Genomic DNA, 72,089 nt, shown 5'->3' on the forward strand with positions numbered 1-72,089 from the left:
ATAATTCAACTACAATAAAATTAGTTCACGAATACACTTCAATAAAAGAATTTTAAACACCCACTCTCCGGCAGCGATGCCATTTTTTATAACACTCAACTGCACTTAATCCAATTTTGAGTGTAGGCAGTCTCTAACAAGTATAAACTCAACTAAGAGTTAGGGTCGATCCCACAGGGAGTGATACGGTAAAAATTCAATTAATAAGTAAAAACATGTCCTAGTCATTTGTAGAAGTAAATGTTTCCCAACATTAAAATAAATCACAAAAATTTTGACGATTAATATCCAATGGGGGGCCTTGGGTAACCAATTTTGGACAAACAAAATGGGAAGTAAACCAATAGCTATTAGACCTTAGTAGTGTGATCAGTTGAATGCTAATTGCACGTAATGGGTGATTACTAGTTGCTCAAAGTTGTTGAATGTCAATGGGTATGCTAGGTTTTGAGTATTGATGTGAGGCCAAGATACATATTTATTGTGCTTAATAATATATTTTATTTGTAGGATTAAATTGATGTGAAGATGAAAGAATTTGGAGCTAAAACGAATTAAAGATGGAAGGTTCAAGAAGGAAATCAAGCAGACAACTTAATGAATTAAATTGAATATTATATTATATTTATCTATATGTGAATCAAACGTTGCAAAAGAGAAAGAAAACATACAAGCTGCCACGTGGCAACAATATGAAGGATCCAATTATGTGAGGCGGCGGACGAAGTATTGTTCACATGGAATTCAACTCCTTTTAGGTTTTGAGTTGCTAATTTATTTTGGACTCAATTATTTTATTCAGGGTTTTCTACATCTAAAAATAGTCCATAAGAATAATTATTAGAGGGAGGAGGATACAATGTAGAAATTAACTTATAATTTAGGGCTTTATCTTTTTTTCTCTTTTATTTATTTTACATCTTTTATTTGAATGATTCGTTGTAATTACTCCATGTCTATGTGGAGTTAAACTTCTCGTTCTTGGATTATATTTTCTTACAAAATAATTGTTTAGTAATTTTAATTCTGCATAATTGTTTATCATATTGGTTGTTCTTATATTCTTGTGATTACTATTTCCATGCTTGATCACCATAGAGATAAATATATTGTCTACTCTTGAACTCGGGAGAGGAATAGAGGGATAGAATGTGGAGTATAAGGAGCATGATCTTTTCTTGCATATCACTTGAATTGATTTATGTCTGGGATAAAGATATAACTAGGTACCTTGCTTGGCTCAAATACGGGAAGACGTAATGCTCCATAGTTGGTCCAGTCTATACCCGCTCAACGATGTAGTTAGGCTGTCAATTGTAGTAGACAGTTAGAGGTCGGGAGACCATGACTATGTTATCAATCCCGTGAATCAATAACTTGATAATCAAATAAGTTGATGAAATTGATGATAAACATGATTGTTAGTTAAATCATAATCCTAGATTGATTCATTCATTTATTGTGTAAACATCTATATTTTCTTAGTTAATTGATTTTTAGTTATTTTATCTTTATTTTTAGTTTAGCTAATATATATTCATCTTTGAAATCCTTCCCCTTAAATAAATAATTAGTATTAGTAAATTGTTAATCGACAAGTCCTCTAGGTTCGATAATTCGAGTCTTTTAGAGTCACTATATTACTTGCATGACCACGTACACTTGCGTGTGCAATTGGAAGCAACGAGTTTTTGATGCCGCTGCCAGGGACTTAGAAATTTAATTTTTTTCTAGGTTATACTTTATCTCTTTATTTATTTAAGTGTTTTATAACATAAAAAAAATTAAAAAAATTAAAAAATGAAAAAATAACTCCTGATTTTATTAGTGTCGCTTCTTTTTGTTTTGATCTTGTTTTTGCATATTAGGGGAAGTCTGAGTACCCAAGAATTTGAAGCAAAGGAGCATGTTTGAGCTTATGTGTGGGGTGCGTACGACCCTTGAAAAAAAATATTGAGAGAACATGCTACTAGCTAGGCCTTTAGGCCTAGGGACCCTTGTTTTAAATTTTATTTGATGCTTTGGGGACATACCATCTTTTTAAGTGTGGGGTGGAGGAATGATTCCTAGTTTTTACTGTTGTATTGAGTCTTTTTTTATTCTAGGATGAGTTCCTCGGCTTTTGTTTTTGGTTCTTTTCCTGAGGATAGTCCCTTTGAGAACTGAGTGTCTTTTATTTTTTTTGTAGGAGTAAATTTTATTTTCATTTTTATTTTTTTGGAGAGAAATGAAAAGACCTTTTTTGAGTTATGTGATACTTGCTATTTGGGCCTAATTTTGAGTAGTACTTTCTTGTGAATGATTGATAAAAAAATGTAGAATTTTTGACACCTAAGCTCATGGCGTTGTGACTTTGTATATAGCTTATTCTATTTTGTAGTTTGTTATGATCCTGTCTCTCTAAGAAGTGGAAATGATCCATCTTGATTGATACTTGTGCCATGTGTGGTGATATTTTGTTTATTCTATATTTTGCATCCTAGTCTAGAACTTGCCCTGCATGTTATTGAAGCGAAATAAAAAGTGTTGTTTTGTTTAGGAGATGATAATAGTCTTTCTTTGATTTGTCTAGTAAATTTTAGCCTTTTCATATATTTTATCACTAGTTAGCCCTTTTGAGCATGTAGCTTTTTGTTGGTAGCCATATTATGCCCTTGACTATTTTGTTGAATCACTAGTTTTTGCACCTTGCTTTCTTGAGCTTAATAGCATAGACTTGTTCTAATTGTTAATTCTGAAGAAAAATGGATGGTTGAGTGAAAAGGTAATTAATGATAGTTACAAAATGCTTAAAAATCCCTCTTTGAAAGAATGTGATGAAAAAAAGAAAAAAAAATTGGCCCTGCTATGTTGTGTGAAAAAGCAAAGTATGCTCAAACATTGGTCCTGGTCCTACCAAGGATATTGTGCACCTCAATTTAGGGTGGCTAGTGAAAAAACATATATATATAATGATTGAAATATTCTTGAGATGATGAGAATTACTTGTGAAATAATTGTTGAAGAGAGGGCTGAACATAAAGAGAAGAAAATAACGGGTGATGAAGTCTAAAATTGCAAAGAGCTTAAGGAAGTGTAAGTCACTATTATATAGTTTTCCTACCCGTCCCCTAGCCTACTTTACAACCCGTTGGAGTCCTATTTTATTCTATTCAAGCATGCTTAATTAGTGGAGATGTACATAATGGGCAAGCATATTTGTTCTTTGTGCATACATGTGAATTTTATTTTTGAGTGTGAGTTGTTCTTTGATGCTAAGTCCTTAATTTATCTTGATTTGAGTGTGTGGACTATTTCTTCTTGTGAGGGCACTTGTTTCATGATAGATAGATGATTTTATTAGCTTTCGTTGATGAGAGTAGGTGAGCAAACTTAAATTTGATGAGATCAGAGTCTTTTCTTGAGGTTAGGAGGGTAGAGGTTTGTTGTTTATTTGTATATCTTGCATAATGATTGAGAAGTGTACTTGATGTTTTGAAATTTGTATATGGCCTAAGTGTTTGTAGCAATGATTTTTTGAGATGAGCTTTAATGTTTGCTCAAGGACGAACAAAAGTTTAAGTGTGGGGAGTTGATGTGAAGCCAAAATACATATTTTTAATCATTATTTGCCTCACATTTATTATTTATATTTGTCCTTTTATAGCATGAATTTTATGGATTGTGCTTAATAGTATATTTTATTTTTAGGATTAAATTGGTGTGAAGATGAAGGAATTTGGAGCTAAAACGAATTAAAGATGAAAGGTTCAAGAAGAAAATCAAGCAGACAGCTGCAAAAGAGAAAGAAAACATACAAGCTGCCACGTGGCAACAATATGAAGGATCCAATCATGTGAGGCGGCGGGCGAAGTACTGTTCACGTGGAATTCAACTCCTTTTAGGTTTTGAGTTCCTAATTAGGTTTGGACTCAACTATTTTATTCAGAGTTTTCTATATTTATAAATAGTCCATAAGAATAGTTATTAGAGGAAGGAGGATACAATGTAGAAATTAACTTTTAATTTAGAGTTTCATTTTTTTTTCTTTTTTATATTTATTTTACATCTTTTATTTGAATTATTTGTTGTAATTGCTCTATGTGTATGTGGAGTTAAACTTCTCATTCTTGGATTATATTTTCTTACAAAATGATTGTTTAGTAATTTTAATTCTGCATAATTGTTTATCATATTGGTTGTTCTTATATTCTTGTGATTACTATTTCCATGCTTGATCACCATAGAGATAAATATATTGTCTACTCTTAAACTCGGTAGAGGAATAGAGGGATATAATGTGGAATATAAGGAGCATGATCTTTTCTTGCATATCACTTGAATTGATTTGTGTCTAGGATAGAGATATAACTAGGTACCTTGCTTGGCTCAAATACGGGAAGACAACGTAATGCTCCATAGTTGGTCCAGTCTATCCCCGCTCAAGGATGTAGTTCGGCTGTGAATTGTGGTAGATGGTTAGAGGTCGGGAGACCTTGACTATATTATCAACCCCGTGAATCAATAACTAGATAATTAAATAAGTTATGAAATTGATGCTAGATATGATTGTTAGTTAAATCATAATCCTAGATCGATTCATTCAGTGATTGTGTAAACATCTATCTTTTCCTAGTTAATTGATTTTTAGTTATTTTATTTTTATTTTTAGTTTAGCTAATATATATTCATCTTTGAAATCCCCCCCCTTAAATAAATAATTAGAATTAGTATAATTTAGTAAATAGTTAATCCACAAGTCATTTGGGTTCGACAATTCAACTCTTTTAGAGCCACTATATTACTTGCACGACCACGTACACTTGTGTGTGCAATTGGAAGGAACAAGTACAATTGTCATTTCTCAATCAACTATTGCGCTTCAAGTGAGTTTTTTGAACCTCAACAAGCATAACACAACCAAGCAACCCATTTCCTTAATTTACCCACTCTTTCAAGCTGGGTTTGCAAAGACGCAATCAAACCCACTTTCTCAATCTATATTTTAAATACGCAATCAATGCAACTATGAATCAATCTTTCTACTCAATTACCTCTTTCTCAAGCAAGCATGGAGAATTAATCTAGAATTGCATTTGCAACTACAATTCCTCAATTAAAACATGAACAATTAATCAAAGCCACTTCAAAAAAACAATAAAATCAGCAACCAACAACACCCATTGTCGCACCCTTTATCGAACCGGCCGATAGAGTTCACAACATAATATGGCTGACACTCTGGTTTATGGGAAAAAATGTTTTGTTTTGTTTGTTTTAGAGTCGCCACCTAAATTTTAAGGAAAATATTAGGAAAACCATTTTTACGTATGGAAATGTAAACTCTGTTTTGATTTGCGAAACCAGTGAGATTCTGAGTAAGGGTTTTGGTTACTTAAGGGGAAGGTGTTAAGCATCCCTCAGAGCCTATCCGAAGATAGTCCTTAAATTCAATTTAGGAAAATATGACTTGGAAAACTTGTTTATTTATTTTCTTTAAAAATCAATGATAAGTTAATTAGTTAGTTTAAAAGGAATGTAATACAAGGTACATATATATACCTTATAAAATAGATTTAATGGTAGTATTGTAAAATAAATAAATAAATGTACTTAGATATACGATAAATAAATAAATATATATATATATATATAGTGGTATCATAATAAAATTATCCTAAAAATATATAGATATTGAATTTGCGAGAATCTGTCGTCTTATTAAGACGTGAAATAAAAATAAGATAGTAGTTGGGTGTGAGTACGTAGTAATATGTGATGTGTAATTTGAATGAAAATATATAGAATGGAGTTTTCTTAAAAAAATAAAATAAATGATGCTAGATGTTAAAATATTATATAAAGGTTTGTGATCTTAAATATGTTTATTATAAAGTGTTGTATATACATGTAAGTTGTGTAAAACATGTGAATACTTATTAGTTATTTACATGTATAGACAAATTGGCGATAGATTATATGTAATAAAGTAATATGCATATTTAAGTGTATGCATTTATAAATTATAAAATAACATTAGTAAAAGAGATAGTAGATAATAATAGGTTATGTAGAGAAAATATAGAACATATACCTTTATATGTATGACATATATATGTATGTACCTTGTATTTGAACCTGTTGGCATATCTAATATTTGAAATAGCATGTTAAAAGATTAAAATAGTTTTTTTAGCAATGTTTGATTCAAAATAAATAAATAAATAAATAAACAAATAAAGTAAGAATAGTCAATATATTTTTATAAAGGGGGTGGTGTAAAGAGTATAAATTATGCCTAACCGTTGAGCCCTTATTCTATAGTTATATTTTTTGTTAAATATATAAGCCTACTTCCCTATTTATTTTCTTTTAAAAAAATGTATATCTAAAGATAAATATCTTAGCTTTAAGTAAGTTTTTAAATGTAAATATTCTAGCTTTTAAACTAGTTTCAAAATATTTGGAGGTCCTAGGCGATGACCAGCCCTAAATGAATATTAGTTTAGCTTTTATATATCTCTAAATTCATTTGGAAGCCCCAATTTGTGAGTTTTATTTTTTTCTATTAAAACACCTAAATGAATATGATTTCACCCTTTTGAAACTTCATTTGGACATCTTTTAAAACTATAAGCCCTTCCTTTCAACTAAAGAAGTCTAAAAGAATGTTATAAGTAAAAATGCTAACCCATTTTTTAAGAAAATATCTTTGTATCATTTGTTCTAAGGGTGTCTCAACTAAATTAATAAACAAATAATATTAGTTCACGTAAAACAAGCTTCAAAATAAAGACAAACAATATATCAAAACTTGTAAGCAAAGGTTAGCCAATATATCCAAACAATATAATTAAGACTCGAAAAGAGGAAGGCTAAGAAATATTGAACTCCTAATTTGCGAGGAACCAAGCGTTGCGATGATCCTAATTTGCTATTGGCCTAATATTTTAGGCCAATAACGAGTTTCAAAGTAGAAACTCCAGCCCTCCGGTTGTACATGAAACATAAGAAAACAAATAAGAGATAAAGATTAGTAACTAATTTAAACGGTGCAGTAATGTGAGTATGCAAACAAATATAAATCCCCATTAAACAAGATATCAGAAACTTGTTAAAGTGGCATCTTGACATGTAAAAAAAAATTATTTTTTTCTCTCATTATCTAGGCAACCATGAGTTTGTGTAAACCTTTCAAATACTATTAGAATTGCTTACTTTATATATTTTGCACAATTTTGAGATACACTAAATTAATCTAGTAAACTAACTGTCCTCTACTAACTTAAAACATACGTATTCCCTTGAAATCAAATAAGCAAGCATACTTAGGGAGGAAACATGAGAATGTCATCATCATTTTTAGGAATTTAGAACATAGATAAGTTGATAAGTTCTCAATATGAAACAAAAATACAAGTTGTCAATGTTAGACAAGATGCTCAACAACTCATGACTAGAGAAGATTCAGGTGTCTTATTATATGGGTACTTGCTTACACAACTAACTATGTTTCAATAGTAACTTCTCAATATACTGCTCGTATTTTTGAATACTCAAATTAATTCTTAAGCATAAATAGAACACACAAACTTAGCTAAGGCAGCAACCATTTTACCAAGAGAAAATCTCTTATAACTTATGTATATTTTTTTTATTTCTTTTAAGCTGAAGAAAGGCAACAGTTATTCATAGAGAACATATTAAAAATTTCTTGGCTCTGCCGTGAAATTGGAGGCATACTTCAAGTTTAATGCGACACAATCGAAAAATCAGATAGAGAGTCGCTACATCTAAACATAGTATGACAAGATATGAATCAAGAAATGAACGACTCCAACTACTACACGTCTACATGAGTAGATCAATAATTCATTCTAAATGAAAATGCTTCGTACTAATTCTTTCCTTCCTTTTGTATGAATAAATCTCCACACAAAAAAAATAACAGAACATAAATATTCCAGATAAATGGCCAGCAACTATTTAATAACAATAAAATTCATTTATGAAAATTAGAAACAAAATGTGAAAAGGAGGGTGATTACAAACCTTGTGTAGAGCAGCAAACTAAGTGCTTTGACGTCAAGATATCCTACTTCGAACTCGAATTAAAACAAATTGAAAACAGAGGACAGAAAGGTGATTTTATGATCTAATGCGCTAATGTCCCTTGTTGCGTTTTCTTTATGTTGTTTTGATCGATTTCTTTTTGGATTTTTCTGGCCGATTTCTTGATGGTTTTTAGGTTGTTTTGGGTGTTTTTTTTTGAGATTATGATGTTGTTCTTGGCTGATTTTCCAGATCATTTTTGGATTATTTTTTTTGTTCTTTTTGCTGATTCCCCGATGATCTCGAATGAGGACCAAACTCCTCCTTTTATAATTGGGGGAGGAGTTGATGATTCTAATTTTTATCTTTGAAATATCAAATCTTAGAAGAAAATAATGATGGAGGAGAAGAAAATATTATTAACCCCTTTTCAGATTGATTCGAAAGAATGAGTGATGGCTTGGGGGTTCCAATCTCACAACCATCGGATTAAGGGGACAATGATCCCAAATCCGATGGTCCTTCACCTTCTCCACCTTTTCAGTTGTAGCAGCGGCGGTGGTGGGGATTTTGAGGTTTTTTTCGATTTAAAAAAAAGATGATGGACGAGATGTAAAGTTGAAAAAAAAGGGAAGCTATGATTGATGGAGTGTTGGGAGATATGTTGAAGACCAACAGAAATTGCCATTTTCCGGTGGTCCGTAGATAGAAACGTTGGCAGAGGAGGAGAAAGCTTGATGGGAGATGAAGCGTGAAGAGTTTCTGGGAAAGGAACGAGATGGCAGGCGGCTGATGGGTTGTCTATTTTGGAAAAGATGAAAAGGTCTTATCTAAGTTAGGTCGTTCAATCATTTGATCAGACGGTTAAGATAAATCAAAGATTAATAGGAATATCTATATATATATATATTTAAAAAATGGTAAATGCTAAATTAACTAGGACCGTTAGATCGATTTAATTGTAGGATCAAGATTTAAGATAAAGAAGCACGATCCATGTGCTCGCCTATGTGGCATACACGGATTGGCCGATTTAGGAAGACTTGGATTGCCAAATTTGCTCAAATTAAATTCATTTAAATTATATCATCTTCTTTATTAAATAGTCATAATTTATTAAAGGTAAAAAATAATTATTTTGCAAAATTAACTTATTTGATAAAATTAATTACTCTTAAAATTAAATTAATATAAATTAGTAACTCATTAATTAATTAAGCTTTCTAATTTTAAACAATGTACGAAAACTAACCATTGTGACAAAATAAATTATATTTGAACAAAAATAGATTTAATTCTTAAGAACGACACACTTGTTTTTTTTTTTCAAAAAATGAAAAAGTAAGTAGTAATATAATATATTTAATTTTTATAAAAGATTCAAATAAATTTATGAGGTAAAATAAATAATTAAAAGAAATCTTTTCGTATTCCTTAAAAAAAAATTCATAACATATATATATATATATATATATATATATATATTATTATTATTATTATTTTTATTATTATTAAATGTGGAGAGCCAAAATTGGGTGTCAACACCCATTAGCTAATAAAAGCATTCAACTACATAATCACACCCCTAAGGTAAGGGTTTTAGCTAAGCATAATTAAAAGCAGGAAATCGTTACCAACGAAGTTTCTGTAATTCTCAAATGATGAAATAGAAGCTAAAATCTTACAATCTCCCAGTCTCTACAAAAATTGTAAAGACAATGTTCTAGAATGTAAAAACTCTCAAAAACCCAGAAGTAGACAGTGTGGGAACTCCTCTCCTCTTTCAAAATATTGTATTTATTCTTTTCCAAATTTTCAGTACCGAGTCAACTCGGCAAAGTAAGTTGGGCTCTCCAATCAGTTCGGCGACTCGCCGAGTTGCTCCTCTTCTCACCCTTTTGGCTTGGATCCTTTATCAAATTATTCTGGAACTTTAGGCAAGCTTAGTCGATATGAGTTATTTTGCTGGAATTTTAGGTGACCTGAAAGACCACTCGTTGAGTCGCCGAGTGACTTTGGAAAGCTCCAGCTTTGCTTTCCTTCAACTCTTTAAACTTTTTTGCTCCTTCTTGCATCATAATGTCCTTGCCTCACTCTTATACCTTCATTGTTGCACATCAACACATTAACATCAGTTATGAACAAAAATAAGGCATTGAGGATACTAAATTCTTGAATAATAAGCCCTAAATGAGTCAAAATCCCTGACTCATCAATAATTTTTTTTTTCAACCCCTTTTTATTCATTTAGATGTAACAAGTGGATAATTAACCCTTCTGTAACACCTTAGTCTTACAAAGAGCTAAATTTAGAAAGAATAAATTACAAAGAGATAAATTGAGATTGGAACAAGTTACCCTTAAATTGTGAGTTTTGGGTCAACCTCAGACGATCATAACTTTCAGCACATGATGAGTTCGATGGCCCATGAGATATCAAATCGAAGGTCGTTGAGTCCACTTTCCAACTTGCTAAATTCTAAGTTTGGATGAAGAAGATATGCCCATTCGAGTGCAGCCGGTCTAATTAAGGCAATTCATTCATTTTAAAGAGGGATATTTTAGTCTTTTCCTTGCGCCACTAGGCCTACACGTCTTCTTCACCCTTTTAGGGGTCTAAAAGGATTGAAATCAGTTTTAGTCATTCCAAAAGAGCTTAGGGTTTTTTTGAGAGAAGTTCAAGAGGAGAACAAGAAGAACGTTCAAGATTCTTGCAAGCTTTGAGGATTTACGCCAAGAACTTAGTTCTTTCGAGGTATCTAAGCTTTCAAAATGATGGGTTTGTTCACCCTCACACCAATTATGAGTTTCCTTTTTGAATTCGTTCATAAGATTGTATACATTGAGATTCTTGATAAAGTTGATGAGGTTTTGGGCTTCATTCTTTAACAATAGAGTCGATTGAGTTCTTGAGGTGAGGGTCTTGCGAATGAGTGTTGTTCTTGGTGTGATTTGTGTAGATTTTGTTGTAATTGTGTTGGGTTAACGTTAGCAAAGGAGTTTGAAGGAATTCATTGGATTATAGATGAGTTAGGCCTTGGAATTAAGAAGAAAAAATTATCAAAAATCTGGGCATGGGGGTGGGGCGGTGCCTCACCACTGCGGCAATACTACTGCCCAGTAGTTTGGGGCCTGGCATGGTGCACCACTCAGTGCACCCCAACTACTATTAAGTAGTTTTGGATCTGGCGCCCCAACTACTATTCAGGTCCTTTACCCTTTTTGCCTTCCTTCCGTGTGTGTTCCCTCGAATTGTACCTATGTTCTCTACTTGATATCCACACTAAAATCTTCATTAATCCTTGATAGATCATGCATACCTTAATCATAACTCTGAAATCCTCATTTCAAATTAAAGTAAATATTAAGAGTAGAGTTCAGGAAAGTCTTTTGAGTAATTCTGAGAAGTCTTTTCTAATTATTTATAACTTGTTTTAAGACTTGAATAAATAAGTATGAGAATGAGGATAGTTGAATTTCTTTTTTCAAAATGAATATAAGGAAACTAAGTATTCCAAAGAGTAAACATTTTTACATTTAAAACGAGAGGAAACCTTGATTTTCAAATGAGTTCATGATGAGTTTTTGAGTATTATCTCTTTTAAGAGAATCTTTTGAGCAATTATCTCCAAATGAGAAGAAGTTATGTTTAAAAACATTGAGCATGAGTTATATATTATTGGGATTAGTATTGAGCACCGATATGGGAATGAGTCCAGACAACTCAAAATCCTCATAAACCATGTATGCCAACATGGGTAAATGAACATTTTTTTAGATGATTCCTTATTACCTTTAAGCATAACTTAGTTGATCTACATATTTGAGGATGTCCTATACTTCGACAAGGTATAGGAAAATTCTGACAGCGTGTGTGAGACACTAAATAATCACGTTGCTCATAGTAATGGTTGTCAGTTTGAGAATGTCCCAAATAAGAGTAAAGTGTTTATTTATGTATTTTCATATACATTGAGTTATTATCTACTATTTTAAAAGCTTTATATGTATTGCATCTTATAATCATTGCTTTCATACTGAGTTGAGTTAAGTATTCTTAAGTTGAGTTGAGTATTCCTAAATGGGTTGAGTTGAGTTAAGATGAGGTGAGTACGTCTTCCTTTATGTTAGTTCCTGCTTTATGTTATGTTGCAGAGTTCTTATTACATGCTCGTACATTCATTGTACTGAGGCCATTCTGTCTGTATCATTTTGTGATGCAGATTCAGGTATTTAGGGTAATCAATCGGTGCTCCGTTGATCCAGTCGCATTTGAGGCTTTGGCGAGCCTCCTTACTTTCCGAAGGGCTTCACATTTATATTTCAGTTTTGCTAGGATGTCATGGGTCTTTTCCCGACTTCCATCATAGTATGTTTGAGGCTTCATAGATAGTAGTAGTTGAAGAGTATTTTTTCATTTCTCTTGTTGATGTTTTAAAGACTGTGAGTTGAACAGTTATGCTTATTTAAGTATTTTTTGAGTTTAACTACTTTACTTATGGGTTGAGTTTGTAATTTAGATTTTTATTTCACTTGAGTAAGTCTTTCGCTGAGTAGTTGAGCCAGTCTAACGGTTCGCTTGGGGACCATCAATGGTTCTTGAGTGTCGTCCATGTCCAGGGTATAGGCTCGGGGAGTGAAAAACTTGGTATCCGAGCACAGAGTTCAAGCGTCCTAGGATGTCTATGAAGTCGTGTGTTTAGGGTTTTGGTTATCGGTGTGAAGCACACCACATCTATAATTATGAGGCTACGACATTTAGGAAACATCCACTTCCTTCTTACTCTTTTCGTGCAATAGAGTTCAACTCTACACAAGTTTTTTTCTAGTTCGTACTTGCACATATCTTTTAGATGATGCCTCCACAAAGAAATGTTCGAGGTCGTCCTGCAATGAGAGATGTTGATCGTTAAGATCAAGGGGTACCCAATTCACCTGAAGTGCAACCCTAAAGAGAGATCACTAATGCTGAGTTTCAGAATACTATCCGGATTTCGGATGAAGTTGTGACCAACCAAGCTGGACAACAAAGAGTAGTTCCACATGATGTGGCTAATACATCCAGGATCCGTGAGTTCTTGAGGTGAATTCCCCAGAATTCACTAGGTCAAATGTCACTGAGGATCCAGAGAACTTTGTGGAGGAGCTACAGAAGGTGTTTGAGGTTATGCATGTTGGTGATGCTGAGCGAGCGGAGTTAGTTGCATACCAACTCAAGGGTGTTGCTAGGATTTCGTACGACCAATGGAAGAAGAGCAGGGCTGAAGGGGCACCAATTGTGAGTTGGGTTGTGCTTGAAAGTGCCTTCATGGGGCGTTTCTTTCCCCGTGCTGAGAGAGGCAAAGGTAAGAAAATTTCACACTCTTAAGTAGGTGTACATGAGTGTGCATGAGTACAACCTCAAGTTCACTCAACTGTCCCATTATGCTTCGGAGATGGTTGCTGACATGAGGAGCAAGATGAGTGTATTTGTGTCTAGATTGTCTCGGTTGTCAAGCAAAGAGGGTAAGACTGCTATGTTGATAGGGGACATGGACATAGCAATGCTTCTGATCCATGTGCAACGGGTTGAGGAAGACACGTTGAGAGATAGGGAAGATTTTGCAGCAAGAAGGCTAAGACGACATGTAATGAGTCCGGACAACAGAAGACTGGAAATGTGAACATGTCATCTTTTCAACAAAGGTCAACCAGACATGTCCATAATCTTCTAGTGCACCTGCACCAAAGAACAAACGTGAGTTAAGGAATCAGAATTTGCAGAACTTAAGAGTACGTTCAACCTGCCCAATCTCAAGATAGTGTGGCACAAGGGGCAAATTGGACTCCTAAATGTGCTAAGTGTGGTAAAAACCACCCAGGGGTGTGTTATGATGGCTCCACTTGTTACTTCAAGTCTGGTCAGACATGTCACTTCATGATAGAGTGCCTTATGAATAGGCAAGGAAATGGTAATGGGAGCAATAGAGCCCAATTTTCTTCAGCGGCTCCGGTAGATAGAGCTGCACCTAGAGTAGCTACTTCAGGAACAAGCGGAGGAGAAAACCGTCTGTATGCTATCACCAGTTGCCAAGAGTAGGAGAATTCACCAAATGTTGTCACTGGTATGATCAAATTATTTACTTTTGATGTATATGCGTTACTTGATCCAGGTGCAAGTTTATCTTTTGTGACTCCATATATTGCTATGAGATTTGATATCCTTCCCGAGCAACTTCTTGAGCCCTTCACTGTTTCCACACATGTTGGTGAGTCTATTCTAGCCGAGAAGGTTTATCGTGATTATGCCAACTCTATCAATCACAAGGACACCATGGTTGACTTAGTCGAGTTAGACATGGTGGACTTTGATGTTCTTATAGGTATGGACTGGCTTAATGCTTGTTATACCTCAATTGATTGTAGAACTCGAGTAGTGAAGTTGCATTTTCCTAATGAGCCAATTACAGAGTGGAGAAGTAGTTCAACAATGCCTAAGGGTCATTTTGTTTCGTACCTTAAGGCCAGAAAGCTAGTTTCCAAGAGGTGCATCTATCACTTAGTCCGAGTTAATGACTCTAGTGTTGAGACACCACCTATTTAAAAAGTTCCAGTTGTGAGTGAGTTTTCAGAGGTCTTTCCAGATGATCTTCCAGAAGTCCCTCTTGAGATAGAAATAGACTTCGGTATAGATATTCTTCCTGATACTCAACCTGTCTCTATTCTGCCATATGGAATGGCTCTAGCTGAGTGTAAATAGTTGATAAGGGTTTCATTTGACCAAGTATCTCACCTTGGGGAGCTCCGGTCTTATTGTGAGGAAGAAATATGGTTCTCTTAGGATGTGTGTTGACTAATGCCAATTGAACAAGGTCACTATAAAGAATAATTATCCCCTTTCGAGAATTGATAATCTCTTTGATCAACTTTAGGGTGCCACTTGTTTTTCAAAGATAGACTTCAGATCTGGCTATCATCAGTTGAGAGTAAGAGAAATTGACATCTCGAAAACACCATTCAGGACCCATTATTATCACTATTAGTTTTTTTATCATGTCTTTTGGTTTGAATAATGGTCCTGCAATGTTCATGGATCTTATGAACCGAGTGTTCAAACCGTATCTTGACATGTTTGTTATTGTCTTCATTGATGACATTTTGATTTATTCGAGGAACAAGGAGGATCATGCTAGTCATTAGAGTTGTTCTACAAACTCTCAGATATAGAGAGTTGTATGCTAAATTTTCCAAGTGTGAGTTTTGGCTTGAGTCTGTGGCATTCTTAGGCCATATTGTATCTGGAGAAGGGCTTTGAGTTGACACTCAGAAGATTGAAGCAGTGCAGAACTGGCCCAGACCCACATCTCCAATTGATATTAGGAGTTTCTTGGGATTGGATGGTTATTATAGGAGGTGTGTCGAGGGGTTTTCATCTATTCCATCCCCTTTGACAAAGTTGACTCAAAAGACAACAAAGCTTTAATGGTCTGAAGCTTGTGAGAAAAGCTTTCAGGAATTGAAAACTCAGTTAACTACTGCCCTAGTGTTGACTCTACCGGAGGGTACACTAGGCTTTGTTGTGATTGTGATGTGTCCAGAGTTGGACTTGGTTGTGTGTTGATGGAGAATGGTAAGGTTATAGCCTATACCTCCCAACAACTTAAGATTCACGAGAAGAGTTACCTAACTCATGATCTAGAGTTGTCTGCTGTAGTATTCGCTTTGAAAATATGGTGTCACTATCTCTATGGTGTTCATGTGGATGTGTTCACTGATCACAAGAGTCTTCAGTATGTTTTCAGTCAGAAAGAGCTTAATCTCAGACAAATGAGGTGGTTAGAGTTACTCAAGGACTACGACATGAGTATCCTCTATCACCCAGGTAAGGCTAATGTTAATGTTGATGCCTTGAGCAGGTTTTCTATCGGTAGTACTACCCATGTTGAGGAGGGAAAGAAATAATTGGCCAAAGATATGCACAAACTTGCACGATTGGGAGTCCAGTTGTTGGATTCCAATGAAGGTGGAGTGGTTGTGATGAATGGGGTTGAATCATCACTAGTGTCTGAAGTGAAAAAGAAACAAGACCAAGATCCTGGTTTGCTTGAATTGAAGGCAAATGTTCATAAACAGAAAGTGATGTCTTTTGAACAAGGGGGTGATGGTGTATTGAGGTATCAAGGTCGATTGTGTGTGCCAAAGGTGGATGAGCTTCAAGAGAGGATCATGGTAGAGGACCATAGTTCTAGACACTCTATCCATCTCGGTTCCACAAAAATGTACTGTGACTTGAGAGAAGTCTATTGTTGGAGTAGTATGAAGAGGTGTATTGCAGAGTTCGTTGTTGAGTACCCAAATTGCCAAAAAGTCAAGGTAGAACACCAAAAGACCAGGTGGTATGGATCATAACATAGGTCTTCCGGAATAGAAGTGGGAGATGATTAGTATGAATTTTACTACTGGTTTACCGCGATCTCACATGCAACATGATTCAATTTGGGCGATTGTAGATCGGATGACTAAATAACCCCACTTCTTTCCAGTAAAGACTACCTTTTTAGTAGAAGATTATGCCAGGATATATATTCAAGAGATCGTCAAATTTTATGGAGCTCCTGTGTCTATCATTTCAGATAGAGGTGCAAAATTCACCGTATAATTTTGGAAGTCTTTCCAGCAAGGTTTGGGCTCGAAGGTAAACTTGAATACTGTTTTCCATCCTCAGACTGATGGTCAAGCAGAGCGTAAGATTCAAACTATAGGAGATATGTTGAGGGCTTGTGTGATCTATTTCAAAGGTAATTGGGATGATCAACTTACCTCTCATAGAGTTTGCTTTCAACAATAACTAACACTCTAGTATCAAGATGACTCCCTATAAGGCTCTTTATGGGCGAAGATGTAGATCTCCTATTGGATAGTTTGAGCTTGGTGAAGCTGAGTTGATAGGGCCGGACTTAGTCCATCAAGATAGAGAAAGTGAAGATCATTCAAGAAAGGATGAAAATAGCGCAAAGTCATCAGAAATCCTATACATATGTTAGTAGAAGAGACTTGGAGTTTGAGGTGGATGATTGGGTTTACTTGAAAGTTTCACCCATGAAGGATGTTATGAGATTTGTCAAGAAGGGGAAACTCAGTCCTCAGTATATTGGTCCTTACAGGATATTAAAAAGAACTTACAATGTAGCTTATGAGTTAAAATTATCGTCAGAGTTAGCAGCAGTCCAGCTAGTATTCCACATTTCTATGCTGAAGAAATGTATGGGCAATCCTTCACTTATTATACCTACTGAGAATATTGGTATCAAGAACAACCTATCTTATGAGGATATACCCATTCAGATTCTAGATTGTGAAGTTTGCAAGTTCAGACCAAGGAGGTTGCATCAATCAAGGTCCTATAGAGGAATCAGTTTGTTGAGGAAGCTACTTGGGAGGCTGAGGAGGATATAAAGAAGAGATACCCATATATCTTTGATTTCGGAGAAATTCCAAGATAAGGTACTAACTCTTTTCTCGGTACTCTTTAAGTTGATATGCTACGTTGTGTCAAATTGCATGTTGGGTGTTTGAGAGGGTGTTACATGTTTCCACCCTCAGTTCTATTTAAAGTGATCTCATTCGAGGATGAATGTTTCTAATGGGGAGATATTTTAACACCTCGGTCTTAGAAAGAGCTAAATTTAGAAAGAATTACATTAGAAAGAGCTAAATTGAGATTGGTACAAGTTACTTTTCGATTGTGAGTTATTGGTCAACTTCAAACGACCATAACTTTCAGCACATGATGAGTTAAGTGGCCCATGAGGTATCAAATCAAAATATGTTGAGTCCTCTTTCCAATGCCGCCGAGTTTGCTAAATTTTGAGTTCGGATAAAGGAGATATGCCTGTTTGAGTGCATCTTGTCTAGTTAAGGCAATTCATCCATTTTAAGGAGGGGTATTTTGGTATTTTCCTTACCCCACTAGGCCTACATGTTTTTTTTCACCCTCTTAGGGGTCTAAACTGATTGGAATAAGTTTTAGTCATTCCAAAAGAGCTTATGGTTTTCTTGAGAGAAGTTCAAGAGGAGAAAAAGATGAACGTTCAAGATTCTGTCAAGCTTTGAGGATTTACGCCAAGAACTTAGTTCTTTCGAGGTATGTAAGCTTTCATAGTGATGGGTTTGTTCATCCTCACTCCAATCATTAGTTTCCATTATGAATTCATCCATTAGATTGTATATATTGAGATTCTTGATGAAGTTCTTGAGGTTTTGGGCTTCATTCTTTAACAATGGAGTCATGTTGAGTTCTTGAGGTGAGGGTCTTACAAATGAGTGTCGTTCTTGGTATGATTTGTGTGGATTTCATTGTAATTGTGTTGGGTTTATGTTTCCAAAGGAGTTTGAAGGAATTCATTTGATTCTAGATGAGTTAGGCATTGGAACTGAGATGAAAAATTTGTCAAAAATCTGGGCATTGGGGTGGGGCGGTGTGCCACCACTGCTCCTAAACTATTGCCCACTAGTTCAGGGTCAGGCGCGATGCGCCACTCAATGCTCTCTATCTACTGTTCAGTAGTTTTGGGGTTGGCACCCCACGCAAGGGTCGCCAGGTCACCGAGCCGCTTATCCTTTCTACCTTCCTTCTGTGTATGTTACTTAGAATCATACTGATGGTTGAGTATTCAACGAGACAACTTCCAATGTAAGTGAAGACGATCGTACAATAGTATAGTAACCCAACCAAGGGTTGGGGTCGTGTCCCAAATGAGTGGTTTTGAGAATTAATAGAAAAATAAAATTAAGTTCTAATTAGTCATTGCTAAAGACATTTACGAATAAAAACATTAGAAATCTAAAAAAGTGACACAAATGTGTCAAATATCAAATGGGGTTTTTGTCACAAGTAAACGATAACAACAAAAATGCAAAGAGATCTAGACAATGAGATGGAGATTATTGGGATGTGACCGAAATACGAATTAAACAAGATTATTGGGTACATGCTTTTATTAGAGAACTTATAGAGTAATTATGACTAGGCTAAGCTTTAAGGGGAATAAGCTCTCTCTCGAGCAACTTACCCCATTTCAAATGTGTTCCTCTCGGACACCCATTTGCCGCATGAAGTCCAACCTACGCCTTAACCCACTCACTCTCTCGAGCTGAGTGTGTGGACATAGGACTAGGATTCACCCTCTCGGTATGAATCTCATGTCGACCCACTCCAACTGGCCATCGATCTAGTAGTCTTAGTTTGACGACCTCTCTCTCTCTCGCAAGCCGAAAACACATGAGTGAACTTGTATCTGCAACTACAAATCCATTAGATTCATACACAACTACTAGACGAATTTATAATTAAACTACATTTAAACTATCAGCAAGCAAGACCCAACAACTAATCTAACCCATATTCACAAAATCACACCCTAAGAATTGGGGTTTTAGCTATACATGAACAAGAGATAGAAATTTATACCAAAATGAGTTTGCATTCAAATGGGTATGAAGATTTAAGTCTTGATACAAGCTAAGAATGACGAGTTCCAAAAGACCCAAACCCAAATTCTTGGAGATGAACCCTTTGAATCTTTATGTTCTTCAAAAACCCTCTCAAACTTGGAACTCAAGATAAATAAGAGCGAAAATATTAAAAATATGTTCTAAAGTGAAAATCTGATATGTAATTACAACTCTCAATGAGTATTTATAGTTTCCAAAAAGTGTACTGCAGATGACCCATTCGGCGCAGTTAGTCGAGATCGCCGCCTTTTGGTCAGCTCACCTCTTTCAGCTTCTTGCCTTCAACATCTTTGCATCCTGGATCTTTGGGTGATACTGTACTGCTTCGCGGAACTAATCGGCGATATGCCGACTGCTTCTTTTCACCGCTGATTAGGTCCTTTCCTTCAGGGCTTAACACACTGGAACAAAAGGTGAAGTAAGACCCTTCGGTGACTCGCCAAGTGGACTCGGCGATCCTCAGGCCTTCATTTCTTCGTTCTTTTCAGCCTTTTCGTTCCTTTTTACAACGTAGTGTCCATACTTTCCTTCAAACTTTTAATACCTGAAACTTAAGGGTTTTCATTAGATATTAAGTTAAAAATAAGCATTTGAGGACACAATTTGTATTAAAATATAGCCCTAGCTGAGTCCAATTTGTGGACTCATCAACACCCCCAAGTTAAACTTTTGCTTGTCCTCAAGCAAACTTAAGTTCAGCCGTTCAAAAAGGGTGTCTCAAACAGTGCTACACAAGACTCAATCATGAATGCACACAACAAGACTAAATTTACTTATGCAAAGATCAAATGTGCACTCAAAGATTCAAGTTGTGACTCACCAATATCAACGAATCTCATGCTCACAATACTTGCTTCAAATGCAAGTTCAAGCTCAACTATAGTGTTCAAATGCCTTCACACAAAGTATGATTCCATATTCACACAATAGTTTCACAGTTTAAAGTTTCATAATCAGATGCAACGCTCACGCTCACAAAGAAGAACACAATGCATGCTTTCACCCATAGGTTTGCCCATATTTTCTGATCAACATTTGTTTCGTCTTACTCAAGATCAAAAAGGTCTTTTTCAAGGCTTGTAATGGGGCAGAGTGCATAGGTATGGTCATTTAGGCTCAGTGACTACGATCCTCATGAGGTGTGGTGCTCACAACACTTCCTTTCCTTTCCTCTATCAAGTCTTTTAATGCTCACAAGTCATCCCATTATTTACTTTTCCATGGTATGTTAGAAATCCCATTTTCCTTTTTCATTTCCAACTTTATTTCAACAACTTTTCTTTTTCATTCTTTTTCTTTTTCTCTTTATTTTTTCTTTTATATGGAGGGGTTCCATTTTTCTCAACACATGGATGGAAGGGATTTTCTTGTACTCCTTGATTTCCCTTTTCTTTTCACCACACCCCCAACTTAGGCTTTTGGCCTAAGTTGGCTATTCAACCATAGCAATACTCATGATGATTATGGGTAATGGATTGTGAAAGGTTTAGATTTCATTAATCTCTTCCAAAGAAAGGTAAGGTTCAAGGGGTGATCAAAAGAGGTTCACACGCTCACAAGGTAGATAAAAAAAAGTGGTATGTGTCAAATTGGCTCACACTCTTCAAAATTGCCTAAAATCATATCAAGAGGTAGCATCACTTAGTTAACCGGATCAACGGGGCAAATTCTAGGATGTATCATACATGGTTCAAAGTAAGCTCATCACAATAGGCATTTACACTAAAGTCAAACAAGACTCTACACTTTAGCTAGTGTGCAACGATCATCACAAGAGAATCAATTTGATACAAGGCTAGTCATAACGAGATGCAAAGAGTTCACATATTGTCTATGCAACTTCATTTGGCCTCATCGTAGCCGTGCATTCATGTTCGTTCGATTGAGAGCACTATTCAAGTCATCAATATTGATTGGGACAGAGACTCAAATTTTGCAAAAGAACAACCACATTCAAGTGCATACAAAGGGTGGTGTTAAATTTTTAGGAAGGGTCAAAATCATTTTTCAATTATAAAAAAAAGGAGCCATTAGCTCAAACATCCACAAAAACAGTTTAAAACATAATTTTAAGCAAAACAACCCAATTATGTACGTAAAACAACGAAGTATCAATATTCACACAGAAGGTGAGCCTCACCCCACCATAATTAAAAGGCGTTTGTCCTCAAATGCAAATGCAAGTATCCAAAAGTTGAAACAAATAAAGACAGAGAGGGAGTTAGAGAGGGGGTCCTGTCTAAGCGGCCGCTTTATCTATCTGGGCATCGATGCCAGATGCATCAGCCTGGAAAATAGTTCCCGGAGTTTCTCCAGAAGATTCAACGGTAACTAACTTGCCATAATTGTCTAAGTCATGGGCCGCCAAAAAGGAATGTATAGCGGTGAAGAATCCACGTCACCACGAAGGAGTAATGGGGTCAATGGGAATCCTCCTACTAGAACCGACTTTCTTGATCTCCCTCTTTTCTTTGGCTTGCTCTACTTTCTTTGCATCTCTTTCAAAATTTTGTGCTCTTATATGTCGGGGTGGCATGTTTCTCCCTACAACTTTTGGTCTAGCCATTTTTGCAAAAGCTTCAAGAAAAAGTTAGAAATTATTTGAACAGGAGTAGGAAAATTTTAAGTGTAGAATCACTTCGCCAAACGAGTCGATGAAGTGCTCATCCACTTAGGCAATTCACCGAAAACAGTGCACAGGGCGCAGACAAAGGGTGAACAATAAGTCTTTCGGCGATTCGCCGAGTGCGTTCGGCGACATCAAGTTTCTCACCAAAAGTTATATAATTAATAACACATTTAGCATCAAGCTAAAGGCGAGATGGGGATGTTAGGAGATCCGCCGATTAGATTAGCGAGATTGACCCAACTCGCCAAATGGCTCAACGTGCCTATTTTCAACCCATCTTCTCAAATTCAACCCCGCAACCCCTGAAAACGCAATTTAAGCTCCTACAACACAAATTAAACTAAGACCCATAACAAATACACACTCCCATAGCAAATTGATTCAACTTAAAGCACTAGCAAGTGGGATTCTACCATACAGCCAAGGGTTATCGAATAGGAATCGATAATGTATGTAATCCAATCAACTCAAAGAGATCCCACAAAGATTCAACAATATCAACATATTGCAAATGAGAACAATTTCGATAAAATAAACACTGGGTATTAGGAACTAACCTTTAATGCTGATTATAATATGATTGGATTGCTAGGCGGCAAAGAAATCCAAGTTCCGAGCACCAATCAACCACTATAATATTAATCGAAAACAATAATATTGAATGTACTACCTTGGCGTGAATTTGTGAAGTTTAAGAGCGAGGGAAAGTGATGAAGTTCAAATTATGAGACCTTTGGCCATATATAACCATTCAGTTTGTGTCCATTCGGCGACGTTAGTCGCACTCGGCGACTCACTGAGTGGTCACTTATCCCGCCTTTTTTTGATAAAATCTTCAATTTCTTGGGGATCAAGTCGGTGGTCTGAGTTGAAATCGCTTAACTGGTCGGTGACATGCCAACTCGTTTCTCTAGCTCACCGAGTTTTACAGGCTCTAAATTAAACTTGTGTTGAACCCAACGACAAATCCAACCAATCACACCAACCTATTTGGCGATTCGCGGAATGGAACTTCTGCTCACCAACCTCCATTTTTCAACACTTTCTTCACTCTAACCTACAACATCAACACACCATTATTCTGGCATAATACTTAAAAATGATAAAACCTTGGGTTGCCTCCCAAGAAGAGCCTTATTTAACGTCACGACACGATGCAAGTCAACACCTAGTCCTCATTTTTGGAGTCGGCCATGGTGTAATTAGGTGAATCCTTGGAAAACGATGGACAACGACCTGATATCAAATGACCTATCTGGGCATCTTTCAACTGAATTATCATGGAGTTAGAGGTTGACGTTTCATTTAGCATTTCGATTTTCTCTTTCATCTCATTCAACACCATGTCTTGTGCTTCAATTATTTGTTGAATGAGTGAGAGAACTTTATCGTTTTGCACACCCCCATGCTTCTTCCCATGTTTACACTCTCGTAGGGAGAAGTGCTTGTCTTTTTCAGTGGCTTGTACTTCCAACTCCATGACTCGTTTGGACAGAGTGTCTACTTGAGCTACTAGTGTGTCCCACTCGTGTTTCTTTTGGGCTTCCTAATTGGTTTCAGCCATGCCATCAAGGAGATTTGCTACTACTTCATAGGGCTGGTGTAGCATACCACCCGCGAAAAGTTGGTCGGTGATACTTCTATTTGTAGGTCTAAGACCCTTATAGAAGCATTCCATTAGCGCTCTATCGGTCATCCCATGAGATGGGCATGGTTCTAGCACTGTTTGAAACATCAGCCACATATCCTAAATAGTTTCATCCCCTACCTATTTGAATGTTAGGAGGTTGTCCCTAAGGTTCAACAGTTTCAGGAGGGGGTGATCTTTTTGATACCTATAATGATCCTTCATATCCATGTTTCTGCTTTAATACACAAACAAGCAAAACAAAGTTAAAAGTTAAGTAAGTAAACTACCACTAATAATAACAAAAAATTTATTAAACTAAGAATTCTCAAATAACACAACTCCTCGGCAGCGGCGCCTTGATGTTTGCATAATCAATCACACAACTTCCTATGCAAGTGTCTACGATCGTACAATAGTATAGTAACCCAACCAAGGTTTGGGGTCGTATCCAAGGGAGTGGTTTTGAGGATTAATAGAAAAATAAATTTAAGTTCTAATTAGTCATAGCTAAAGACATTTATGAATAAAAACATTAGATATCTAAAAAGTGACACAAATGTGTCAAATATCAAATGGGGATTTTGTCACAAGTAAACAATAACAACAAAAATGCAAAGAGATCTAGACAATGAGAGGGAGATTCTTGGGATGTGACCGGAATACGAATTAAACAAGATTATTGGGTACATGCTTTTGATAGAAAACTTATAGAGTAATTATGACTAGGCTAAGCTTTAAGGGGAATAAGCTCTCTCTCGAGCAACTTACCCCGTTTCAAATGTGTTCCTCTCGGACACCCATTTGCCGCATAAAGTCCATCCTACGCCTTAACCCACTCACTCTCTCGAGCTTAGTGTGTGGACATGGGACTAGGATTCACCCTCTCGGTATGAATCTCATGATGACCCACTCCAATTGGCCATCAATCTAGTAGTCTAAGTTTTATGACCTCTCTCTGTCTCAAGCAATCCAAAAACACATGAGTGAACTTATATTTGAAACTAAAAATCTATTAGATTAATACACAATTACTAGACGAAATCATAATTAAACTACATTTAAACTATCAGCAAGCATGACCCAACAGCTAATCTAACCCATATTCACAAAATCACACCCCAAGAATTGGGGTTTTAGCTAGACACGAACAAGAGATATAAATTTATACCAAAATGAGTTTGCATTCAAATGGGTATGATGATTTAAGTCTTGATACAAGCTAAGAATGAATAATCCAAAAGACCCAAACCCAAATTCTTGGAGATGAAACCCTTTGAATCTGTAAGTTCTTCAAAAACCCTCTCAAACTTGGAACTCAAGATAAATAAGAGCTAAAATTTTAAAAATATGTTCTAAAGTGAAAATCTGATATGTAATTACAACTGTCAACGATTATTTGTAGTTTCCAAAAAGTGTGCTGCGGATGACCCATTCGGCGGAGTTAGTCAATATCACCGATGCACTCGGCGATCCACCTTTTGGTCAGTTCACCGCCTTTAGCTTCTTGCCTTCATCATCTTTGCATCTTGGATCTTTGGGCGATACGCCAATTGCTCCTTTTCACCACCGATTAGGTCCTTTCCTTCAAGGCTCAGCACACTGGAATAAAAGGCAAAGTAAGATCCTTCGGCGACTCGCCAAGTGGACTCAGCGATCCTCAGGCCTTCATTACTTCGTTCTTTTCAGCCTTTTCGTTCCCTTTTGCGACATAGTGTCCATACTTTCCTTCAAACTTGAAATACCTGAAACTTAAGGGTTTTCATCAGATATTAAGCTAAAAATAAGCATTTGAGGACACAATTTCTATTAAAATATAACCATAGATGAGTCTAACTTGTGGACTCATCACATACCTATGCTCTCTACTTCATATCCACACTTAAAATCTTTATTAATACTTGAAAGATCATGCATATATGAAACATAACTCTTAAATCTTCATTTCAAATTAAAGTAAAGATTAAAAGTAGAGTTTGAGAAAGTTTTTTGAGTTTTTTGAGTTTTTTGAAATTATTTGTAACTTGTTTTAAGAATTCAGTAAATGAGTATGAGAATGAGGAGAGTTGAGTTACATTTTTCAAAATGAATATCAAGTATTCCTAAGTGTAAACATTTTTACATTTAAAACGAGAGGAAACCTTGATTTTCAAATGAGTTCATGAGGAGTTTTTGAGTATTATCTCTTTTAAGAGAATCTTTTGAGCAATTATCTCAAAATGAGGAGTAGTTATGTTTTAAACATTGAGAATGAGTTATATATATATTATTGGGAGTAGTATTGAGCACCGATATGAGGATGAGTTCAGACAACTCAAAATTCTCATAAACCATGTATGCTAACATGGGTAAAATATCTTACTTTTTAGATGATTCTTTATTGCTTTTGAGCATAGCATATTGGATCCACTTAGTTGAGGATGTCCTATACTCCAACTGTATAGTACAATTCTGACAGCGTGGGCAAGACGCTATATCATCATGCTGCTCATTGTGATGGTTTTCGGTTATGGAATCTCCCAAATAAGAGTAAAGAGTTTATTTATGTATTTTCATATACATTGAGTTATTATCTATTGTTTTAAAAGCTTTATATGTATTGCATCTTATCATCATTGTTTTCATACTGACTTGAGTTAAGTATTCCTTTGTTGAGTTGAGTATTCTTGAGTGACTTCAGTTAAGTTGAGATGAGGTGACTATGTCTTCCTTTTTGTTAGTTCCAGCTTTATGTTATGTTGTAGAGTTCCCCTTACATGATCGTACATTCAATGTACTGACGCCATTTGGACTGCATCATTTGATGATGCAGATTTAGGTATTCAAGATCATCAACCAATGCCTCGTTGATCAAGTCGCATTCGAGCTAGCTTTGGTGATCCTCTTTGCTTTCCAGAGGGATTCACATTTATATTTTAGTTTTGTTAGGATGTCGTAGGTCTTGTCCTGACTTCCATCATAGTATGTTAGAGGATTCATAGACAATTGTTATTGAAGAGTCATTTTCTCATTTCTCTTGTTGATGTTTTAAAGACTGTGAGTTGAACACTTATGTTTATTTGAGTATTTTTTTGAGTTAAACTACTTTACTTATGAGTTGAGTTTGTAATTGATATTTCTATTTCACTTGAGTAAGTCTTCCGCTGAGTAGTTGAGCCAGACCAAGGGTTCGCTCGGGGACCAACAATGGTTCTCAAGTGCCAGCCATGTTCAGGGTATAGGCTCGGGGCGTGACACATTCACCTCATCCCCATTACTCCTAATATACAAGCAACGAAGGAAGTATACAAATTCAACTAGCATACAAGGTTTAGGAAGCTACTAGCCTTAAGTTAAAGAACAATCACTCCAAAAGTTGAGTCTTCCCCTTTCGACTCACTGCCAAAGGCAAACAATCTAAAAATAATCAAGTATTCACAATCACCCATCGGAAACAACAATTCTCACATCAATTATATAGAGAATTGGGTCAAACAACTCAAAACCCAATATTAATATGGGGGTTTTAATCCAGAACACAATACTTGAAAATATTATTCAAGGCTTTAGAAACTCATAATGAAATATCATTTTGAGAATAGGCTTAAAATAAGTTCATAAACTCATATTTACTTCAAAAGTTAAGTTCATGAAGAACCCCCAATTTATTAGCCCAAAATCTTTATCTTAACTCATAAATTCAATAATAATAGTAATAATAATAATAATAATAATAATGTGTAATCATAGATTTAGAGTTAACAAATGCTACCTAAAAATTCTATCTTGAAATCACCTCTACCGAGTCCTCAAAGCTCCAAAAATGAAAATGAGGAAAAACCCCCCAAAATTTAGGTTTACCACTACGAGGGGTCCTCCGCGAATGTGAACCTATGCCCGCGAACACGAGTTTTACTAACCTGGACCTCCACGAACGCAGAGGTCAACATATTGACTTGCTGCAAACACGGTCGAGATTCCACAAATGCTGGGTTCTCACTCCCTCCCCTCCATGAACATGCCACAAGCTCTGCGAACGTGGAGGGTTGCACCAGAACATAACAAAACCAACCAACTCAAAAATCATCGAAAGGACACTCAGAATTCATTCAGAACCCCGTAAACACAAACCACATATGCAAATCAATTATACTCAATGTTCCGGACTCAATGAAACTGTCAAAACACGAATCCGAGGTCTCCTTTACTCAACATTAGTGAAAAACACAAGAAACTAACTTATCCCCTATAAAGGCTAAAATAAGCCGGGACCTCTCAAAAATCAACCAAGACCTCACCTAGGCCTAAGATCATCCCCCAAATGCAAAGGAACTCTTGGAATTATGATCTGAGTATCCAAACCCGGAATTTTGACCAAAGCCAACCAAAAGGCTAAATTTCCATAATTTCATATCTTAGGACCACAAATCCTAAAGCAGTCTCGAAATCTAAAACCGACAACTCTCATGGATCATATTTAACATTTCGAGACAGATGGAATCGATGAAATTCCATTTCAATACTTGAAACTCAAAAAGACCCCAAAAACCACTTTCTTAACAACTTAGCATTTAAAACTCACAAACTTACCAAAATCTCATCTTTTAACCCAAAGTTCAAAATAAACTTTCCAAACTCAATCATAAAAGACTCGGGGTCGATATTAAGAGGGGCAAAAAGGTAAATTCATGAAATTTTCTAAAAATGACCGATTGGGGCATCACAACCATTGTGTGTACATAAAAAATTCAATGATAAGTTTGTGATCTTATCATTGTATGTAGAGGACATACTAATAGCTACAAGTGACATTGAATTTGTAAAAGACATAAACGAGTGGTTATCATCAACTTTTGAGGTGAAAGATATGGGTGAAGCAACATACATTCTTGAGTTAAAATTTGAAGAGATAGTTCGAAGAGATTGTTATCTCTTTCACAAGAACCTTACATTAAGAATGTTTTTGAATACTTTAATATGTTAGGTTGCAAACTCATGAACACTATAGTTTCTAAAAGTGAAGCTTTGAATAGAATGATGTGCCCTCAGATTTCATATGAGAATGAACAAATGAGAAAATTTTATTATGCCAATATTGTCGATAGTCTTATGTATGTTATGATGTGTACTGGATTGGATATTTATTATGTCATTGGGTTATTTAGCAGATATCAATATGACCCAAAACTGCAACATTAGACAGCAGTTAAAAGGATATTGAGGTATCTCAAAAGCACAACAGACTATTCCTTATGTTATCAAAGAAATGATCTGCAACTCAAAGGCTACACAAATGCTGATTGGGGTGCAGATTTAAATAAGAGAAAATACACCTATGTATATGAATTCTTGCTTAATGATGGAGTTATATCATGGAGTAGCAAGAAACAACATGTATAGTCTTATCTACAATGAAAATTGAATTTGTAGCATTTTCATTTGCTGTGAAAGAATCTGTTTGGCTTAAGTCTCTTCTTGTTCACTTGGGTGTGTAAAAAAATATTATTGAGTTTGTCACAATCAATTGTGATAGTCATACTTCAATAACCTATACAAAAGATGATGAAACATATTGACATAAAGTAAAATTTTATAAGAGACATGGTAGTACGATAAGAAGTAAACATGAAATACATATTACATATCAAATGATAGCGATTCCCTTAACAAAATCTATATGATGCTTATGAGAGAGATGTGAAGTCATCGGGTTTACATAGATGCTGAAGTATTTATATTTTTTTCCCAAGAATGTCTAGATAAATTCACATTAATGAAGTTAATGTTGGTTTATGCCTGATTTTCCATTCCTTTTGAATCACATACATATATCATTTTTATGTAGTTGACACAAATTTTTGAGGATACAAAGCATGTCAAACAAACAAAAAGATTGACCTATTCTCACAGGCTATCACCTATGTTGTCTAAGTGATAAGTAGAGATGAGACAATTATAAAATAACTGTTGTTAGAAGTGGTGATAATAGAGAGTTGAAAGTTTATAATTAAAATGTTGTTTGTTAATGTGTGTTTAATTATATGTGATTAAAATGAGTTAGTTTGTTTCGAATGTCAGGTATGTCTTCTAAGAATAAAATGATGAATAGATTTGTGAACTTGAAGTTAGACATGAGTTGTCTGAACTATCATCTGCATAGAACTTAATTAGTAAAAGACACGTGCTTCATGGGAAAGGAGTCAGTACTGTGATATGATTGAATAATGCTATCAAAGACACTTAACCCAGTTCTAAGAGTCAACGATCATTAGTCAGTATATAACCCAACTAAATGAGATGGGGTCGAATCCCACAGGGAGTGGTACGTGTTTAAGATTCAATAGGAAAATATGAATATGTTCAAGTCAATCATAGGAATAGACATTATAAAATAACAACATAATTCAAATTAAGGGGGTGACACGAGTGTCAAATAACATGGGTTTTGGTTTCAAATTATCAACTACAACAGCAACAAATAACAAGAAATAACAATAATGAGACGGGTTCTTGGGATATGATTCGATTATAGGCTAATATAGGCAATTGGATAAATGCAACTGTTAGTAAATAACTGTAAATCAGTGAATAAGCTAAATTTTAGTGGGGATAAACTTTCTCTCGAAAAATTTACCCCGAATCAAGTTGGTTTCTGTCGAACACCAAAAAGAAAGCAAATAAGAACAACCTACGCTTTACTCCATTCACTCTCATGAGCTGAATGTGTGGAAAAGGGTTTAGGATTCACTATCTCGAGCTGAACCCATAACAACTCAATACCCACAAACCATCAATTCAGTAATCTTGGATTTTAAAACCTCTCTGGCGAGCAATCCAAAAACACGAAGGTAGAACTGCATTTGCAACTATAATCCTTTAAATTTAACCACAATTACTGATTGAAATCACTTCTAAACAACATTTAAACTATCAATTAGCAATACCTATAAGCTAAATCAGCCCATAATCACATAATCACACTCCAAGAATTGGAGTTTTAGGTAGACATCATAAAAAGATAGAAATCATTACCAAATTTTATTTCCATCAATTGGGTAAGATTAATTTCGTCTTTACAAAGGTCCAAATTGAAGAATCTCAAAGACCCACTTCTAATTTCTCAAAAATGGAAAACTTCAATTCTTCAAAACTAAGGAAAAGTTTTGTCTCAATACTCAGAGTTCAAACTCAAAAATTACTCTAATGAATTTTCAGAATAAAATTTGATACTAAACATAATGTTTGAAAATGTATTTATAATCGCCAAAAATATGTTGCGAAGGACCATTCGGCGCAGTAAGTCAGGATCACCGATAAACTAGGCGATCCGCTCTTTGGTCAGTTCCATCGCCTTTTTGCCTTTTCCTTCAGCATCCTCAAGTTCTGTAACTTTGAGCGATCCAACACTGCATCGCGGAACCACTCGGCGACACGCCGACTGCTCCCTTCTCAAGCCAAATTGATTTTCTCCTTCAAGGCTTGGCACACTGGAACTTTAGGCAGTCAAGAGGCCATTAGGCGACTCACCAAGAGGGCTCGGTGATCACTTGGCCTTTATTTCTTCGTTCTTTCAGCTCGCTTCGTTCTTTTTTTGCAAATTAGTGTCCATGCTTTGTTCCTCAATCCAAATACCTGCAAATCAAAGGTTTTACATCAGTTATTGGCAAAAAACAAGAATTTGAGGACACAAAATCTATCCAAATAAACCTTAAATAAGTCCAAATTGTGGACTCATCAACACCCCCAACTTAAACTTTTGCTTGTCCTCAAGTAAAACTTATGTTCAGCAGTTCAAAATGGATGTCTCAAACAGTGCTACAGAAGACTCAATCATGAATGCACACAACAAGACTCAATTTACTCATGCAAGGATCAGTTGTGCACTTAGACATTCAAGATGTGACTCACCTTTATAAAAAATTCTCAAGTTCACATTACGTGCTTCAAATGCAAATTCAAGCTCAACAAAGGTACTCAAATGCCCTCACACAAAGAATGATTCCATATTCACACACAATGGTTCAACAATTTAAAGCTTCAGAATCACACACAACACTCACACTCACAAAGATGAACACAATGTATGATTTCACCCATAGGTTTGCCCTTATTTTCCAATCTACACTTGTTTTAGCTCACTCAAGATCCAAAAGGTCTTTTCAAGGCTTGTAACATAGCTGAGTGTAAAGGTATGGTCATTTAGGCTCAGTGGCTGTTATCCTCATGAAATGTGGTATAATCAACACTTTCTTTCCTTCTCCTCATCATTCTCATTTATGCTCATAAGTCACCCCATTATTCACTTTCCATGGGCTACCGGACACCCCATTTCTTTTTGCAATTTCACAACTTTATTTCAAAAAAATTTATATTCTTTTTCTTTTTCATTCTTCTTTTCTTTTTCTCCCTGCTTCTGTTTTTTTTATATGAAGGGGTTCCATCTTTCTCAAAACCATGGGTAGATGGGACTTCTTTGCACATTTTGATTCACATTCTCTTTGGCCTAAGTTGGCTATTCGAACAAACCGCAAATCATGAGGATTATGGGTACTGGATAAAGAAAGGTCACAATTTGCATCAAGTTTATTCCAAGAATAAGGGTAAGGCTCAAAGGGTGTTCAAGCAAAGATCACACACTCACAAGGTTGGCCACAAAAAAGGTATAATGTCAAATTATTTCACCCTTCAAAGTCGCCTAAGATCATTTCAAGAGATTGCATCAATTAGTAAACCGGACCAACAGGGCAAATTCCAAGTGTCATCACACATGGTTCACCGTAAGCTCATCACACAAGGCATTGGCACCAATATCAAACAAAACTCCACACTTTTGCTAGTGTAAAATGTTCATCACAAGAGACTCATTCGATAATCGGCTAGTCACAACGAAATGCAAAAAGTTCACATATTGTCTATGCAACTTCATTTGGCCTCATCGTAGCCGCACATTCATTTTTGTTCGATTATAAGAACTATTCAAATCATCGGTATTGATCAAAACCGATACTCAAATTTGCAAGAGAAAAACCACATTCAAACACAATCAAGAGGTGGCACAAATTTTTCTTCGAAAGGGTCCAAAAATCATTTACAATTAAAACAAGGAGCCACAAGCTCAAATATCCACAAAAGTAGTATCAAAACACAATATATAGCTTAAAAACCCAATATATACAGAAAATATCATCAAAACAAGAGGTAGGTATGTAAGTACCTCACCCCACCACAAACAAAAGAAATTTGTCCTCAAATGCAAGAAAATATCCAAAAGTAAATAAAAGAAGATAGAGAGGGAGGTAAAGAGGAATCATGTCTAAACAGTCGCTCCATCTGCCGAGGCATTAGTGATCGGTGTAACACTCTAATCTTGGGCCTTAGTGCCCGAGATCACATCAATAGTAGTAGGTTTACTAAGGGCAGCCAAAGGTGTGTCTGCCAAAGATGTCTGCACAACTTCATCTACCATGGCCTCCTCAGTCTCCGTAAGGCCCTCGTAAGAAGCCTCTTTAGCAATCTCAAGCATCTCTTCCTCCGTCTCAGCCTGAAAGTCAGGATCAACTACCTCATTAACTCTAACATCATCTCCGGTGGTAGCCGGAGGCATATCTGGCTCAACTTGCACATTTGGGATCTCCACCGTCCCAAAAATAATAGACATGTTAGTGGACTTCAGCTGGTCTATATCTCTCCTCAGGGCAACAATAACGGCCTTTAGAGCTGTCACCTCATCAGTGGCCCCTTGGCTACGCTCGTTCACCGCTATCCTAGTCACAAGGGCATCAATGGTAGCACTCAAAGGTGTCACAACATCAACGAGGGCTGCCTGAATCATGCCTGAAATGGAGGCCTCAAGTCTGGCGGCACAATGATCAGCAAAATGGGCTAGCTACCCTATCCTTAGTAATGCAACCTGAGTGAGTTGGGGTCGGGAGGCGGCAGCAACAGTACCAGATCTAGGAGGCACAAGAGTAGTAGAGGAACTGGGAGCAACAGAAGGAACAACACTAGATATACTTGAAGGCCTAGGGGCCGGAGTAGGCAAAGATGCCTCTACAGGTAGTGCCTCTGTATCAATAACCGGGGAAGTGTCCATCGGGGCTGCCTTCTTCTTTTCCGCCTCATCTTTCAAATACTCTGCCTCAATCATTCGAATGTCGGTATAAGATGTGGGAATCACTTCCATGCCCTCTTCTTATCCCTAGGCACCCGAGCTCGTCTGCACAACTCGGTGATCAACACCGAAAATGAAAGTGACGTCTCCCTCTACTTTTCCCTCATAAGCATCTCCTGTGCAATGATCATCCCCAGGTTCAGCTGTGTCCCATTAATGATGCAACCAAGACAGACTGCTATGGCGTGGCGTATAATCGACTCGTTCTGGGATGGCATGATGGTACTGTTGATGAAGCCAAACCAATACCTCGCCGCTATATTGAGGTCCTTTTTTTCAATGACCGCCCCAACCTGTACTGTCTGATATCAGCAAGGCCAACCATTTTTTCATGTTCTCCAGCATTTTTGTCCTGATCATGTGCTGACAGTCATCGTCAATATCATTGGAGCACTCCAGGATGGCATCACTATCACACTTTACCTTTCTCTCCCTGACAACCACATAGTCAACCAGCTTGAATTTGGCTGTCGGCTTCTTCCTGTGCGCTATCAAGGCACTGTAAGCACTATAGAATTCTCTGACCCAACTCGGAATGTACAGGCCACGTGGCTTGGTGAAGAGCTAGAATTTATGTGACCTCAAGCATCTCATGATTTTCGGGTACCTACCAATGACACCATCAGTCGACAGACGCTTCTCCTCTATGATGGTCCTCAATCCTTTAATCTTTAGTCTATTCATAGACCGGGGAGGAGGACCCGTGGTTCTAGGACCACAACATGTTCTGGAGCAGGAGGAAAAATAGTGGTGGCCTGAGGAGTCCTGATCCTAGACGGATCATTCATCATTTTGGATAGCAACTCTGCCCTCTCTGCTGCTACTAGCTCATCATCCTCTCAGAAGTTGTAGCCTAATGCTACTGGTGCTCACCCTCACTCTCAGAAGTGGTAAGGTGAGTGGTGTAGATTTCGTCATTGTTGGAGCTAGCCTCCGGTGACGCAGGTGCAAATGCCTTGCCCTTTCCCTTTCCACCTGTTTTGAGAAGTTTAGTAGCCTTCGACGTGGATGCAACTGCATCCTCATTGATTTTTATTCCCTTGACCCGCTTGTGGGCAGCATGTCTCTACCTGCTACTTTAGGTCTAGCCTTATCTGCAAAACATCGAGGACAGTTAGAAACAGTTCAATTAAAATTTTAGAAAAATAGCTACAGACAGACTAGTCGAATTGGTTGGCGAGTCACCGAATGTCTTTAGCGAGCTAGATCGGGCTCGCCGAAAGAATTGGCTCAAAATTTCCCAGAAAATTTGGCATGTTGGCGAGAGGAAGGACCTTTCGGTGAATCACCAATAGCATTCGGCGAGCCAGGACTAGCCCGCCAAAAGTTACAGTGTAATTTTAGGGGTTAGGGGTGCAGAAAGGGAGATCTAGAAGGACTTTCAGCGAGTCACCGAGTGCACTCGGCGAACTCAGGATTCTCACCGAAAGTTATAGAACTAAACTCAGGATTAAGCGAGAAACTAAAGAAGCTCTAGGGAAATTTGAAGAACCGCCGAGTGGTTCGGCGAGCTCGGCCCAACTCGCCAAACGGCCCAACTTGCCTACTTTCAACCCTATTTTCCAAATTCAACCCCGCAGCCCTGAAAACAAAATCAAAACATGCACTCCTATAATTAAACTCAGACCCATTACACTCATGCCCCTGGGATACTCAGACTTCTCTCGGTTTGGCCAAATTTGGCCATTTAACGACTTTTGCCCTTAAGAATGACGTTAACTGCTCCATCATTGGGCAAAATACGTCATTTGGCACAAATGCGGGTTACTTAGACTTCACCTGACTAGACCCAACAACAACAAAGCAATACCCAATAATTTTGATTAATTTTAAGGCATGCAAAATTTGGGAAATCAACGATAAAGTAATTTAGGCATGATATTCGAATGAAAACAGGCACACACATATACAGTTACGATCAGAGAGGCCCAGTACACATCACTAAGATAAGAAATCATTGCATAAGAGTAAAATAGCACTATAAGGATTCGGGGTTCGGAAAAAAAACCTTTGAAGCTGAATAGATACTTTGAAACGCTAGGCGACAAAGAAATACAACTCTAAACACAAACTTGATGTCTAAAATATGGTAAAAACACAACAATATAGAATACTATAGAGCGGGTGTGATATTGGTAAGTTGAAAAGTGAGGGAATGTGAAAGATTTTGAACTATTGGCCTTTAGAAACCATCTAGTTCTTGCCCATTTGGCGACATAAGTTTTGCTCGCCGACCCACTCGGCGACACGCCGAGTGGGCACTTACCTCGCTGAGTTTTACAAGACTTCCAGTTAATGTAGGGGTCCAAACGGTGGACAAAATCGTGAATCACCGACCTAGTCGGTGATTCGCCGATCTACTCCTGGGCTCGCCGAGTTTTACAGACTCTTATTTCAAAATGTCTTGAGTCCAACGGTGATCCAAGTCGGGATCGCCAACCTCTTTGGTGAGTCGCCGACTGGACTTTTGCTCGCCAATCTGCTCTTTTCAAACATATTCTACACTTCAACCTGCAAAATCAACACACACTTATTTCTAAAACAAAAATAAAGTGATACACACTTAGGTTGCCTCCCAAGAAGCGCCTTAGGTAATGTCGTGGCACGACTTCCCTACTCAATCTTGACTTGTGGGTAGAGATGAGACAACACATGACCCATTTGGGTTTCCAGCAGCTGAATGAACATGAAATGATAGGTTGTCATCTGATTCAGCATTAAGACATTCTCTTTTATCTCCTTCAACACTATATCGTGCTCTTCGGCTTTGTATAAAATGAGTGAGAGGACCTCTTCAATTTGCCCACTATCTTGCTTCTTCGTCCTACGATGCTCGTGATGGGGGATATACATGTCCTTCATTTTGGACATTACCTCCAATCCCATGAGTTTCTTGGCCAAGACTTCCAACTGAATCAACAATGTGGCCAGTTCTTGGTCTTTTTCTATCTCCTTGTTGGTCTTACTCATGCCATCAAGGAGTAGAGCTACTGTCTCATAGGGTTGTCGAATCAAACAACCCGAGGAGAGTTGGTCAGCCACTATTCTATTTTCCGGACCAAAATCCATGTAGAAGCATTCCAGAAGCATCGTATTTGGAATTCCATGAGTTGGGCATCGCTGCGACAGTGCCTTAAATCTTGGCCACAACTCATGGATGGTCTCACCCTCCAATTGCTTGAAAGTTAGGATGTCATTTGTAAGAATCATTAATCTTAAAAGAGGGTGGTCCATTTGTTCACTGTTGTTATAAGATATCTTCAAATTATCTACTTAAAACAGCAACACAGAAGCCAAAACTAAAAATAAGTAGATTCAACTATGACTAGCAAGAACAAAACTCAACTTAACTAAAGAATCTTAACCAACGCCACTCCCAGGCTGCGGCGACATTTTGATTGAATAACACAATCAAATACACTTAATCCAGTTCTAAGAGTCAACGGTCGTTATATGTCACGACCCAAGAGCACCCCCTAGTCTTGACACGGCGTACTCGAACCTGAAGGGGTCTTATACAAGTCTCATAGCATTCATTCTTCGCATAGGTAATAGAAATAGTACGAAATTTAAACTTTTTATTAAAAAACAATACAATCTAAAGACATTCATTTGTAAAGCAGCGGAATACTAAAGTCTCACATGACCATCTTAGACAAAACTTTAAACAAGATAGGGTCACGGCCCTTTACAATCGAAGTCTTAAAACATGAAAGAACTAGAAAAATTAAAAGTCCTTGTCCTCGATATATGAGGACATACAACTCGATTCTTGGAAGAACAACAATCCAAGCACTTCAATCTAGGTAGAAGCAATCACTTGTAGTAAAAATAGGAGAAATATGGGTTAGCACACAAAAATATACTAAGTATGGTGACCATGCAAAAACATGCTTTAAAAGGGGCATTTTGGTTTGAAACCATGCATTTTGCCACTTTTTAGAAATATCATGAACAATAGCATATGAGTCATCAAATACAAATATAATCATCATACACGTCATAACATCACATTTAAACAATATAAACATGTAACCCTTTACCTTCACATTTAACCTTCACCTCAAGTGACCCTCATGCTATACCTTGTGCAATGTATGCATAGCGTCCCATACCACCATCCACACCAAGGCACCTCATTAAGGTCACCAATGGTGAACTTACCATTCAACCTTTCCATCCTTACACAATAAAGCATATAAAAGACATAAACATTACATAATTTACATCATCACATTAAGACCAACATCCAAGACAACTCTAAGTCATACTTGTGCAATGTGCAAGTAGCATCCCATACTACTACTCACACTAAGTACTCCTTTGAAGTCACCATAGACAAGGCACATTCATATACAATAGACATGACAAGGAAGTAACTTATAATACAATCCAAGTATAGCATGTATCTTTACATTTAAGCATATAAGCATTAAAGAGTCAACATTCTTCATTAGCTTCATTACATTAAGAGCACCTTCATTCATCAGACATTAGATTAACATTCTTCATTAACACATTACCACAAGAGCACATTCATTACACTTAACATTATAAAGGAACACACCACAACCTCTCTCAAAGCCTACTTGTGCAATGCATAGATGGCGTCACATACCACCACCCACACTAAGTAGTGCATTCTTAAGAAGCCATAGTTCATTAACATTCTTTGTGGGAGTAAGACTGAACCGACATAGACCATGTGAGAAATTCATGGAATTCCGGTGTCACCCTCACCAGATAAGGTTTTCCTACTTGCCTAAGGTAGGATCATCATTTTTATAGCTTAAGTGGATTCACTAGCTAGACCTAGGTGGGAACACAGTTATGGGACAGGAAGATTGCTACTAGATGCCCCGCCTCAACTCACGTGAGGGCATCCATCTCAAGAGATTGTTACTAGAAACCCCGCCTCAACTAACGTGAGGGCTTCCATCTCATTTCAAATCCACTCGGTGCTTGGCAATATTCCCCACAGAGTAATTGACATTCATTACATTCGTTCATTATGGGATAATAGATAGTTACTAGATACCCCGCCTCAATTCACGTGAGGGCATCCATCTCAAACCCAATATTCATTCATTGGAAAGCTCATAGATTCGAAGATGAGAATAGCCTTTCACCTAAGAACCCCCTTATTGTGAGAAAGTCCTTTCACAACAAGTCATTAACATTCATTAGAGTACAATATGAGAATAGCCTTTCAAATAGTACTTCATCATCATTAACATTATCATTGAACTTTATCATTCTTCATTCAAATGTGTGTGTATGTGAGAATAGCCTTTCACATAATCACCATCATTCACAAGTGTTAATAGAGATATAACATTCAATCCTAACATAATTTGCTTCTAAACATGATCATCATTCATTCACTTAGATCACACACATGCTTCACATCATATTTATATATACAACATCATGATAATACTTCAATTCCTTACACTATGCCTTCAAGGCCATGATCACAACATACAAAGTAATTAAAAACCTCTACCTTTCAAGTGGATCAACATCTCTAATACAATTCTACTACAAAAAGTAATTAGGTCAATCTTGCCCTTTCAAGGCTATGATCACAAATCCTCAATTCACCACAATTAGGCATAGATGTTGATACAATTCATTAACCCAAAGCAATTTAGGCATATCCATCAATTCATAATTATCAAACCCACTTCATAAGTCACAATATTGAGAGAAATCATGGGTTTATAGAGTATTTTCATGTTAAATCATCAATTAAACATTAATAAAATCATAATTTATCATTTGAAAACCTTTGATGAAGGAACCCATGAGATTGAGTAAAATCTAGGGTTTTTGAGAAATTTGAAAACTTTGAAATCTATTTTGAATGGACTCTAGGGTGAAAGTTAACCCTAGATGAAGGATCACCATACCTTGCTATTGATTCCCCAAGAAAATTGAAGAAGAAACACCTTGAAATCCCCAACCCTAGCTTGATCTAGATCTTTATCTCCAATGGAGTTTCTAGAGAGGTCTTTTTGGGAGGGAAGGGTTTTGATTTGGGGTTTTAAAATAATAGAATGTAAAATAGAGTTTAGCACTTTTAATACTCTTAAAATATGTAAATAAACCCAAAATAACCGTCCAAACACTTAACTAGCCATGGGAGGAATTTACCAAACCACCATTGGCTTTGTTGTTTCTTTGACATCACACATGTGCAATTTACGAGAGCTATACTCACGGACCATGAGTCCATTCACGGACCGTATTGTTGGTCCATGGTCTGGGTAAGAGAGGTGCATTTAGGGGCTATGACCTACGGAGGCCATCCACGGGGAGTGGATGGACCTATGGGGCGTGACCCCTTTCGTAGGTCACCCCATTTTGGGCAGCCTTATGGTTTCCTTGGGGTCTTGGGGTTTAGACTTAGGGTCCTCCTCAAGGACCCTTAGGGTGGTCCTTGGGGAGTCGTACCTTGACGTTTAACCCCTAAACACCTCAACCATGGCTTGGGACAACAAAAAGCTCCATTAAACCTCACACCAAACTCTAACACACACACGTTAGGCTCTAGTTTAACTTATTCGTTTTTAGGGTCATTACATTATCCCCCACTTAGGAACATTCGTCCTTGAATGACAATTTAAACATATTAAGGGGTAATGAATCAAGACTAGCATCCCACAATCAAGCATGCAACATCAATATAGATGCATAAACATAGGAGAAAACATCCACTCCACATTAATAAGCTCAAAATACAACAAGAAGGTAGGAACTACATCTACAAACTCATTATGCATCAAAACATCAACATTTCTCATTTCATTGGAGGCATTACCTTCTCCAAATCACATCATGCTCATCATAACATCATTAAGAACATTTAAGCAATTTTCTCATAAAAACACATTATACAAGTTCTTCATAAAAAAACATCTAGGCATGTTCAGCATTTAACCACATGAAACATATAGACAACTCAAAATAAATGCACATTAACATGAGGAACATATATCATGAAAACTCATTTTCCCAACTAACAAGAATCCAACTAGAACATGCATAACATAAGGAAACCATGGAAACTCAAATTCACACATGACTCCAAAACATGAAACAAGCTATAAGGAACTCTTGGTCTCAAGCTTGAGTAGGAATAGAAGGAAAGAGATAAGGATATCAAAACTCTCAGAACCATACTATTCAACATACTATTCCCCACTTAGGAGAAACCCAACTAAGGCTAACATGAAAATATATAAGGATCTCAACAAGACATTCACACTATAAGGAGCCATCAACATACCAGAGCTTTTAAACTAGGAAGGTCCTCATTAAGCAACTCTTGCTCACAACAACATTTACCAACACCACTCAAGGTCTCATATGAGTCTACCACACCGGGTCTAAACTCCTCACCTTCACTACACCTCTTAAGGTGAGAATATCAAGCATTCCTAACTCATGAACATCAAGGACACTCAATGACCTTACCATCTAAGCACATTATCTCCCCCATAGGGGTAAGCCTATACAAACTCTTTACCCCATCGCTTCCTTCAATTCTAAGGTCGGAGTAAAACATCACTAAACCTTCACACTCATCACCTAAGGTGAATCACACTCCTATTCCTCTTAAATAAATCTACTCACTCCACATCTCTAGGCATCACTTAAACACCAATATTCATCAAACCTTTCAACAAACCTCAAAACTACAACATCACACATAACCATAAGCAACTCATTCATACTAAATACAACAGTTCTATCAATTACCTCAAATCTTACAAGTCACATAGCCATAATATACATCAATACTCACCTTTTTCTCCCTCAATCCTTGTAGCATTAACCCTTCGAGTAGTCACATTTTCAAGACCACCGGATAAGGAATAAAAGAGAGATCTTATGGAGTTAAGTTCTATGGCACGACTTGAAGAATGAAGAAAGAAGTGTAACTCATAATGTCCTATAGCCTCTCGCTCATATATGTGTCACGACTCACACCGATGAATAAGACTCTACTAGACGTGGCTTGTGAGACATCAATCCTAAAAAAAACAATGTTTGTCACAACCCAAGAGCACCCCTAGTCGTGACATGGCGTACTCGACCCCAAATGGGTCTTATACAAGCCTCATAACATTCATTCATTCATCGCATAGGTAATAGAAATAGTATGGAATTTAAACGTTTTATTCAAAAACCATACAATCTATAGACATTCATTTGTAAAGCGGCGGAATACTAAAGTCTCACATTGCCATCTTAGACAAAACTTTAAACAACATAGGGTCACGACCCTTTACAATCGAAGTCTTAACAAAAGTCTTAAGACATGAAAGAACTAGAAACATTAAAAGTCCTTGTCCTTGATCTATGAGGACATACCACTTGATTCTTGGAAGAATAGCAATCCAAGCACTTCAATCTAGGTAGAAGCAATCACTTGCCGGAACCTACACTTGTAGTAAAACTAAGAGAAATATGGGTTAACACACAAAAATGTACTAAGTATGATGACCATGCAAAAACATGCTTTAAAAGGGACGTTTTGGTTTGAAACCATGCATTATGCCACTTTTTAGAAATATCATGAACAATAGCATATGAGTCATCAAATACAAATATAATCATCATACAAGTCATAACATCACATTTGAGCAATATCAACATGTAATCATTTACCCTCACATTTAGCCTTCACCTCAAGTAATCCTCATGTTATACCTTGTGCAATGTATGCATAGTGTCCCATACCACCATCCACACCAAGGCAGCACATTAAGGTCACCAAATGTGAACTTACCATTCAACATTTCCATCTTTACACAAGAAGCATATAAAAGACATAAACATTACATAAGTCACATCATGACATTAAGACCAACATCTAAGATAACTTTAAGTCATACTTGTGCAATGTGCAAGTAGCATCCCATACTACTACTCACACTAAGTACTCCTTTGAAGTTACCATAGACAAGGCACATTCATATACAATAGTCATGACAAGGAAATAACTCATAATACAATCCAAGTATAACATGAATCTTTACATTAAGCATATAAGTATTTAAGAGTCAACATTCTTCGTTAGCTTCATTACATTAAGAGCACCTTCATTCATTAGACATTAGAGCAACATTCTTCATTAACACATTATCCCAAGGGCACATTCATTACACTTAACATTATATAGGAACACACCACAACCTCTCTCAAAGCCTACTTGTGCAATGCATAGATGGCGTCTCATACCACCACCCACACTAAGTAGTGCATTCTTAAGAAGACATAGTTCATTAACGTTCTTTGTGGAGGTAAGCCTTAACCGACATAGACCATGTGAGCAATTCATGGAATCACGGTGTCACCCTCACCGGATAAGGGATTCCTACTTGCCTAAGGTAGGACCATCGTTTTTATAGCTTAAGTTGATCCACTAGCTAGACCTATGTGGGCACATAGTTATGGGATAGGGAGATTGCTACTGGATATCCTTTCTCAACTCACGTGAGGGCATCCATCTCAAGGGATTGTTACTAGAAACCCCGCCTCAACTCACGTGAGGGCTTCCATCTCATTTCAAATCTACTCGGTGCTTGATATTATTCCCCACAGAGTACTTGACATTCATTACATTCGTTCATTATGGGATAAGAGATTGTTACTAGATACCCCACCTCAACTCACGTGATGGCATCTATCTCAAACCCAACATTCATTCATTGGAAAGCTCATAGATTCGAAGATGAGAATAACCTTTCACCTAAGAACCCCTTTATTGTGAGAAAGTCCTTTCACAACAAGTCATTAATATTCATTAGAGTACAATATGAGAATAGCCTTTCAAATAGTACTTCGTCATCATTAACATTATCATTGAACTTCATCCATTCTTCATTCAAATGTGTGTGTATATGTGAGGATAGCCTTTCTCATAATCACCATCATTCACAAGTGTTAATAGAGAGATAACATTCAATCGTAACACAATTTGCTTGTAAACAAGATCATCATTCATTCACTTAGATCACACACATGCTTCACATCACATTAATATATACAACATCATGATAATACTTCAATTCCTCACACTATGCCTTCAAGGTCATGATCAAAACATACAAAGTAATTAAACACCTCCACCTTTCAAGTGGATCAAAATCTCTAATATAATTCTACTACAATAAGTAATTAGATCAATCTTGCCCTTTCAAGGCTATGATCATAAATCCTCAATTCACCAACAATTCACCACAATTAGGCATAGATGATGATACAATTCAATAACCCAAAGTAATTTAGGCATAATCCATCAACATTTATTCATAATCATCAAACCCACTTCATAAATCACAATTTAGGAATTGAGAGCAATCATGGGTTCATAGAGTATTTTCATCTTAAATCATCTATTAAACATCAATATAATCATAATTTATCATTTGAAAACGTTTGATGAAGGAACCCATGAGATTGAGTAAAATCTAGGGTTTTTGAGAAACTTGAAAACTTTGAAATCTATTTTCAATGGACTCTAGGGTCAAATTTAACCCTAGATGAAGGATCACCATACCTTGCTATTGATTCCCCATTAAAATTGAAGAAGAAACAATTTATGTGGCATTTTTCATTTTTTGAGAGTCTAACAACTTAAGTTTGACCGGGAATTTGGGCATGGAATCTTCAAATATTTCGAAATGAAATTTATACATTTATAAACTACGTAAAAAGTAATATAAGTCACAATAATTGATAATTCAAAAGGTTTAAAAGATCTATGAATAATCGACGGTCAAAAATAGACTTGTTTGAATCTCGAAATCTGAAAAATGTTATATAAAATGAGACGGATGGAGTATAAAATTCTTTTAAGTAACAAGAATAATTTATATGATATGGATGGCAATGCGGTCTAAAATCAAGACCACTTGTCTCTCTCTTTGTTGATAGAAATCAAGCTCTCTTTGCAAATCATAGCTGCCCATGAGATAGGAACACAAGACATATGAAGATCCTTCATTTCACGGAATAGGAGATTACAAGAAACAAGTTTTCCATCCTTGCTTTCTATCATTAGTTCTGTTTCATTCTTCCAAACTGGCAATGGTGTCCTTATGAGAATCGGTCCAACTATTAATTCCTCATGACTGGGATCTAGTATTCTAACGACCTTATAATCATTAGTGTTAGTGTCAACCCCGATTCCTACAGTATGTCAACCAAGTACGGAAGCTCTTTAGTGGGAGAATGCTAGGAGGGAGTTCCCAAAACTCTCTCAATGTTGGGTTATACAAAACAATGCCCCTATAACTAGCAATGCATACACACTTGCAATGTTAACACCTAAATAATTATCCAAGTATTCTACATTTGATGTTATAGATTTGAATGCTTCATCATTTGAATGTAAGGATAGAATATTTTTACCATTATAATAAATGGAATTGGTACTTTCCTCAATTTCGACGTAACGCTTAAGAAGTATGAAGTGATTTGAGAGAGAATTGTAATTATAATGGATAAAGATGAAATCAGGATTATTTATCAAAGAGTACAAACTTTTGGATATACACTGTTGCTCCCAGTATACATGCAAGTGTACGTGGTCGCGCAAGTAATATAGATTCTTTAAGAAACGAGTTATCGTTCCCAAGGGACTTATGATCAATTTATACTTAACACTTAATTCTACAAATAAAACTAAAAGTAACCTTTTCAAGAGTTGATGATTGGTTGTTAATTACTACTAATTATGAACTAAATGAAAATAACTAATTGTGAACGGCTTTAATATGATGTATCAATCAAGTTAAAAGAAATTCCATGGCTATAACATATATTGAATATCATGTATCATATTATTGGCTTAGAATTTATTTCAGTTGTCAAGTTACTCGTTTGTAGGGTTAATTGTATGAGTCGGGCTACACACCTTTAGTCACCTACTCCAGTTAGCTATCTAACTACATCGTTGAGCGAGGATAAATAGTCTAACTGGCGAGCATTTATATTTCATCCTATTTTGTAACCAAGCAAGTTGTTTGTCCGAGCGTCACTCCTGAACAAAAATGACCTCAATCTAATGGGTCGATCGAGCTCTCTATAATCTCTGGTCTATCTAACCCCTCCTCTCTCGATTTTAAGATTAGACAATAGATTTATCTCTAGGTGGCCAATCAATAAATACTAAAACAAGAATATAAAAGTAACTTATAATGACAACCAATAATTAATTCATAAAGCCTTCAATAATCAACAATCCATTCGTAGCTACAGCCCCAGAACTAGGGCGGTTAGCCACTCATGCTATTAGAAAACCACAAAATACAATTGTTCATACGATTCCCAAAAAATAGAAGAGTTAGAAGATCAAAATCTATTACAAATGTAGATACTTGCTCTTGCATGCCAATGAAAAGTCCAACCCCCACAATGGATCCCTAAGGGTCTATTTATAATAGTTAGGAACAATAGAGTTGAATTCTATTTTAACTAGGACTCCTTTTTAAATCAACTTTCGCCAAAACTCTGCACAAGTATGGAGCACCGCGCCCAATTCGCACCTGGTAGGCTGGCGCGCCGCGCTGCCAATGCGCCCAAAAGGGGTCGCAGGTAACTAGAGCTTGGCGCGTCGCGCCCTTGCTGCGCCAGTGGTGCTGGGTCTCCGTGCCTGGCTACTGCTCCTGGCAGGCTTCTCATCTTTAACTCCTTTTTCTTCCTCGACTCAATCACTTCCATTCGAAACCCTGCAAAATTTCTAATCATGTATGTTAGTATGCAATCATCACAATCTTAAACCAAAATATGCTAGTTAGATTAGTGAATGTTCTAAAACTTACGTTAAAGATGGGTAATTTGTAGTAATTGGGCATATAAATATGCCCAAGATCACCACCCCACACTTAAACATTTGTTAGTCCTCGAACAACCTCTATCTTATCAAATCATACTCTTAAACCTTGGACTCTTCACCTCACTTTACAATCAACCAAACATATTTAACCATGATCTTGTGGCACACACTACATGCAATAATTTCAACTCTTGCTTATAGTCTACCAATCAACAATTTACAACCTCGATGAATGACTCTTCTCAAATAATTCTTGGCTAATGCAATATCACAGAGACAAGACAAACAAGATTAAGCACTAAACAAGTTTCGTGAATGTCCTCACCACTTTGAGTATAACCTTTCTTTCGCACTAACAACAATGCATTGCAATCAGAAGGCCATTTTTTTTTTATAAAATTCACTCTCACACTCACACTCACAAATGAAGTTTTCACATATCCTAACATGCCATAAGCTTGACCTTGGTGTACTTTAATTTTCACAAAATGTTACTCATAGAATCAAGAGGACTTTCATTCGGTTGTAATGTTGGCTTTAGGTAAGGGAGGATACATTTGGGTAAAATTCGTGACTCATACTCCCTAATGCACATGTTTTGTTGTCCTTGCTAACATTCACAACTCTTTCTTCCCATTTGATTTCCCCATTATATGTTTTCCAATTAAATTTAACACCTTGCCTTCACTTTCACTTGAGCCTTTTTTTTTTTTTCGATTAGCCACCTTTGACTTAGGCTTTTCAGCCTTGGTCGAAGTACACAATGTCCCAAGGGACCAGGGCCAATCACAACCTTTTAGGACTTATGGGGTATCATTTGTCTACCTTTCTAGATCTTTTCCACAAAACCAAGCATTTCAACCCTATCCATTTAAACCAAAGTTTTCATTTTCTTCAATTCAAAATAGTGCATTAAAGATTACTTTGGGATCAAACTAATGGTATCAACAAAAAGGGATTCAGCTCAATTCAGTGGGTTAGAACAAAATCAAGGCTACAAGGCTCAATGGGGCTAAGCTAGGGATATTTTATTTGGAGGCACATAAGGAAATTCAAACTTGGCTAATCAAAGAAACGCCTCAATCATATTCTATAATTTACACAAGTTACTCCTTAGGCACACTTGGGGCAAGTTCTAGATGTTATTCAATACAAAAACTAAGCAAATACTCTTCACACATGGCATCACAACACACATAAGGACTCAATACTTGTAGCATGCTCACATAATTTGCATTACGGTGTTTCCACACAATTATGCCCATATTCATTATTTTCCATATAGAGTCAAGACAAAAAGATTATGTTTGTTTTCAAGGTCACCATTTAAATGTTTCAAACAAAGTGTTACCACCCATGACGTCTAGCCAATTATCAAGACAAGATTTCAAAGTGCCAAAGAGGTAGGTTTCATACTTCTACTCCTAATGACTAATTTTCCCTTAAGACGGTCGTCATCCATCCATCATCGGGAAACGTCACTCCTAGACAACTCTAAGACTCAAGAAAGCAATAAAACTAGTCCTAATCGGTTCAATGGGACTATCCTCAGGAAAAGAACCAAAAACAAAATGTGAGGACCCCTCCTAAAAATAAAAAAGACTCGATAAAGCTGTAAACTATGTACAATGAAGTTCAACTTCCACCCCACAGTTAAACAAAACACTTTCCTCAGTGTGTAAAATAAAACAAAGTGCAAAGGTAAAAAAGAACTCCCTTTATGCCTCTAGGCCATGTGCTTCAAATCAACGGGTTGCCACATTAGTGGAAAAGTCCATAGTCATCAAGGCTGCATTACCATCTCCATCACCCGCATCAGTATCATCATCTCCGAGGCTAGTATCATCTGACTCATATTCCTCCGAGCCATCCTCCTCATCATCAGGGCATCATCATCATCAATGGGTTCTTGGAAAGTCGGGCCCATCCGACACATGTGCATCGCGCTATGTGTCAAAGGGTAACTCTCCGCTAGTGTCTCCAATTCATCCTTAGTTACCGGACGACCACCTATCCGCAGTTGTAACTCAGCCATTCCAAACATACGACCCATCCAACTATCATCACGAGCTTGCCTATCAATAGCAGTCAATACGGGCCCGTTGGATGGATCGTGCGCTTTAGTGCGCGTGACATCAACCAAATGGCACACTAGATGAGGGGCACGGGGGGGGGGGGGGGGAGGCACACATCACGAACCTCCTCATCAATCAGTAACGCCCATAAGTACCTAGTAATGATGCTCCCATACAGAAACGTCATCTCTTATTGGTCCTAAACTTAAGCATGTTTTGTTTCAAAATCGCCCCAACATTCACCGGCAAGCCTTTCATCAACTGGTATATTATCACCACTCTCTCCCTTGTAACATCAGTCGTATGCTTACAAGGTAGTAGGGTACTACACACAATTTTCAATCACATGCAAGCCTCCAAATTAAAGTGCCCATAGTGAAGAGTCAAGTGACGTCCCGTGTCTCGCACCCTATCCCACCGCGCAACAGAATTCATCCCACACAAAGTATGCCTAATATCACGATATGGTGGTCTTTCAATCATAGCCAAAAAATCAGCATTATCACAATTCGGAGTACCCAAAAATTCATTCAGTGATTCAACATAAAATCTCACCCAACTGTCCCTAATGAACCCTTTATTTATCTCAACATGATGTGTATTCCAATTCGCATAAAATTCACGAACTAAGCTTAAATTGCACTCACTTTGATCCATGAAGACATACTGGAGTCCCAAAGCATTGATTTTGGCAAGAATGTTGGGAAATTCCTATTGCTATCGCCCCTCATTGACATACTCATCACCTAAGTACTTGGATTCTTATTGACATTCGTACCAATTCTTTCCATAATGCATTACAGCTTGCCCGCCAAATTTTTGGGGCGGTAAATTATCGGGTTCCCGACTAGAAGTTTCGGCAGCCGCTCCTTTCCTACTCCTCTTAGTACCCGAACCACTAGCAATATTCTTACCCTTAGGAGCCATCTTAACACCTAACAATGGAAGAATATATAAAGAGAAAAACAAAAAATTTTGGGGAAAAAGGAGGTGGGGGGAGGGTAGGCAGTGGGGTGGGTGGGTTTGGAGGGTTTTGAAAATTTGTAGGTTAGAATGGGTTTGAGGGTGGTAGAGTTAAGGAAAAGGGAAGGGAAGAAGGTTTTGGTTGGGATTAATGGAGGAATTTGGGATTTTGGGGAAGAAAAGAGTTGGAGAAGATGAAGAAGTTGTGGGTTTAGAGAGAGAAGATTTAGAAAAAAGGGTTTATTTGGGTAGGTGGAGGAGTTAAAAGGGTGGAGTTTTAGTGGGCCCCACGAATTTCCCAAGAATTATGAAACTTCTGTTAATCGAGACGGGGACGATGTGCCCACTTCGCGCCTGAACGCTGGGGCGACGCGCTGCCAGTGCGTTAAAACGCGGTCGCTTGCCCTTGGCGCGGCGCGCCTGTTCTGCGCTAACCCTAGTGGCGTGATGCACCCGCTACCGGCGTTCTATGGGGGGCCTGGCGCGATGGGGGCGCGTTGCGCTGCCAGTAAGCTAGAAAAAGGCCCCAGTAAATGAGCCTGGCGTGGCGCGCCCTAATTTCACCCAAACTGCATTTTTCAACATATTTCGTCTATTTTCGGGTGCTTCCTCCTCTTATGACCTGCACATGAACCAAACAATGTGACATTATAATGGTGGGTTGCCTCCCACCCAGCGCCTTAGTTTTGGTCGTGGCACGACTCATTTTTTTGTTTTTTTTTTTTTATAATTTCTAAAGTCCTATCTAAATAACAAACTAAGAAAATAAAAACTCTATACCTAAAAAAATTGAAACTAAGCTAAAATTTCAAAATTAAGCAGAACTACTACCTATTACATATTATTCACGGGTTGCCTCCAGTGTAGCGCTTGATTTCGTGGCACGACGCAGCTTTGATCATTCATTATTTAGCTCAAGAGCCTCCCGATCACGATCCGAGTCCCCACCAAAGTAGTATTTCACTCTTTGCCCATTTACCAATAACGTTGGCCTATCTCGCCTTTAAGTTCAACAACTCCATGTTGTGTCATTCTTACCACTTCGAAAGGACCACTCCATTTAGACCTTAGTTTTTTGGGGAATAACCTCAATCTAGAGTTAAAGAGTAGTACCTTCTCTCCCGGGGTGAAAGTTCTAGCAACTATGTGCTTGTCATGCCATCTTTTCGTCTTTTATTTGTAAAGCTTGGCGTTCTCATATGCATGGAGCCTAAACTCCCCAAGTTCATGCAACTGATTCACTCTCTTTCTACCGGCCAGCTCGGGGTCCAAGTTCAACTTCTTAATCGCTTAGTAGGCTTGATGCTCTAATTCCGCCGGAAGGTGACATGTTTTTCCAAATACTAGGTGATAGGGAGAAGTCCCTATGGGTGTCTTGTATGCAGTCTGATATGCCCACAACGCATCATCCAACTTCTCAGCCTAATCTTTCCTCTGTGCATTCACCATTTTCTGCAAAATTTGCTTTACCTCTCTATTTGACACCTCTACTTGGCCACTTGTTTGAGGATGATAAGTTGTCGCAACCTTATGATGAATACCATACTTAGCAAGAAGGTTCTTAACAAGATGGTTAATGAAATGCTTACCTCCATCACTTATGATTGCCCTTGGAGTGCCAAAGCGAGTAAAGATGTGCTTCTTGATGAACTTTATCACCACCCTTGAGTCATTGGAAGGAATAGCGACTGGCTCAACCCATTTGCTAACATAATCCACATCCACAAGAATGTATTGATTTCCACTTGATGGTGGAAAGGGACCCATAAAGTCAATACCCCACACATAAAAAATTTCCACCTCCAGAATGTTACTTAGTGGCATCTCATGTCGTCTTGAAATAGTACACAACCTTTGGCATCTATCACAACCCTTCACAAAAGCAACATAATCTTTAAATAGCGAGGGCCAAAAGAAACCAGATTGTAGTACCTTATGAGCAGTGCGCTCTCCTCCATGATGACCTCCATATGGGCTAGCATGACAACTTTCCAGCACTTTGTGAACCTCAGATTCCGGGATGCACCTTCTCACTACCCGGTCTACCCCTTGCTTGAACAAAAATGGTTCATCCCAACATGGTTAAGCTTTTTTCTTTTGTTGGGTGGTAGCACCCGGAGGATAATCACCACTTACTATCAAATTCACTATGTCTGCATACCAGGGCACTTGAGAGATATCCAATGCCATTAATTGTTTATCCGGAAACTCTTCCCGGATTTGCTATTTGATCTTCCATACCATTCCTATCCTTGATTTTGAGGTTGAATTCTTGGAGAAGCAAAATCCACCGAATCAGCCTTGGTTTAGCATCCTTCTTGTTGAATAGGTACCTAATAATTGCATGGTCAGTAAAAACAATCACTTTAGTACCTACCAGATATGATCTGAACTTGTCGAAGGTGAACAATAGAGCCAGCATCTCCTTCTCAGTCACTGTGTAATTAGCTTTTGTAGATTCAAGGGTCTTGCTTGTATAATAGATTGAGTGGAACACTTTATTCTTCCTTTGTCCTAACACTGCACCCACTACTATGTCGCTTGCATCACACATGAGTTCAAATGGTAATTCCCAATTAGGAGCAATTAAGATGGGAGCTTCAATTAAGTTCCTTTTCAACATCTCAAAAGCTTTTAAGCACATCTCATCAAAGTCAAACTTCACCTCCTTCTCTAAGAGAATGCACGTAGGTCTTGCAATCTTGGAAAAATCTTTGATTAATCGCCTATAAAATCCTGCATGACCAAGAAAACTACGCACCCCTTTTACAAAAAGGGGGGGGGAGGGAATTTTTCAATAACTTCTACATTGGCCTTACCAACCTCTAAACTAGACTTAGACACCTTGTGTCCTAGCACTATCCCCTCTCTTACCAAAAAATGACATTTTTCCCAGTTTAGAACTAAGTTAGTGTCTTCACATCTAGCAAGTACTTTATCAAGATTTAGGAGACATACCTCAAAAGACTTCCCAAAGACGGAGAAATCATCCATGAACACCTCTACAAAGTCTTCCACCATATCATGGAAAATGGCCATCATACACCTTTGAAAAGTTGTCGGTGCATTGCAAAGTCCGAATGGCATGCGATTGAAAGCATAGGTACCATAAGGACAAGTGAACGTGGTATTTTCCTGATCCTCTTGGGCAATTAAGATCTGGTTGTAACCGGAATACCCATATAAGAAACAATAGTACTCTTGACCTGCTAATCGGTCAAGCATCTTTCCGAGTATCTGATCAATGAAGGGAACGTGGTAGTGATCTTTCCGAGTAGCATCATTTAGTTTCCGGTAATCCATGCAAATTCTCCACCCGGTCACTATTCTAGTAGGAATCAACTCATTCTTTTCGTTCCTTACCACTATCATACCTCCCTTCTTGGGAACACATTGTACTGGACTTACCCACTTACTATTAGAGATTGGATACACAATTCCAGCATCTAACCACTTTATTACCTCTTTTCTCACCACTTGTTTCATCAAAGGATTTAGTCGACGTTGATGTTGTTCACTTGGTTTGTGATCTTCTTCCATGTAGATTCTGTGCATACATAGCCGGACTAATCCTATGAATGTCAGTCATCTGCCATCCAATAGCTTTCTTTCTCCGCTTTAGAATCCTCAATGCCACTCCAACCTATATTTCAGACAACTCTGCAGAAAGTATAACAGGCAACATTTCATTAGTACCCAAAAATGCATACCTAAGGTGAGCCGGCAGTTTTTTCAGTTCCAGCTTTGGGGATTGTTCAATTGAGGGTTTGGGTGGTGGCCCTAACTCATGCTCTAATGGTTCCACTCTCCGCTTGTGAGGCTCCACAAATGCCAGATTCAGACATGTTTTTATCTCTTGAGCCTCAGTGTCTTCATCTCTTATGAACTATTAGCACTCTTTCTAAGGGGTCTTCGGGCACAACTAACTGTGACTCTACTATGCGATCAACCACATTAATAGCAGACAACTCTTCATAAATAGAAGGTAATTTTAGAGCGCGGTAAACATCAAATACCTCTACCTTATCATGTGCCCTCATGGTTAATTGACCAGCTACTACATCAATCAAAGCCCTACCCGTGGTCAAGAAAGGACGTCCCAAAATGAATGGAACTTCAGGATCATGTTCAAAGTCTAAAACCATAAAATCTACCGGAAAAATCAATGAACCTACTTGCACTAACACATCTTCTACCACCCCCTCTGGCCTAGCAATGGATCTATCAGCAAGTTGGAGAATAACAATGGTTCGTTTGGACTACCCAACCCAAGCTTTAGATACAAAGATAAGGGCATCAAATTTATACTTGCCCCCAAATCACATAACCCTCGGGCATGAACACTTTGCCCAATTGTAATCTGCACAGTAAAACTACCTGGATCTTTTAACTTTTTGGGCAGTCTATTTTGGATCCTTGAGCTGCACTCCTCAGTAAGTGCTACAGTTTCATATTCCGTGAGCCTCCTCTTGCTCGCCACAATGTCCTTCACGTATTTAGCATACTTTGGGATACCCTGCAAAATGTCAACCAAAGGTAGATTAATGTGAACCTGTTTAAGGAGAGAGAGAAACTTACCGAAGCATTCATCTTCATTCTGCTTTTTCAACCTTTGTGGAAATGGAGGTGGTAACATCTTTTGAGGAATGGGTACCTCAACACTGGAGCTTTTTACTACCTCTTCCACCTTCTTTTCTTTGTTACTTACCTTAGTGTCTCTCTTCTTTGGAGCTAGTTCCTCTAATTGCAGCCCACTTCTAGTACTTACTGCATGCAATTGCTTTGGGTTGGGCTCAGTATCACCAGACAACCCACCTTGAGGATGCAAGTTCAAAGAATTAGCCACTTGCGCAACTTGTTTCTCTAAACTCATTTGGGACATCTAGATGTTTCTAATGTTCTCATCCTGCTTATCTATTCTAGAATTTAATTTGGTCCCTATTTCAGTCATGAGCTTTTGGAGTAGCTCTTCATTGGTCATCCCCCCTTTTGGTGCACTAGGATTTGAGCCTTGGTTAGGATTGTAGTATTGTTGCCCAATCCCTTGAGAACGGTATTGGTTTGCTCCTTGCGCCTGATTTTGGTTTTAGTTACCACCCCATGAGAAGTTATGATGGTTCTTCCAACTAGGGTTGTAAGTATTACCATAATTTTTTTGCACTTCACCCCTTTGCGCATTACCCACATAGTTTACGGAATCAGGGTTTGCCTCACATTGTGCTGTTTCATGAGTTCCACTACCACATACCTCACACCAATTTGCTGCCTGTTGTACCACATTTACCGATCCCAGATTTAGAGCCATTTGTTTATAATCTAAGGTCATGCTATGTTGCATTGCATCTAATTTGGCATTTATGGTAGTAGCTTGGTCTACAACTAAGATCTCTGCAGCCTTTTGGGTTGGGGTTCTAGACATTTCCCCTTCATACCTTTGGTTCCCTTCAGAAAGTTTATCGAGAAAGGCGAAGAACTCCACTCGTTATGGATAGGGCTTGTCTACCTGCTGCACTATTAAGAAGAGAACGAGCATTATAGTCTAAACCTTCAAAGAAAGTGTGAGCAAGGACCTCATTGGTTTGCATGTGGTGTGGGCAAGCAATCAACATTTGTTTGAAACGTGCCCATGTTTGGTATATGTCCTCCCCTTGCTTTTGAACAAAGTTTATTATTTCACCCCTCAGCTTCACGGTTTTCTTGGATGGAAAAAATTGACTCAATAACTTCTTATCTAAATCATCCCAAGTAGTGATGGAGTTTGGAGGCTCAGAGTCTAACCAACGTCTTGCAGCTCTTAACAATGAGTATGGGAACACAGTCAGCCGTACATAGTCTGATGAGACTCTAATTGGGATGTATGTATTAGTAACTTCTATGAAAGTCCAAGATGGAATTGAGGATCCTTATGAGGGAGACCAGTGAATTGCCCATTAGTATGGAGAATATGTACCATGCTCTGTTTTAGTTCAAATCTACCCCTCGGTGGAGGTTTCCTAATACTAGATGCTAAATTGTCCGTGAGTGGGAGTGCCACATCACGTACAGGTCTTGCATGTATAATAGATGGAACCCCTTGTTTAATCGGATTTCCAGGGTTATTCGGGTTATTCACATTGTCTTGATTATCATCATCAATGTTTTTCGGAAGACCTAACCCCGATTCTCCTCGTCGTCCTTGATTCACCATCTTCCTGCTCTGTCACAAAGCTCTCTCAAGTTCGTTGTAAGGTTCTACAAGATCACCTTTCAGAGATAGACTTGAAATTTCAATGCCTGCAAGAAACAAGCTAAGATCAAGAAATTGATAACTGAAGAAACTAATTGTAGACTTAAGAAGATTGAATATAGATCAATTTCTAAGTCCCCGGCAGCGGTGCCAAAAACTTGTTGCTCCTCAGTATACACGCAAGTTTACGTGGTCGCGCAAGTAATATAGATTCTGTAAGGAACGAGTTATCGTTCCCAAGGGACTTATGAACAATTTATACTTAACACTTAATTCTACAAATAAAAGTAAAAGTAACCTTTTCAAGAGTTGATGATTGATTGTTAATTACTACTAATTATGCACTAAATGAAAATAACTAATTGTGAACGACTTTAATATGATGTATCAATCAAGTTAAAAGAAATTACAGGGCTATAGCATATATTGAATATCATGTATCATATTATTGGCTTAAAATTTATTTCAGTTGTCAAGTTACTCATTTATAGGGTTAATTGTATTAGTCGGGCTACACACCTCTAGTCACTTACTCCAGTTTGCTATCTAACTACATCGTTGAGCGGGGATAAATAGACTAACTAGCGAGCATTTATATTTCATCCTATTTCGTAACCAAGCAAGTTGTTCGTCCGGGCGTCACTCCTGAACACAAATCACCTCAATCTAATGGGTCGATCGAGCTCTCTATATTCTCTTGTCTATCTAACCCCTCCTCTCTCGATTTTAAGATTAGACAATAGATTTATCTCTAGGTGGCCAATCAAGAAATACTAAAACAAGAATATAAAAGTAACTTATAATGACAACCAATAATTAATTCATAAAACCTTTAATAATCAACAATCCATTCGTAGCTACAACCCCAGAACTAGGGCGGTTAGCCACTCATGCTATTAGAAAACCACAAAATACAATTGTTCATACGATTCCCAGAAAATAGAAGAGTTAGAAGATCAAAATCTATTACAAACATAGATACTTGCTCTTGCACGCCAATGAAAAGTCCAACCCCCACAATGGATCCCTAAGGGTCTATTTATAATAGTTAGGAACAATAGAGTCGAATTCTATTTCAACTAGGAATCCTTTTTAGATCAACTTTCGCCAAAACTCTGCACAAGTATGGAGCACCGCGCCCAATTCGCGCATGGCAGGCTGGCGCGTCGCGCTGCCAATGCGCCTAAAAGGGGTCGCAGTTAACTGGAGCTTGGCGCGTCGCACCCTTGCTGCGCCAGTGGTGCTGGGGTGCCGCGCCTGGCTGCTGCTCCTGGCATGCTTCTCATCCTTAACTCCTTTCTCTTCCTCGACTCAATCACTTTCATTCGGAACCCTGCAAAATTTCTAATCATGTATGTTAGTATGCAATCATCGCAATCTTAAACCAAAATATCCTAGTTAGATTAGTGAATGTTCTAAAACTTACGTTAAAGATGGGTAATTTGTAGTAATTGGGCATATAAATATGCGCAAGATCACACACTTTAATCTAATTAGTGATTTTGCTGGTAATCTCTTCAATATGTCTATCATCACATCATCGAGAAGTTTGATAATACTTTTCTCCTCCACCTCTTCCATTCTCTAGAAATGAGCTTTTGTCCATTCTGTAATTCATCACTTACAACTATGAGGGGGATAGGTTAATTCCATTGCCAAGAGATCATTTTTATTTTATTTAAATTTTTACCAATATCTACACGCAGGTAAACTTTTGTAAGCGCTTTACCTGGGTATGCAATGATCCTTTTTTATAGCAATCTTTTCAGATCTATGACTATTTATTTAAAATAATTAGTTTTTTTTCAATTCAAGAATTACTGTGAATGCGGTTGTTTGTATTTATATTTTGGTTTGCTTCCACCTATTCTTCTATTTCTATAGTTTATTTGTCGTTTCGGCTTTGTTTCTATCCTTACACTCACTACTTGTTGTTCGGGATAACATGTTGGCTAACCTACTTGTGGGTTATAGTTGGTGTCATCATGACTCAAGGAATCGAGTCATGACACCCACATTACTATCACACATTCTACCCATTGATTACATGGAAAACTTTTTTACCTATAAATAATGATGCTTCGTCCGTTGTGTTTGGGAGGAGATGAAATATGTTAAGTGTAAAAAAATATAATAGTATGTAGTAGTGAAAGAGAGAGTTGAGACAAACAAAATATTAATTATAAGTCTTCAACTATATATTCACTAAATAAAAGAGAGTAGTTATATGTTGAATGAATGATCATAAGAATAACAAAAGTGGCATGTCTCCAAACCACGAGGACTCACAAAAAGTTGTGTAGGCAAATGGAATCCAGTACTAACTGCGAGCCTGATAGGATGTGCCAACACCTATATTATAAGATAATATAGGCACAAGAATGCATGCAATCAGTACTCGAAATTATGAAATATGGGGAAGATGCATGACATGACCTAATACCACGATGAGTCTAAAAATTATGATAATGCAATGACAAAAAAAACATAAAAATAAACTAAAATGTGATTTTGTAAGCATAGTATGAGGTCATGCATTCCTCTTTAAATCATAATCATAATCATAATATATGTTGGAGATACCATGAAGTAAACCATGTGAGCTTTAACAAGGAGTTCAATGTACTGCTCTCACATAAAAAAGAGAGTGTCCTACTTGCCAAGGTAAATATCATAATTATGAGTTTATGTAGATCCACTATCTAGAGTCAATTAAGATTAAGTTCTATGGGGGCATGTAGTTCTGAGACTTGAATATTCAGCAAAAGTCCAACTCGGTGCTAAGTTATCTCCCTGTGGAAAACATTCATAATCATAATTGTATTCTTTGAAACAGTAAGAATCTAGTAATATTGAATCATTCATAAAATTTTGATAATCATCATAAGAATATCTCCTTAAAAATCATGATGTATAGTCTTAAGAGACACTATAATTGACACCATCTAAATCATTATAGACATTCATAATGAAAGGTGCTTTAATCAGAAACATCATATTTTCATATAGACTTGTTGATACTTTATTTAAAAGCACCATTGATTCATTAAAATCTCCATAGCCTAATGCATGTATATCAACAAAGCTTGACTCATGATCATGACATACTAGCATAGCATGAGTTCATGAAAAATATTTTTGAAAATATTGATATTTAATCAAATTAGGCACAATAAGATAAATTATGAAGAATAAATTTAAATTTAATAGAACCCATAAGAAAATCATAAAACCCTAGAATTGGGTAAGAATCATAATTGCGAACATGAGATTTCTCTGGAACTCAATGGGTGAAGAGGAACTCATTGATGAAATTCTCACATACCTTGATGAAAACCCTCAATGAATTCACCAATGGAGGCTTGAAATTCTTGAACCCTAGCTTTTTCTTGGGGAAGAAAACTTGAGAGAGAATTTGGAGTTTGAAAGAATTAGAGCTAATGGGAAAGGTTAGGGGCTTTAGGAACCAATTACAGTCTTTAAAATAGGTCTAAAACGACGTGGTATAGAAAATAAAAGATTAGAAAATGACTCAATTCCTTGAGAAGAAACTGTCGAATAACAATCCACGGAACGTTAACCCTTACACAAACTGTAAAGGCCTCCCGTCCTGTCGAAGCAAAATTGTCAAGTCTCTGACCTTTCGTTCCACGATAAGGCTTACAGTGACCGTAATAATCTCCCATACAACCAGCCTTAGCCAAAATTTCTTGAAGTTTAGTGGTGTGGTCTACAGACCTATCCACGGTCTCCGGTATCCTCCTCAGCTTGTGTAACCCATCCGTCTTGCTATCCCTCATTTCTCAACTTTCTATAGTGGAACTACGACTGGGTTTGCGGTCTTTGAATGCATTTACGGACTGTTCCTGACTTAGGGAAATTCTTTCCTGAGGCTTCTTCTACATGAGGTGGCTCCACGGACCGTGGAACCTTATACAGTCCGTGAATGCCCTCATAGAGGCTTCTTCTACATAAGGTGGCTTCACGGACCGTGAAACCTTATACGGTTCGTGAAAGCCCACATGGAAGCAAATATGTTGCAAACTTCAACATTTTTTCAACTTTATCTGAGTTAGGAACTTTTGAGGTGTTTCAGTGGAAGAATCAAACCCCCACCAATAAGGTGGAAGTTCAAATAACCAACCAATTGAACTACTAAAATTCCCCTTGAACATGTATTCAGTAGAGGAAATGCAACTACTTATATTTGGAAGAAATTTGATATTAATACAACTTGACTTATTATATTACTATAAATATTTTACCTCCTAACAACAATATAATACATTTCATACTCGAATGCATTATAGGTCTTATGGATTATATCCACTAGCTATACAACAATGCTAATATCATAAAAATTAATCTAGACCTTTGGTGGCAAAAGAAACCTTGGAACATGGTTGTCGAGTTGCTACTTCGTTCACTTCACCCCTCTGGTTGTTTGCAAAAAAATTTGGAAGGGATACACTGCTTGTAGATATGGAGATACAAGACACAATTTATTACAAAGGAATGACATATCAGGCTACTTAGGCTTTGAAGACTATTCTTGGCAGCGAACATTCAATGACATAACTAGAGATTATTTGGTCTTGTACCCACCAACAAAATTTAATTTAGTCCATACCCACATAATTTATTTTTTATTTATTTTCTAGGCTTAGATTAATAAAAAGTAAAAAAGTGGGGTTGAGTTGTGGGGTCAATACAAGTTTACAAAAAATACAAAACAATCCCTTTTTATATTTATTAAATATTCCATCTTTTTAAATTCATTTAATTATTCAACAATTTTTCTCTCTCTTCTCAACCTCTCTTCTTCCCTATTTTCTTGAGTATCTCAAATAGTTGAAATAATTTTTCTCCAATCTTCTTCTCAAGTCGAAACTTTCATCCTCTTGTGCTTATGTAAGTTCATATTTCTTTTCTGAACAATTTTAGCTCCGTTTTACTATTTTTTTGTTGCATTCTAGTTTAGTGGATTTTGAATTTTTACAAAAATTTGATTGTTCTTGATTAAATTTGTCAAAATTTGATATGTTTTGAGTTCATGTTCTTGATTCTGCATCTATTGCATTTTGATTTGGATAATGGTTAAAAAAATGAACTTTTATATTTATATTTTCTATCGATTTTAAAAAAATATTATGCGTTTTAGTAGACGTTAATGGTGTTTTGGCTATTGTCTTTGCATTCCCCCTTTCTAAAATTACTGCTACTTATTTTTGCATGTTTGATAGAGTACAGTTTTGTTTCAGTTAATAGACTAGTGGTCGATAGATTGAGCACTACAAATTTATTTTTGCTTATTGATTGTTAAGTATGGCTAAAGATAGAAAATTATTAAAAAATTGTTTCTACTACTTGCATCAGTAAGAAACGTAAAGCTGAAGAAGTTAATCACTTTAAAAAATAATTGTACGAGTAAGGTGGTGGTTTATCGTGATCACTTTAGAAAACTTCTAATTAATCAAAAGCTCTATACTGATTCCAAGTAAAACTGTTTTGAACACTTGATACATTTGCGGAAAAAATTTAATTCAAGAATAAATGATTTGTTATATGTTGTTGCGATGTGCGAAGAATAAAAAAGTTACATGATATCTAATTTTATGTGAACGATAAGCCAACTTGTTTCAACTTAAAGAAATTTGCTTTGACTACAGGGTTGAATTGTTAGCATACCCCGTGAATAAAAACGAGCAAAGTCCTTCAATATTGTGGAATTTTTTATTTCAAGATCAAGAACAAAAACATCACTACTGAAAGGTTGACAAGTTTGATCAAATGTAATCAAATAAGAAAGGAGCAAAAGTTGAAGTGCATTTTAGTTTGGTTCGTGCACTCGGTGCTGCTGTCAAGGGATTTGTCAAAGAAACTGGATTCAAACAAAATCAAAATAGTGGTTGATTTAAATTTCTTCGAGAATTATCCATTAGGAAAAGAGCCGTTTGGACTAGCGTAGAGTTGTTTGAAGAAGAAGTCTGATTTGAACAAACAGGAAAAAAAAACTTTTAATAAGAAGAATGCTTTGTACGCTTTATACAAATTTTTCTAGGCATTTATGGTACTTATTATCTATCATCTTATCGATTTATTATAAGCTCTTATCTGTTTATACAGTAATACATAGACTTTATAAATTTATCTATTCTTCTATTGATTGCAGGGTTGGATATATGAGAATTTTCCTTATCTTGAAAAGTATGTCGAAAAGTCTTTAGCTTCTCCTTTGCACATTCCTCGTTTACTTGATGGAGCTACAACATAACGAAAGACACATAATGGAAGACAATATATTTCTCATTTACTTAGATGGAGAAATAACTTTTTTGCATCGGATGTTTGAGATGCTTGAGACATTGTAGTTATTTGAAATTGAATAAAAAATGAAGTCAACAAAAATGAGGGAGTTAAAACAAAGCTTACCTTCTTTTTAATATAAGAAGGAATGTTAGAAAGCCTTTAGGTTCTTCTTCGCACATTCATCATTTATTTAGATGGAATGACAAACATAACAAAAGACAACTCATTCCTTGTTTACTTAAATGGAACAATATTTTCTTTGCATTGGATATTTGAGGTGCTTGAGACATTGTAGTTATTTTAAATTGAATATAAAATGAAGTCAATAAAATGAGGGAATTAAAATAAAGATTTCCTTCTTTTTTACAAATAAAAAGTCATATATTACGAATAGGTGTCATTTGAGTTATACTTTACTATGGTTGCATGAAGTGAATATTTAAATTTTGTTAGAATTGTACATCAATAAATATAATCAATTATTTCTCATGTGGCTAGTAGATGATGAATTGCATAGATTGACACTTCATCATTTGTAAGGTATATGCGGGTACAATGGTAAAAAATAAAATTAGTATAAAAAAATAGCTATATAAATAGAGTATATTGAGGACCAGAATTCACTATAAATTCTAAACTACACGCTTTATCAATAGTATACTATATGAGTTTATAGTTCTTACTAGCATATTAGGAAATAATTAATCAATAAAAAGATTATTGAAATTTAACACAGCTAAATGTGCTTAAACAAATCATATGATCATATAAGAGTCCACGTAAATTAAGGACGATGATCAGAGATGTGTGAGGATGGATAGTGATTATACAATTAACATCCTCAAAATAATGTTTACTAATGTACAAATATGTTTTGTGAGGATTTCATTTGTTCAACCACAACTCATCCTCATACATCTTTGATTGTTATCTTCAATTTATGTGCACTCTTATGTGATCATCATATGACTTGTTTAAACTCACTTAATTGTATAAATTTCAATAAAAAAATTTTAATTAATTTTTTTTTTTTAAAAAATTCTACTAGTTATAGTCTATACATATGTATCCTAACCTAGTAAATTTATTATGGATGAAGGTCTTAGGATAGAATTGACTATAAGAAGTCGAGTACCAAACTAAGCATAGTCTAGCCTATACTAAGACTTTCATCCATAATAAACTCACTGGATTATGATACACATGTATAGACTCTAACTAGTAGAATTTTAAAGAGAAAATGATTAATTAATAAAAAAATAAATTATTGAAATTTACACAATTAAAAGAGTTTAAACAAGTCATGTGATCATATAAGAGTCTGCATAAATGGGGCATAGTAATAAGAGATGTATGAGAATGAATTGTGGATGAAGAAATGAAATCCTCATAACATACTTGTGTTTGATCAACATAGAGTCCGCATAAGAATGTTGATTGTATAACCACAACTCTTCCTCGTACACCTCTGATCACCACCCCTAATTTATGTGTACGTTTACATGATCACATGACTTGTTTAAATTAGTTTAATTGGATAAATTTCAAAATATAATTTATTATTAATTAATTGTTCTCTTTTTTAAATTCTACTAGTTATGGTCTATATATTAGTATCATATTCTAGTAGGTGCAATATCGATCATTGTTTAACATAGATATAAACCTGAATATATCTTACTAATGTGAGTGTAAATTACATTGGTCAGACAGACACCACGCACATAGAGATGTATCAAATGTATAAAGGGTCTATATATTTGACAACCAATAAATATTTAGATATTCAAGTTTTACAAAGGTAACAAAAGTTATACTTAGATTATTTCTTATTGATTATTTGATTTGGTGCATTAAAAATAACATGCATAATAATAATACACATGCATTAAAATACACAGCTTGACATCATGATAATTTTTTAGAGCACTTCCTTCGTTAATCATTCTAATCCATGCATTAAAATCATTGCATTATGAAAACCATAAATTTTTATATATTAATAATAAACAACGAGTGGACTCGATAATATACATTAATAGATAGTGTACAAATATGTCATCTTTTGATTGATCTATATTAGATCAGGATTAATTGATAATAGCTGACATTAAATTGACCAAAATTCTGGGGTCAAAAAAAATAGTAGCCCTCGATCATTTTTTCTTGCAAATTTTTCGACAGTCGGTACCCTTTGATTTGAGGATATATCCATGCCTCTCCCTGGATAATCCTCCAAATCTCTTAGCAATCGAATTAAATATAGATGTCACGGGATACTCTCTTTTTTCTATAAACATAGCATTAAGGGGCTCGGGATCTCCCACATTTATTAGCTGATTTTCTACATTCATTGAATGATCGCCCAAGCTCTCATTTGAATAATCACACAAGCTCTCCTCTAAATGAACGACCAAACTTTTATTTCCAATGTAATCATTGTCGTCGTTAAATAAATTTGTTGGTTCAATTGGAGGCCTCACATTGACATTTATCCTCAATGTAGGCCTAGAGTCATAATACCAATATCTAACATGTACAAGCTCACGTGCCTATCCTTTTTTTTATGAATGTGGATGTATTTTTTTCCTCCCATTCATTTGATAACGAATCACCAAGTCATTTGACTCGCAGGTTTACTCACTGGCCTCAATTACGCTTGCAATCATATCGTCATATGAACCATGCGATGCAGCACAATCGACACTATCGTCTTACTCAAAGATTTCCAATTCTAGCTTTTTGGAGTCTCCTCCCATACTCCCATATAATCACTACCATTAACAACAAATTCAGCTATTGTCATTATAGACTACAAAGATAGATACTAGATTACAATATTAGTCTTTAACGATCGATGAGATATGAGATCCGTACAAAAATGTGATTGAATGAGATTGGGTTCAAAATTGAGCTCCTGCAATGAAAAAATGTATTTTTAATGCTTTTAAACTACTGAAATGTATCTACTAATGAGTTATCAAGTGATTATGGAAGATTTCTCAAGCTCCTAAAATGACGAAAAACTAATTTTGAAGCTTGATTTTTTAATGAAAATGGAGTAAAAATGAAAATGGAGTATGAGATGATGATGCTTTTACCTTTGAAATGGATAATATGGCCGGAAAAGTCACCGAAAACGGCAAAAACAGCAGCAAAAACGAGCTGCTTGTTGGAGACTTTTTTTTTTTCTAATTAATTTAAAACATTGGAGATATGAAAACTTAGGGGGGTCTTTTGTATGTCCCAAGTAGGGAACATGGATGATGTCATAATTAGTGGCTATACCACTAATTTTCCAAGACTTGTGACTTAATGTCACATTAAGTCTTTAGAGTGGCTATTTTGCCAACTCCCCCATATAACTAGAGTGTCACTCCCCGAGCCTAAACCCTGGGCGGGACTGGCACTCGAGAACCATTGCTGGTCCCAAGTGAACCCTTGGCTCGACTTACTTACTCATAAGAAGACTTAATTCAACAAAGACAAGTCTATGTAATAAACTTGAATATTATAAAGGAACATTCAACTGGCCATTAAGGCAAACTCAAGTCTTAACATAAGATAATAACAATGAAAAGACTAAAGAACTAACATCTAACTGTCTATTTAGCCTCTAAAACAAATGAGATGGATGTCGGAACAAACCCCCCGACATCCTAATGAGCTAATAAAAAAACTGAAAGAAATAAAATAGAGTCCTCCAGAATGCAAGAAGGCTCACCAACTTATTCTGGAGTGCTCCCTGGATCAACGATGCACTCGATGCCGATCCTAGCTACCTGCGTCTGCATCATAATAAGATGCAGGCCAACTTGCATCGATACATTGAATTTATGAGTATGCGAGTTGGAATGCTAAACACAACATAGGCTTGAAAAGAATCTGAAGAACTTACCTGGCTCAACTCAACTCAACATAATTGAACTCATTTCAATATAAAGCAGTTTAAAACAAGTGCAATATAAAGAAAAATTGTTTAAAACATGATGTCAACTCTTTGTGTATGCAAAGATACATATAACTCTCAGATGTATGTAAAAATACAAATAAACAGTGTATTTAAGAATACAATTAATTATGTGGAAATTTCTCTAACCGAAAACCATCACGTAAGATCTATTGTGATGATACAACGTTTGCCTCATGCTGTCAGGGCCGTCCTATACCTTGCCGAGGGCATAGAAGCTGAACTACTAAGTGGATCCACTAATCTATATTAAAAAGTATGACCCTTTTCTACTGACTTCACGTATCAGGACACTACTTCGATTAAAGTGCCAACGATCGTGTGTAGTGATATAACCCAACCAAGGGTTGGGATTGTTCCCACAGGGAGTGGTTTTGAGAATTAATAGAAAAATAAAATTAAGTTCTAATCAGTCATAGCTATAAACATTATCGAATACAAACATACTAAATCTAAGGGGTGACAAAAGTGTCAATTATCAATGGGGGTTTGTATTAGCTAATCAACAAAAACGACAAAAATATAAGGAAATGAGATAGGGAGACGGGATTCTTGGGATGTGATAGGAATATGGGATAAAATACACTATCGAGTAGATGCTATTGATAGTGCATCGCTGAATATTTGTAACTAGGCTAGACTTTAGTGGGATAAATTCTCTCTCGAGCAACTTACCCTGAATCAATTCAGTTTCTCTCGAACACCGAGTTTCCTCATTTAAGCACAACCTCTGCCTTAACTCATTCACTCTCTCGAGCTGAAAGTGTGGGAGAGGGCCTAAGATTCACTCTTCTAGCTGAACCCAACACGACCCAATAACCACCGGCTATCAATTTAGTAGTCTTCGTTTTAAAACCTCTCTCTTGAGCAAGCCTAAAACACTAAGATGAAATTGTATTTCCAGCTACAATCTCATAAAGCTCAAACACAACTACTAAACGAAATCACATTTAAACAACGAATATACCAACAATAAGCAACACCCAATAATAAATTTAACCCATATTCACAAAATCACACCCCAAGAATTGGGGTTTTAGCTAGACATAGAAAAAAGAAAGAAAATGATACAGAATCGAGATGACATCAGCTGGGTATGATTTATATTCACTTTAAACGAGTCTAGGATGAAGAATTTCCAACACCCACTTCCAATTTATTGGAATTGGAAGGCTTCAAGCCTTCAAGCTCAATGTCTAAAAAAAAACTCTAAGAACTATAACTGAAAATATTCTAAGTCTCCAAAAAAAAAATTTCTCTCTAAAGTTTGATACTAAGCTAACAATTTAAACAAGTATTTATAGTGTTTGAAAATTTGTGCTGCGGAGGATCACTTGGCGCAGTTAGTCGGGATTGCCGACACTCTCGGCGATCCGCCCTTTGGAAAGAGTTCATCGCCTTTCTGCTTTTGCCTTCAACATTATCGCGTTTTGAGGCATTGGGCGATAAAGTGCTTCTTCGCAGAACTGCTTGGGGATGCGCCGACTGCTCCTTTTCATCGCAGACTTGACCTTCTCCTTCAGGGCTTAGCACACTGGAGCATTCGGCCGGATTTAGGACCTTTCGCGACATGCCTAATGGATTAGGCGATCCTCAGGGCATCCTTTCTCCATTCTTTCAGCCGCTTTGTTCCTGTTTGTTTGATAGCGTCCATGCTTTGTCTCTCAATCCAAATACCTGAAACTTAAGCGTTTACATCAGTTATTGAGACAAAATATGCATTTGAGGAAACTAATTCTATTAAAATATAGCCCTAAATGAGTCCAAATTGTGGACTCATCAACAACCCCAACTTAAACTTTTGCTTGTCCTCAAGTAAAACTCAAGTTCGGCAGTTCAAAAAGGATGTCTCAAACAGTGCTACACAAGACTCAATCATGAATGTACACAACAAGGCTGAACTTACTCATGCAAGGATCAATTGTATACTCAAAGACTCAAGTTGTGACACACCGTTATGAAAGATTCTAAAGCTCACTATACTTGCTTCAAATGCTAGTTCAAGCTCAACTAAGGTATTCAAATACCGTCACACAAAGAATAATTCCATATTCACACACAATGGTTTAATCATTTAAAGTTCCGGAATCAAATGCAACGCTCACTCTCACAAAGAAGAACACAATACATGCTTTCACCCATAAGTTTACCCATATTTCCAATCGACATTTGCTTCAGCTCACTCAAGATCAATAAGGTTTTTTCAAGGCTTGTAACATGGTTGAGTGCAAATGTATGATCATTTAGGCTCAGTGAATTTCATCCTCATGAAATGTGGTGCTCACAACACCCCCTTTCCTCGTCTTTCATCATTTTCTTTAGTGCTCATAAGTCATCCCATTATTCACTTTCCATGGATTATTCGGAACCCCATTTCTTTTTACATTTCTCATAACTTTATTTCACAACTTTTCTGTTACTTTTTTTTTCTCTCTTTTTTTTGTATGGAGGGGTTCCATTTTTCTCACACCATGGGTTAAAAGGGAGTTTTCTTGCACTTCTTGACTTGCCTTCTCTTTTCACCACACCCCTAACTTAGGCTTTTGGTCTAAGTTGGATATTCAATCAACCACAAATCAAGAGGATTATAAGTAGTGGATTAAAAGAGGTCATGCTCTCATCCAGTTTCTTCCAAAGAAAGGTAAGGCGCAAGGGGTGTTCAAAAGAGGTTCACGCACTCACAAGGTAGGCCACAAAAGAGGTATATGTCAAATTGGCTCACACTCTTCGAAGTTGCCTATGATCATATCAAGAGATAGCCTTACTTAGTCGACCGTACCAACGGGGCAAATTCTAGGTGTTATCATGCATGATTCATAATAAGCTCATAACACAAGGCATCGGTACCAAAGTCAAACAAAACTCCACACTTTCGCTAGTGTGCAACATTCATCACAAGAGAATCAATTCGATAATTGGCTAGTCACAATGAGATGCAAAGAGTTTCACATATTGACTATGTAACTTCACTTGGTCTCATCGTAGCCGCACATTCATGTTTGTTCGATTATGAGCACTATTTGAGTCATCGATATTGATCAAAATCGACACTCAAATTTGCTAAAGAACAACCATATTTAAGTGCATACAAGAGGTGGCGAAAATTTTAGAAGGGTCAAAATCATTTACAATTTAAAGCAAAAGGAGCCACAAGCTCAAACATCCGCTAAAAGCAGCGCAAAACACAATACTATGGCTCACAACCCAAATACACAATCAAAACATCAGTCATAAAAGCACACAAAGCTGGACCTCATCCCACCACAGATAAAAACATTTGTCCTCAAATGCAAATAACATTATATCCAGAATTTAAAATAAATAAAGACAGAGAGGGGGGTAAAGAGGGGATCCTGTCTATGCAGTCTCTCCATCTGTCTGGGCCTTAGTGCTCAGAGTAGCATTCTGGACTTGGGCATCAGTGCCCGAAGTTAACCTCTGAAAGGCCTGCTCCACTAGAGACAGCAAAAGGTGTATTTGTCAGAGAAGCCTTCACATCCGCATCTATCATGGCTGTTTCAGTCTCAGTCAGGTCCTCATCTGCAGCTCCCTCAGTATCCTGAAGTATCTCTTCATCAGTCTCTGGTTCAGGTACTGATGTCTGCTCCATTCTATCCTTATTTCCGATGGTAGTCGGAGGTTTCTCGGGTACATCTGGAATCTCTATTGTTCCAAAGACCATGGACATATTGGTGGATTTCAACTGATCCACATCTTCCCACAACATAGCTACAACAGTCTTTAAGGTCATTACCTCTCTTGTGGCTCCTTGGTCATTCTCACACACCTCTATTCTAGCCTCGATGGCATCAATGGTATCTCTCAGTGGTGTCACAACATCAGTAAGGGCAGCTTGAATCATATTTGGAATGGAGGTTTCTAGTCTAGCAACCCGACGATCAGCAAAATAAGAGAGTTATCCCATCCGGAGTAATGAGGCATGAGTGATCGGAGTCTAGGATACAACGGAAACAACAGGTCTAGGAGGCAGCGCATTAGCGGAAGAACCTGGATTATCAGAAGGAGTAGCAGTGGTAGTAGATGTACCTGAAGGCCCAGGGCCGGAGTAGGCAAAGATGCCTCTGCAGGTATGGAGTCTGAGACCACAATCGAGGGAATGTCCACCGGGGTAGCTTTTACCATTTTCTCTACCTGATCCTTAAGATATTAAGCTTCGATCCTCCGAATATCAGTGGAGGATGTGGGAATTACTTCCATGTCCTTCTTAACATCTTTAGGTACCCAAGCTCGTCTGCACAACTCAGTGATCAATATCGGGAAAGGAAGTGAGGTTTGATGTTGTACACACATGAGAATCTCTGAAGACATGATCATCCCCAAATTTAGCTGAGTTTTATCAATAATGCAACCTAGACAGGCTTCTTTGGCATATCTCAGAATAGATTCGTTTTGAGATGGCATGATCGTACTGCTAATGAAACCAAACCAATACCGAGCTGCCATGTTAAGATCATTCTTTTCAATCACAGCACCAGCCTCAAGCCACTTGTGAGTGTCGTCTGAAATCAACAGAGCTAACCACTTCTTCATGCTATCTAGTTTTTCAGTCCTAATCATGTATTGACAAACATTCTTAATGTCCCCAAGACGATCTAGGATGGCATCAATAATGTCAGGATGTTAGGGTCGCACTTGACCTTCCTTCCCCGAATGACTACATAGTCAATTGGTTTGAATGATGATGCTTGCTTCTTTCTTCATGGTATCAAGGTTCCATAGGAAGCATAGAACTCCCGGACCCAATTTGGAATAAATGGGCCACGGGGATTGGTGAAGATCTGGAAATCATGATACTTGAGGCAGCTCATAATTTCTGGATACCTATTAATTACTCCATCTGTGGACAGACGTTTCTTCCTAATAATTGTCCTCAGTCCTTCAGTTTTCAATTTGTTCATTGACTTGGGGGAAGGACCTTGTACTGGTGGTGCAAGCACCATTGCCTGCTCTGGAACGGGGGGAGTAGGAGTGATAGGCGGAGGATTCCTGATTTTAGATGGATCATTCAGCTTCTTAGATCGCAATTCAACCCTCTATGCTATTATCAGCTCATCATCATCAGAGGCTGCACTTTGGTTTTCCTGTTGTTCACCCTCACTCTCAGAAGCAGTGAGGTAAGTGTCATATATGCCTTCGTTGTCGGAGCAGACCTCTGGTGATGTCGGTGCCTTGCCTTTTCCTTTGCCCTTTCCACCAGTTGTGGAAAGTTTTGTAGCCTTGCCTTTTGATACAACTGGACCTTCGTTGATTTTAATCCCTTTTTCCTTATTTCGGGGTGGCATGTTTCTTCCTGCAACTTTGGGTCTAGCCATGTCTGCAATATATCGGGAAAAAGTTAGAATCAATTCTCGCAGAAGCACAACAATCAGTAGCAGTAGCAGATAGACTCGCCAAACCAGTTAGTGAGTCGTCGAATCTCTTTGGCAAGTTGGATTGGGCTCGCCGAAGGAATTGGCACAAAAGTCTTAGAAAATTTACGATGGGAGTACCCCTTCGATGATTCGCCGACTACTTTTGGCTAGCAAGGTTTTGTCCACCGAAATTTACAGTGCAACAAGGGTTTAGGGATGTAGACAAAGGGTGATCGAGGATACTCTCGCCAACCTCATGCTTCTCACCGAAAGTTACAGAATTCAACTACTCATTAAGCAAGAAATTAAGGGTAATATGGGTCCTTCGGGAAATTCACCGAGTGGTTTGGCGAGCTCAACCCAGCTCGCCAAACAACTCAACATGCCTACTTTC

General features: G+C 37.1%; 1 pseudogene; it reads right to left on the bottom strand.

The window, feature by feature from the left end:
• Positions 1–44,845: 44,845 nt before the first annotated feature.
• On the bottom strand, positions 44,846–57,625 carry LOC125827530 (putative F-box protein At3g52320; annotated as a pseudogene).
• Positions 57,626–72,089: the final 14,464 nt, after the last annotated feature.

Source organism: Solanum verrucosum, unplaced genomic scaffold (assembly GCF_900185275.1).
Source record: "Solanum verrucosum unplaced genomic scaffold, falcon-dt-bn FXZP01000294.1, whole genome shotgun sequence".
NCBI classification, from domain to species: Eukaryota; Viridiplantae; Streptophyta; class Magnoliopsida; order Solanales; family Solanaceae; genus Solanum; species Solanum verrucosum.